This window comes from Mastacembelus armatus, chromosome 11 (assembly GCF_900324485.2).
Source record: "Mastacembelus armatus chromosome 11, fMasArm1.2, whole genome shotgun sequence".
NCBI classification, from domain to species: Eukaryota; Metazoa; Chordata; class Actinopteri; order Synbranchiformes; family Mastacembelidae; genus Mastacembelus; species Mastacembelus armatus.
Window position 1 is genome coordinate 8,147,022 of NC_046643.1, and position 62,393 is coordinate 8,209,414.

General features: G+C 38.7%; 1 protein-coding gene across 4 annotated transcripts; it reads right to left on the reverse strand.

Moving 5' to 3' along the window:
* Positions 1–24,895: 24,895 nt before the first annotated feature.
* Positions 24,896–57,362, reverse strand: angpt2b (angiopoietin 2b). 4 transcript variants are annotated; one of them, XM_026301134.1, is made up of 11 exons: positions 43,871–43,963; positions 43,552–43,694; positions 42,838–43,420; positions 38,466–38,621; positions 37,637–37,758; positions 35,288–35,520; positions 34,887–35,011; positions 32,003–32,104; positions 28,966–29,132; positions 26,179–26,309; positions 24,896–25,929 (listed from the first exon to the last, which is right to left on the reverse strand). In XM_026301134.1, the coding sequence occupies exons 3-11, from the start codon at positions 43,153–43,155 to the stop codon at positions 25,769–25,771; spliced, it is 1,515 nt and encodes a 504-aa protein (XP_026156919.1). In that variant the 5' UTR covers positions 43,156–43,420; positions 43,552–43,694; positions 43,871–43,963; the 3' UTR covers positions 24,896–25,768. The 4 variants fall into 4 exon arrangements, with proteins under 4 accessions (XP_026156919.1, XP_026156918.1, XP_026156916.1 ...); XM_026301133.1 differs by lacking the exon at positions 43,871–43,963 and adding an exon at positions 57,239–57,362 and having other exon boundaries at positions 42,838–43,694; XM_026301131.1 differs by having other exon boundaries at positions 42,838–43,694.
* Between the last annotated feature and the right edge of the window lie 5,031 nt (positions 57,363–62,393).

The following is a 62,393-nucleotide window of genomic DNA, read 5'->3' on the forward strand; positions in this document are numbered from 1 at the left end:
CTTTTTCCTCTATCTCTGCTGGCCAGAGGTGGTTTGAGGATTTTTGTACTGGCTGGTGAATGCCGCATATCACATGACCAGAGAATTACTTAACTGGATAAACATAAGATTTTGGTTTAATCTTTTGATATTTGACCCGTTGTTTTTTCTGATGTTTACCTTGGCCTTACATGTCTGGTCTTACATGTGTGTTTTCTTTCAGTGGCTTTCCATGTACACTTGACCTTGTGGATTAATTTAAAGATTCAATTTTAGCTTTTTAACTCAAACTTTCTGCCTTAATGCACCCTACTGCTTATGTCTGACGTTTTGGAAATTTGGTTATGTGCATTTTTGCTGCGAGCTTGATGAGATGATACCAGTCTTATGTCTGTATGGTAAATATTTAAGTACAGGTAGCTGCTGGTTATCTTAACTTAGCATAAAGGCTAGAAACAGGATCTGTCCAATGGCAACAGAATTCACCTGCCAATGTCTCCAAAATGTATTTTATATTTAGTTGTTTTATTCCGGAAACATCCTAGAATCATATTATAACAATAAGAAATTCCAGGCATTCAGTGAAGACTACAAGAGGATAGTGTATGGCCAAGAAATAGTCCACAAATAACCTGTGTAAAATCACTACAAAAATTTGTTTTTCGCTTAGTCTGTTATTGGATAGTAAATCAGATATTTTCTTTTAATTTGATTAATTATTTTAGCCCAAATCTTAAACAAAAATGCCAAAAATACTCTGGTTCCAACCTTTAAAATTATAGATTTACTGTAATCTCCTTGGACTTATATCAAATATGACATTTTTGTACCATTTTACAGACCAAAACAATTGATTTCTCAAGAAATTAATCAGCCAGATCCTAGGAAATTGTTATTTAAAGCCCAAAGTACCACAGCATGTAGTTTTCACAATTTTGTTTTAGCAAGAAAAGATACAAATGAAATGTAATATGTTAACAATTGGGCTTTATTGATTCTAGTTGGCAGAATTTGTTAGCTTTGGGGACACCTAGGCTAGTTGTTTTTCCATGTTTTCATCTTTATTCTAAGCAGACCTAAGTATGTAATGTACAGACATGAGAATGATACCGAACTTTTGCTTTAACTCACACTGCTATAAACCAAATATTTCCAAAACTGTTCCTACCTAAAAAATCTAAAAAAATGCATACAGACTTGTGACTTTAGAGGAGAAACATCAGGTAAATCCATCCCTCAGAGCATAATAACCTAATTCTTTGTCACAGAAAACAAAAAAATATACATTAATAAATAAAAGCTTGAAATATATTAACACGCTGAAGATAAAACACCCTCCTGATATGGCCTTAGAACGGGTCAAGGAAGGCCCACACATAGCAGGGAGGTTGATGAAGGGTCCACAGCTCTCTGACAACTTATTTTCTGTGGGTTTATCTGTCAACCATGTTGATTCCATTAGCTGGGACCTGACAGCGAGTGGCTGTGCTCCAAACTCTATCAGTCTCACAGAAGCTAGTGAGAGAAAAGAAAGATGGAGATATAGGGAGGAAGACATGGAGGGAGGTAAATTACGGCTTGCCCTTTTACTGTGTGACTCCTCTTCTTTAATACTCCTCTCCCTAGGGGATAACAGCTTTGAATGGCATGACACAACCTGACACTCTGTTAAAACATGCATAAACAGTCATAAGAATAATAGCAGCCCAATAATCTTGGGGCAGAATTTCATGAATACATTGACAATGACAGGGAGAATAATGTTGACGAGGATGATCACAGTGACCATTGGAGAGCAGCAGAATTATTGTGTCTCTGCTTGAAGTGGGTCAGAACCCTAATGCTTTCTTTGTGAATGTGACAAAGTGTAAAGTGACTGCCACTGCTGCCTTGTTATACCTCTTTCCCACATGCAGCCACATAAATCTCCTCCTCATTTACTGCTCACACGATTGAAATTCAATTCCCTGGAAACTGGTTCTAAAAAGACACTTCAGGTCCAGCAAGTTGTTGGTTTAGGCAATACACATCTCCATTTAGACTGAACGGAATTAGATCTGGGGAGAGGGGAATGGGGTCAGACTGCCATATTTCATTTTTAAACCAAAGCTCATATTTTTGTCTGAGCTTCCTCACTGCCCTGCTGTCTTCATGAAGGCATTTGGTCCTCAAATTTATTCCCAAGTCCAAAATTACCCATCTTCTATGTCATGTCCTTTTCCTGCTCTCAGTTCATCAGCCTTGATTTGTTATTACAACTTCCTCTCAAAATGTGCCAGAAATGGATCTGTCCAGTGTAATGATGATGGAAGTCACACTAAACAGGTTGGAGGTGTCTGTCACAGGCAAAGGGGCAGCTTTAACAGTGAATAAGGCTTAAAATGACTGAGAAAAGTGAAACATTACTCATTTTGAGGTTAATGGATTTGAACATGATTAAAAATCCTTTATTCTGTTGAGCTCTCACCCAAACAATCCAAGCCGGCAAAAACTGGCTCAAAGTCAGGGTTTGACAGAACAATTTGTATGATGCCTGAGTACTCATTAGCTTGAGAAAGCTAATTAAGGCTTTCTGAATGGTTCCTTGACCTGTGAAATCTGCAGGCCCAGCAGAGAAGACAGAACAAAGTAGAAATCTTGATTAAAACTCAATAAGAACTCACTACTGGAATTGATTGTTTAAGCTCATTCCAAGTCATGTGGGTTGGATGCTTTAAGACCTAACTGCAGTTTGTGCAGTAGCTGTTGTTAGTGGAGGGACAAAAACATGTTCCAGCAGTGAGCTCAGCCTAATCCATTACTGAACATCAGAACAATGGAGAAGAGTGTGTCATTGACAATAACCACGGGAATAATTTCTGTTTGATTTGAAAATCACCTTAGATTTATCAATTTAATGGTCTCACCCAGGAAATAAAAGTATTGGAGTTGCTTTTGGAACTAAGAACAAAATATGTTAAATTGTTTTTTAAGGATGAGCCTCTACGATACCTTAGAGAAGTCAGTGTTTACTTTTGTAACTGAAATGTTCATAGTTTGCATTGACTAAAATGATACTAAAAATATTATTTTTTTATGCCATTATCAGTTTATAATCATAAAACTATGTATTACATACACATATTTGGTATTGGTGAAAAATGCTACCACGTCTTTTATGTTTGATTAACATTTCTACCAACTGCTAGAGCCTGTTTTAGAATAATAATTAGTTGACAGACCTTTTGAGGTCTACTTACTAACTTCAATCTGTCAAATAATTCCTTTCATGCTTTATATGTATATATATATATATATATATATATATATATATATATAAATATAAATTTTCGCGTGCTGGCGGTCTTTTTTATCTTCAAGTTCGAGTCCTCTACCAGAGGCCACAGTATTTAGCTGTTCCTAGGATTGCACTCTTCTGGACAGAGATCTCAGATGTTGTTCCTGGGATCTGATGGAGCTACTCTCCCTGCTTGGGGGTCACAGCTCTGAGTTTACCACAGGGACCACTGTTGTCTTCCCCTTCCACATCTTCTAGCTCTTCTTTCCGCTTTTGGTATTTCTCGGGTTTCTCATGTCCCTCCCCTCGGATGTTGCTATCACTTGGGATTGCTATATCTATCACTATGGCCTTGTTCTCCTGTTTGTTCACCACCACTATGTCCGGTCGGTTAGCCATTATTAGTTTGTCGGTCTGTATCTGGAAGTCCCACAAGATGTTAGCTTGGTTGTTCTCAGCCACCTTCGGGGGCGGTTTCCCACTTTGATCTTGGGACTTCTAGCCCATACTGTCTCTCAGTCCAGCTTTGTCCAGCCACTGATAGGATTTTTTTGTAGAATAATTTGTGTGTGTGTTATATTACAAACAACTACCTGAAAACTGCTGTGCACCTGAAATCACAGCTCAGAATATGCTTTACCAATCAGCTGATAAATACCAAAAACAGTTTGAGGTGTGTGTGAGATCTGTGAAATACACCTGTTAGCTGCATTGTTACCCTCTGCCAAGGGCATCCATGATTGAATGTATATTTCAAAACTCACTGAAAGGGTCACTTGCTCTCTAAGCTGACACGTCATGAGAATTTCACTTTATAGAGTTCACTTTGAGGTAAATCCTTCCAGAGTTAGAGCCAGATGATGTTTTATTCAGAGACTCCCTGCTCTGACATTTTAGAAACAGTGGGATGTGTGGATATATGAAGTGGCATAAATGCAGTGATGGACCTTCCCAGGATGTCCATACTTTCAATTTCCGCATGACAGTTCAGCTTGAGACACAAGATCACAGGTGGCTGGAGTACCTAGGAAAGAGAAGTACTCACAAAAATCTTTTGACCTCAGCTAAATAGGGGTGGAAAGGCGATACAATAGAAGAGCAAAATGTAGAAGTATAAAACTTTTTTTTTGTTCAAAGGGTGAATCCCACAGGTGTTTTCTCCTGTCTGACCTCGACAAAAATGAAAGAAAATGGGCTAAACTCATCTCTGAGCCTGTAGGAAATTTCAAGTCGGAGACAGAGAGCAGAAGGGGAAAAGGAGGTTAGCGCCCTCTGTGGAATTAGAGGCAGTGTTCCCTTGACTGAGGGCTTCAGAAGACGCATATGTTCACACAGGGGATTGTCTGGAAAAAAACGGGTTCATGATCTGAGGTACTGTGATGCATAAAAGCTTTTGTCTACTGCTATGTAGTATGAATTCAGTTTACATAAGTCTGAGTTTCAGAAGTTTTGTTGTTGGCCAAGTAAAAGTTCAGTTACTGTTAAACTATGGTACCACCAGGTATATTTTATATTCACACCTGAATATATAATGCTTCTGTCCAAAAGAATCAATAATTATTAAACTGCAGAGTAAATTGCAGGAAAACTGTTTGTCTGCTAAAGTTGTGGACTGTGAAATCCACTGAATGAAGGCTGAAGAGAGACCCAGAAAATTTCATAGTGTGGCGAGTCAGGGGACTGTGTTGAATACATTACTCTTTTTCCACTCTCAACCGCCTTTATTCGATTTTCAAATCTTTTTCATCTTTTCATATCATATTTATACTGATTTTATTCTGTCTCTTTCTCATTCTCTCTCGCACACACAAACTCACACACACTAATATACACACTTTGTGACGACTTTGACATGATCTTTCATTCAGGCCGGCGGCTGGGCTTAATGTGGTCCTGGGCTCCTGAGTTCCTTTCAAATGACTTTTTCTATTATGCTTCTCTATTCCACCCACCGCAGGGCTATTCCCTCAAAGCCATGTTCTTGTGTGTGACTACTAAGCTGTCAACATCAGCATGTGTGTGTCAGAAAGAGAAACAGGATTGGATTTGCATGCTTGCATGCTACTGTTAAACAAATATTTTACTCTGCTTGGCACTAGTTATTCTATCTACTCATAGGGTCTGCAGCACCCAAAAAGAAAGATGAACCTCCTTGTGCAGAACTTTGGCACATCTAACTTTCGAATTAAATTACACTCATTGATCATCTTCCCTTTTTATGTTCTTTCTCTGGTTGTGTTTTGATCCCCATCCTGTTGCTTTTCTCATTAGCATCACTCCAGCAACTGATGTCCTAACGCTCCTCAACACCCTGGCATTGATCATAGGTCTACATTTACAATACAGACCCTCATAGGTGTTATCATTTGCACATTTGGACCCATATCTCAGACTCACAAGTACAGACATACATACTTTGATGCATACTATATTACTAGGAAAATGTTGTCCTCCGGGGATGAGGAATACTAAGGAACCCAGTACTCTTTAAAAACAACAGCTCACAAAAGTGCCATCTGCTTCCTTTATTAGCATGACATCCTGTTGTTTCAGGATCAATAATAGAACAAGCGTTGAATAATAAACACTAGGGAAACACTAATCTGTATTTGGATTGCTTTATGTTTCATTCCAATATAACTGATTTTTCAGCTCTAAGAGGCACCTTAGCAGTTTTTAAAAATACAGTATACATACAGTAAAACTGAGTATACCCTTGTGAAATATCACAAAAATGTTAACTTCTATTTGATCTTATGCACAATTAAAAACAAACTGTAGATCGACTACATTGAAATTACAGGCCCCAACTACGATGCAACAAAAGTGAATATACTGTTGATTTCAAATTAAGGCTAATTGCACGGGCAAGCTTTTACAATAACTTTCTCAGTTTTGGCCTGGGTTGTATCTAATGCTACATTGCTCCACACTGTAAGATATTGCCTGAACAAGTAAGAAACCAGATTGTGAGACTTCATAAAGAATCTAAGCGTAAAGGGCATCAGTAGACTACAGAATATAAGCAGAAACACAGTGGCAGCAGTGGTTAGGGCGTACAGGAACAGCCATTCTATCAATAACAGACACAGTGACCGTCCTCAAATAATGATGCTGAGCACAGTTCACTATTTTGACAACCTTGCATTGAAAAACAAATGGGAAAGTTCTTGTGACTTGGCACAAAGATTAGTATTGTGTTTCAGTGAGTGATCAGACAGTGCGAAGGACACTGCAAGAAGTCAGCCACTGTGGACGATGTCCAAGAAGAAAACCATTACTCACAAAACGGCACAACACTCCTCCATTTAACTTTGCCAAAGAACATGAAAAAAGTCAGATGGATATTGGCAGAAGATTCTTTTGTCAGATGAAGCCAAACAAAAATAGTTTGGATCAGATGGAGATTTGACGGTGATTTGTTTGATGTGAACCTGACCAGAACTACGACAGTGACTCTGTGGTGCTGACTGTGAAAAACATGAAGGTGTAAATGTGCTAATGTGGGGATGTGTGAGTACAGAAGATGTAGGGAAAATGAAGTTTTTAGATGGCAGTGTTAAAGTTGCCAAATACTCTATGAAAAGATGATTCCCAGTCTGTAGACATTTGGCAGGAGAGGAATTTTAGCAATGGTGCCCAAAACACTGCACAACAGGAGAAAAAAGTGAAAATATGAAAAAATGAAGTCAGACCTATAAAGTTTAAAAAACAAAGAGAACAATACTACTAAAGAAGTGTGTTCTGATTTTTTTTTTTTTTGTTTTGTAGTTGGATCTAAAATAAAAATCTTTCAATACAGTGTAGTCAGACATTTCTGTTTTGGGTCTAAAAGCAAATAAAATTTTATTACATGGGCAGTGTTTGTAGGTACTTAACATTATTTTAACACTGGCCAAGGGTGTGCTCACCTTTGTTGTATATTATATGTTCTCAAAGCAGCAGTAATCTTCATGAGACATCGGGGGCTGATGCTGGAAACCTCTCCAGCATGACAAATATTCTGGATGAGGGCAAATCATTTATACATGGGCAAGCTGCTTCGTAAATCTAACTCACAGTATTGAAGAGTGCTGAAACGTGTCATCACAGATAAATTTCAAGTCCATAAGCCTATATTTTGCAAGATTTTCAATGATCATTATCATCTTATAATCCCTTTCACAGTGTTTTATATTTTTATGCAATGACAGACAGTGTTACACAAACAGAATGAGAGAGTAGAGAGAGTGTGTGGTGATGTGTTTGTGTATGTATGTGCATGAGTGTGTGCGAGAGAGCATTACAGAAGGGTAAAAAGATATGCCAAGTGTGGAATAATGGTTTGGCATGCGTGAAAATGAACACAGTGATTGGGATTAATGACCTTATGGGAGCCTAAAGTGGGCATAATAAGCTGGAAAAGGCATATTCTAGATAAAGCTTTTAGAATGGTAATGGAACAAACTGCTGGAGTCAAGGCCCAGTGATGAGAGATATCAATGCTAGATTTCAACCTGATGGATTTAATTTCTGTGCACCTCAGGGTGATGAAGCTATCTGATACTTCATTGCAGCCAACAGTACTTACACTTATGTGCAGCTCAAGTGTTATGTTGTGAGGTATCAATCATAAATAAGTAGTATTTAATATAAACTACTAATGGAATTAGTACGTCGCGTGTATTTATGGCTGTGCATATAATGGATGTTCTCTCTTTGTTCTTTGTTGATTAGCTATAAGGAAAGGTATATTTTTGACTAATTTAATTCTGCTTTGCTGCCTTCTTTCACAACCCAGTCTCCTGAAAACCATATTCATATACTGTACAACTAGTTGTGCCTCAGCAAATATGTTATGTGTCTTTTAAATCAAGATAACAATAAAATATTTACTTTGAACATAACAATTGTTGAAAAATCAGTTTATTAAGCTTAAAATCAGGCTTAAAGCTAACAACCTTTGATAAGCAAGAAACTAACCTTAGTTTCCAAATTTCCTTTATGACTTGTTGAACAGCAAACCTTTGCATCAGCAAAATATTGAAAAGTATCATGTTGTTTTCCCCTTGTATTCTGATACAGTAACTAAAGAAAATAAAAATGTTTTTATGGTTGTTTACTAGATGAAGGCACTTTTTATTTATATTGTCCAGTGTCACAGAAGAGCAACAGAGAAGGTTATCCCTCTTCCAGGTCAGACAGAATAAAACACAGTAATATTCCAGCCAAGTGGACAAAATGATAGATTGTAAGCCTACATACAGCATTTACAAATACAGACGTATGAAGCCTACATATAGTCACCTTCTTAAAATAATGGCCTAAGTCATTTTTTGACAAAAATGATTTTTTTGCCTAAGTGAGATCTTCATGATGCTGGCCACCTCTGGTAAAATCGCCTACATCCTCAGTTGAACAGATCATGCAATTCTAACCACATAATATAATTGTCTATGTCAAGAGAGTGACTTAGGCAACTTTATAAGCTTTTCAAGATGGCAGCCGCTTCAAAAAGAAAGAAATTCCTCTTAGCTAGCGAAGTTATTGCCATAATACAGGACCCAGACTCCACTGGTAAGTGATGAGATCAAAAACCCAGCAAAGATAAGGTAGTTTGAGAAGTGAGTAGATGCATGTGTCCTTTTGTTTAATTGTTTAGCTGTGCTTTATTGTGCTGAGTTGAACAATCATTTCACATTATCACAGAGGAAAAGATGACCTGCCATTTGTTTGGTTTATCTAAGAGTCATTACAGTTTTGCTGTTTGAGTTTGCGTTTACTGAATTAAAGGGCCACTCACTGCTGAGCTTCTGTGTGCTCCACTAGTATTTTCAAATTTTTGTGGCTTACTTAAGTCATCTAAATCTCTTGTCACATAACTGAATGACAGCATTATTTGCATGTCAATAGTCATGTGTTGTCATAACCTTTTTGTGTGAAATGATTAATAAATATAATATACTGTATATCTGATTCAATTTTTTTCAGTTTTTTGAAAAACTTGAAAGTATGACTTAGGCCATTATTTTAAGAGGGTGACGATGTAAAGAACTGAGAGGATGTTGAGTGTGATGTGATGTTGACAACATCCTTTCCACCATCTAGAAAGAGGACAGACTATAAAACACACTGAGGTAAAACTCAAATACTCATTTTGCTAATCCTTAAATACACAATTTTTTTATGGCTTGAGTAACATTTTTTACAAACTAGAGTATGCAGGGAATTATTTAGGATTTGATAAAGAAGCGATTGAGCCACATGGTGGAAAAGAAGAGAGAAAAACATTGGAGGTTTTGAGATTTTCATGGTATTTGTAGTCAGCAGCCTTGTGCTTTAAGAAAGTGTATAAATATCTAGTCCAAACCTATTAAGATGTGGGATGCAAGAAACAAAGTATAAAATGTCTCATCTAACTAGGAAAAAATGCCAGGCAACATCGTCCAGATAGCAACTGATTACTTTCAAACCATTTTTGGCAATGGAAATTAGCAGTGAATAATGAATATTTGCCTCTGAAGTGCATAGTTTGAAAACTGAGATGGATCATGTAAGAACATAAAGCAAATGATTTATTATTTACCTTTTGTTGTTGGATTGAGGGTGGGCCTTCAAAGTGCTCTAAATGCAATGTAGTTTATATACTTGGTAGCATGTCGTACTCTGCTGTCAAACCTGTTCGGAAAGTTGGCTTCTACAGAAAATTGTTCTCAAGAGTTTCTCTTTGGCTTCTTTTTGTTGACTCTCTCTGACTGTGGTCCTCTCTTTGAGGCATCCTCTTCAGTTAGTGCTGCTGGCTCTTGGGACAGATGTCGCTGGTTGTCACTCAACAACATTGTCTCAGTGGGGGTTGAAAGGGCTAGAGGAAGACGCAGCATGGAGAGTTAAGTGAAGGGTGTAAAACTGGCCCGCAAGGGAGATCACATGTTCTGAATTGAGTTGTAGGGGGCCAAAGGAGAAAGGAAAGGGTGAGTAGGTGGAAGAGAAGTGAAACAAAGAGTGAAGAGGATGAAATGAAGCAAAGAGAGTAGGGTTTGGTGAACATGTGTTGTGCACAGCTGCTGTCTTGGTGCCTGCTAGCATTGCTTCAGGCTTTAGGCTTCAACTGTGGGCACTAGAGTCCGGGGGGGGGGGTCATTGGAGGCATGCTGGGATAGGAAGATTCTGTGAAGGTGATGGTGGTATGGAAGTGAGATGAGGAGATGGAAAACAAAAAGAATAAGAGACAGAATAAGACAGAAGAGACAGAATGTTCTGAACATGTAGAAAAAATGCCATGTATTAAAGAAAAGAAAGAACATAAAAGAAAGAACATTTATGTCCCTTTGTTTCACAGTCTGAAGTCATACATATCATCCATCATTCTCACCCGCTAATAGTCTATGATACTACTTCAGTATGTGTCCTTGGGGACTGGGCAAGCGAATTTATGGGCCCAGGTTAGTGAGCGCTAAAGGAGATGACTGAGGGAATGGGTAAAAGGCTGTTTAGGTAAAGCTTCAGTTGCACTCCCAAAGGTCCTCTTGATCACTTGCCCCTTGGAGACTATGACTCAGGTCAGTGCTCCCCTCCTCCTGTCACATGCTCATCATGGCACTGAGAGATAAGTGGGTGCTGCAGAAGAGCACACATTCTTGAAAATACACACAGACACTCATACACACAGTTCCTCTGTATAAATGTAATTTTCCTTGACATCTGGTTCTGTGTTTGTGTCACATTGGTAAATGGCTTGAATGTTTGTATATGTGTGCATGTGAGTAGCTATGCATTTAGGTGGCATATGTCTTAAAATGTTGGCAAAGATTCCCCCCCGACAGAAATTACCATCCTGACTGTGAGGATAAACCAATAGTCCTTTGAGATGAATGTCTGTCCTCTTGGTGATGAAAGGACTTCATGACCTATATATAAACCAACACTGAAATGGGGGTTTTATTCCTTTCACACAACCATGATACCCACTTTACAAATAAACATCAAACCCTAAGACGGCTCAGGAGTGAGAGTCTGTTTCTCTGCAAAACAAAAAGTTTCTCCTCAGAACATTTTTGTGTTTAAAAATATTTGTCAATTCTTAAAAATACAAATTGTGCTTTTCAATTCATGTTTTTTCTTCTTAATGTTAATTAACAATGGAAAACACCTGTATGCATTGAATCTTCATGTTAAGTCGTTTTGGTTATCATTAACTGCAGTTCTTTCAAAAGTGGCATTATTATTATTAGCATTATTAAATATTGCAGTTATTTTTGATAGATTAACAAATACTTGTGGACTGTCATTGGACTGCCAGTAGTCTTTTTGTTTTTTGTTTTTTTTTAGTCTATAAACATCATCCTATGTGTGCACTGATGAATGCAATTCATGATGGAAACACAGCAGGCCCAAAATTTGTGTTTAGAACAGTTTTGCTGCCATAAAATATTTTCTGCAAATCTTTACTATTGTTGTGCATTGTATAAATTTAGACTGATGGAACATCTACATCTCTGTTTATAGTGTTTCCTACTTCCCAGTCAAAATTCAGACTGCATATACAATATACTGCATATCATAATATGCAGTATATTGTACTGGTACTATTCTTATGTTGCTTAGATCAATAAATGTTCAAGAAGGCATTGCACTCACTTATAATACAATTTAGATCTGTGCAATACAGAACAATATTCTTTATAGATTTGCCCATAATACCATCTCATAAAATGTGAAGGAAATGCACACACAAATAATTGAAATATCTTATATTTACATATTCACCATAAACTCAAACCTGCAAAAATACAGTTCCTGTAAAAAACTAGTTTATAAAACATACTTTACTAACCTATATTTTTTTTATTTTTAGACACAGAATGAGGACCAGAATGCATTGATTTCTTTCCAAAATTGATGTACAGAATAGTGCATCCAAATTAAATTCATCAAATATCCTCATGCAACGTGTGTTGACAAGCCTGATTGGATTTACTGTTGATGCATATCTCATAGGCATTAGAAAATTCATGTCAAACAAACTATGTTTGTGTTTGCTTCTCAGCTCGTTGTCATGTCCCCTTTGAGAAAAGCCAGATTTCTTGAAGACCTCACCTCAGCAAGTGCTTGATTCCAGCACAAAGACTAGTACAACTGAGCAGTTTGCAAAAGGACTGGTACACTGTCTGTGTGCGTGTGTGTGTATTTGTTGACCCACTTTCACACAGCGAGAGAGAGGTAGAGCTGTAAAAGTTCTCTCCCCTTCCTTCTTTTGCTCTACCTCCTCTAACTCTGCCCTGGAATCCAAAGGATGCAGCAGTGTCTATGGCAACACTGCAGTAGTGAGTAAGGAAGAGGAGGCTTCTTCTTCGTCTCACTTGCTCCTTTTTCCCTTTTCTCTCTATCTTCATTTTTTTTCTTGTCTTTGCTAGCTCAAGGCTGTGTCACGGGTATGCATCTAGATGTTGTCTTTATAATTACAAAGATCTCTATCTTCTGATTTATTTAGCATGCCTGCATTGGGATTTTTCTCAGCAGTGAGCTTCTCATTTAGCCTAATTTGCATCAAATCATTTTTCCACACCATTTCAGTGTGGTGGATATTATAAAGGCTGAAAGTAAAATCATATAAATTTTATTTGTTTTCAGAGACAAACACATGCCATCACACTCCTCATTTACAGGACTCTGGGACACTTGTAACATGAGCCACTGGATCAGGATTCAGGGGACTGTTACGATGCTGTCCTGAACACCCTGTTGTTGTTAAGGGATACTGTTCTGTTGTTGACTCTCCTTTCAGCTTACGCCTGATTCCTAGATAACACCTCCTCTGGCCATGTTCTTCCCTTTGCTTCTTGTGTGTGTGTGTGTGTGTGTGTGTGTGAGATTGTGAGTGTGTGAGTGAGTGAGCAGGAACACGCTTACAATCTCTTTGGCACAGTCCCATCTCCCCTGCCCAATAGTTTGAAGCTGAGGACTCCTGGCAAAGACAGAAGGGCTTTTGGGACCTGCAGCAGCATGAATTTTTCATTCACTTCCCTCCACCAATTCTAGCCCCCTCTCCCTCTCAGTCTCTCTCTCACTGACAAGTATAGTATTGTCTCTTGCTCAGTCTGCGATAGCACACCTGGTATCCGTATAAGCAGGGGGACCAAGCACAAAATGCACACACTCACTCACACACACACGCACAGAGACATACGCATTCACTCTTGCACAATCATAGTTTGTTGCCTGAAGACAGGGTAAATAGTTTCTACACAACAATGTTTAGTGCTTTACTTTCCAATGTTATTTTTTTTCTTTTCTTTTCTTTTTCTACATCCTCTGTTTCTTCTTGGGGTCCCTGAGCTCGGGGTGTGGAGAAAAGGCAGAGGAATCCTTTCTGCAGGGGATTGTTGGCAATAAATAAATATGAGCTAGGCCAACTTACTCAGTCCTCTAAACCTTTGTAATCACTCAGATGGATTGAGGAATTTAAAAGGCTGAAGACAGGAAAAATCTAATGATTAAATTCTGTGTAAGTTCAGCTACACAGCTAAGATGGGTAGATGAAAGAGTAAACAAGAAGTAAAGATTCCAAAGGTTTTTACATTTGTCATCCACCTAACGCATCACTTCTGCATCCAAGCCTGCAAAACAGACAGAGTATTGGCTGCATAAGACAACCTGACATGTCCTTTTCATGGGCCAGAAAATAGAGCTGTCAAGTGACAGTGGCGCAGTCAAGCCATTGAACCTGGACAGATTTCTCAAGCAAAATTGCCTATCAGGAAGCAGTTGAACCCTGAGGCCTTGACATTTTAGCTCTCAGCTCCCGAGACATTTAAAATCTCAGTAGGTGACATGTTATCATGGTTGGCTGTCTGTGCTGTGATGTATATGATTTGGCAGGTCCTAGAGCTTCAGGTAATGTCAGACATGCAGAAATGTTGTGTAATGTTATTGTGTAACCTTTTTTGTTGTTGGGTGCTTCTGTGATGGAGCTCTGCATGATGGGTGCTCCTGTTTGCACTGATCTTGGGAGAAAATGAAAATGGATGGCTCCACATCCTTGTTGCACTCTTTGAACAGTTAGAAGATTCCCTTGATCAATTATTGATCAAAGTCATTACAAAGCTCAGTGAAAAGTCGCAAGTGTGTAGTGTGGATCTTGGTGCCTGTGTGTACAGGAGTGTGCTTCTGTTTGCAGCAGAGAAAGTGTGTTAGAAACTGATGTGTACACAGATGAGGAAAGAAAAAGATGAGGAAACAAGGTAGAAAGAAAGATGAGACCAAGTCCATATGTCTTTACAAACAAAATGAGATATAAGATGTTTTTAGCTATGTTAAGATATTTTCTGCTCCGGGGAAAGACTGTTTTGCATACCACCATATATCGTTACTACTGTATTGTTGAATACAAGACACTCTCCTTAAGTTTAAAATAAGGGCATGAACTGAATGGAGCACTGGTCCATTGTCACAGAATGGCCAACTCCATGGCTTTATAGATTTCTTTTGCTAGAGCTATTACATCCAAATGACTTTTATTTAAATGTATGACTGAATCGGAGCATGTTTCTGTATTGCAGTAAATCACAATGGATGCTGTCACACTGCCTTGTTCTATTATTTGTTCTATTATTAACTGACAGTGGAGCAGCTCCAGGAGTTGTAAATCATATATTGCACTCTTGTCTCTGTGCTGCCCAGCTTTAAGAAAAGACTTGGTCAAGATCAGCAAGAAAAAACAAATAAAACCATAGCATGGAGTAATATCACAATCAGTACAGGGCAGAATGGTAGGCAAATGGAAATGTCATAAGCTATATTTTTTAAATATGCAGGTAAGTGTGTTAAGCGATATTCATCTAAGTAGATCTTATGGCAAGAGTTATAACGAAAGCAGCAATATAAGTATGTAGTGGTCACTTTCATTAACTACAAAACTGCTTTTTCAGGTTCTTAAACATATTTACTTTGTCTGGTGACATGCAAACCACAGTTTATAGGTTCACAGGGTTTTCTAGAGCCAGCAAAAGGTTATATGATACGATGGAAATGAAATACATGTGTGGCTGCAGATCTACAATTGATGGCTTTTAGCTGGTGCTGGTTTGAAATGCATTGTGTTTATATCCTTGTCTTTTGTTGTATGTTTTTAGTATTTTTTTTAAAGCTACATGAAAATAATGCCATTCTGTCTATACTTGCCTTATTTCTATCCTTTTTCCATTGTCCTGTTTGCCATGCACTTCATGCTCAAAAGTGCATAGAACAGTAACCTCAACAAGGAAGAGTGAAGCAAGTTGGTAATAGTGACTAAATGTAGAAAGGGCCAGCAGAGAGCTTTAAGTTGCCTGTAGGATACAGGGTACATGCTGAAGAATTACTGTCCCTTTTAACATTTATTGGAGTTGTAGCGTTTTGTCTCTCACTTCGCGTCGTTTTACCAGAACAGTTTTATAGTGTGGCTGGTTAAGAATAGCTTTTGTGTACTAGTTTGGTGATACATTACCTTGACCAACCATAAGTAACAGATCTACAGTCAGATCTACTTGAATTCAGTTTGGAACTTGCAAGATTGATTGTTTTTATGCAGAACGGTGCATAGAAACATCTCACAACCCATGGTGAAGCAGTGCTGCACAGGCTTTAGGACCTGTCTCCACTTCTGCTTTGGATGTTATCACATCATTCAATGGCCCATTATCAGATGTTATGGCTTATTAGGTCTTCACTCACCTACTTATATTTTCAGTAAGTCTTTATCATCTCATACACCTTTGATGGTGTGGCTACAATAATTAAAAAAAGGTTTTGCTTTACAGACTTGCTTTACATCTGCCCTTACATTTACACACTTAAACTACTGTACATAGTTACATTTTGGAAAATATCATGGCTTGGATTAATCAGTCATAGAGACAAAAACATTTCACACTGAAATTTAAAAGCACTCTTTTGTGGGAAATCCAGCATGTTCTGATCCACACCAACCTCTAACCTTTTGCCTTCATATACTACATCACCAGTCATTAATGTGCTTTGTATCATGATTACTATGGCCACTAGAGGTCACTTACTCTATATTCTACAGGTGCATGTATATTTTAGATAACAGCCCTCTGGTCTCTATAATAAATGATCAGTGCCATCGAATGGGGTGACTACATTTGAATTGGCTGTTCAGAATCCGATACTAGAAATTTCTTAAAAGCAGAGCAGTCTGTCTGTTACCCACAATGACATCAGTAATAATCAGGCATTACTAACACCAAATGATTACTAACTTTTGCCTTTTCCATTTTGGTTGGTGGTTGTAAACTCTGACGTCTGTCACTTTTGACTATCGCCAGCAGACAGACACCCAACATGCCAAACAACACTGATTACAACTATCAGATGTTACGAGTGTCAGGGACTCCTAATGATATTTGGCATTGTATTGTACATGAACAGAATAAAAGAAAACAATTAACCTTGCAAAGACCAAAAACCTTGACATTACAATTGAAAGTACTAATATAGTTTATATTAAAGCTTTATTTTATCACTGTACATTATGGCTCATTCAGTATCATATTCATTCACTTTATCACTAATGTATCATCTTGACACCTAACTCCACAATGATTGTCAAGTACACCAGCTTCTGCTCGTGTTTTTTGCAGTTTTAATCTCTGAAGTTCCAAAAATTCTACCCAGTGCATTAGTATGGCACTAGGGTTGTTTGATTGAATTCACATCGGTCTGTTGATGTGTGCTTTGGACTCTGACTCAAGCTGAGTACTAATGGCCAATTCAAGCCAATTACAGCAGTAATTGCAGAGCTCTTGGCATTTGGCCTTAGGAGGAGAGAAACCTGTTCTGATCAGCCTCGCTAGGTACCGAACGGAGAGGGACAGAAATAGACCCATTTGGCAGATATCCATTTGTGTTTGAGGGACTGGCTTGGTTTCAAAGTCAAATCTGAGCAGTTCTTACTAAATAAAAGAAGGGACCACCTTGCATTGCATATCCAAGTGTAAGGAGTAAAACTGTACTTGCGTGTTAGGAGTGCCAATGACCAACATTTCTAGATGGCAGGAATGCTAAGGATCTTAGTCCTGACCTCTGCAACACTATTTGTTTTATAACCTGACATGCTGTAATTGGAATAAGAGCCCTGCAGTTCAGATTTCGTTAACATCACAAGACTACCCCAAAGTCGTTTGTTAGGTTATAGTAATATTTTGATGACTGGAACATAAGGTGAAAAAATAAAGTATTTCACTTCCCTCACATGCACAATAGGAAACACCTCTATTCGTACAGAGGATCCAGACTTTAACTGCTCTAAACATTATGGGATCACTTAATCAGCACAGAATAACACCAAGTCACTGAAACCTCATCAATATCAATCTGTCTATTTAGGAAGCACAAATGATTGGGAATCTGTTACACCTGATTTGGTGAAAATGAAAGTGACAACAGGTGCAATGCAGAGGCAAAAGCAAGTCAACCTCCAAAAAGGGAATGGTTTAGCATGTGTTAGATACAGACGATTGATCTCTCCTTATCTTTCCTGACTGAGATGTTATGGCTTATTAGGTCCCCACTCACCTACTTGTATTTTCAGTAAGTCATTATCATCTCATATACCTTTGATGATGTGGTTACAATAATAAAAACAGAGTTTTGCTTTGAATTGCTGTACATCTGCCTTTGTTGGAAACAGAAGATTGCTCTCTCTTTATCCTTCCTGAATGATTCTTTGTGTTTTGCTGATGTCCCTGTTAGTATTGCTTTCTACTTCTACATTTAATTCTCAGATAACAGAAATTGTATTGAAATGAAACATATTGATCATACTGAATTTCAGAATAAATAAAAAGATTTTGAGGTCTTTAGAGCAGTAGCAGACGTCCTTTTATCTTTTCAGTCAGTCCAGTCTCATGTAGTAGGACCTACAGTTTATATTTCTGTAGTTCTGCAGCACTTGTAAGTTTATCATCTGTCACATCGCAGCAGTCAAGGTGACCACCGAACCCCTCAGTGAAGTAAACTTTACCCCAAGCAAAAAGTACCCCATTTACCACACAGGCAAAACAGTACCTTTGAAGTAATTTTCAACAGGTGAATCTTGTTTCACTACCTCTCTGGTGTGAAAGATCAGGACAGTCGAAATCATGTTACATTGTGTACTGGTCATCCACTGACAGAAGCTTGCAATCTCCACGCTGCCGCACAAACAAAACCAGGAGTAACTTGCACAAGCTTAGAGCTCTTTTTTAGAGATCCTGAAAAGTGCAGCTCAATTAGTCCCTTAGGTCTACTTTCTGTCTGTTTAATCCTGCTTTTTAACAGGCTCTAACAGTTTGCTATACTATACTATATAACTATACTGTCTTTATTTAGCCTTGTCTTTAATCCTTCTTTTAATATCTTATCACTCTCCTCACATCTGGGCAATCGCAGACCGAGTGACCACACACAGTCCGTGCCATCAGAGCGTGAGAACTTAAAGAGCAAAAGCGCTATTTTTGTGCATATTTCCCATCTCTTTATGGCTCGCCACACAAGTTAGCTTTAATAATATAAAATCTCTACATGTATTGTAACAATTACCAACCAAATAAATCCAAATAAAGCAGGAGTGCTATAGCCTTTCTAAACCTTTCTCGCACAGTGCCATGTTTCCTACGGTGACACTTCTCATTGTCAAGGCTGTGATGGCTCAAGAAAGCAGCTGTTCTGTTTTCTGCCCACATACTACAGGACCTGACCAGACACATACTTCCCTAGAGACCAGCTGCCATTTCCACAAACTTGAGCACTGAAGTTTACACACACACACACACACACACATATTGAATAATTTGCATGTACACCTATGCATGGTTTTACTATATAGCTGTGGTATTATGATAGTGAATGTTTATTGATGGTTGATGATTATTATTTTTTTAATCATTATCTTAAAATTAGCATTTTTGATGAAATAGTCTTGTCTTGGTGAATATCTGATTACAGGTCTGCGACTCAGTGATGCTGTGTTAGTTTTTAGACAACAGTGTAGCTGTCACAGGCTTTAGCTAGTTGAATAGCACCTGTAGGGTAGTGCTGCTATTTGTCCATACAACAATCCTGATTCTTTGAAGCACTGTCTTAAGTACATGCTGGAAACTTTCCACAGGGATCTTGGCCCATGCTGACTTGATAGCATCATTCAGTTCCTGCAAATATTTCAGGGGGCACATTAATACATCTGATGCCACATTATGCTGCTGGAAGCATCTATTTGGAAAAGGGTAGACTGTGGTGACAAACTTGGTCAGCAACAGTCTATGAGTACACAGAGTTCAAATGATGCTCACTTGGCGCCGTATGATGGGATTTGTAGAACAAGACATTTTTCTTCTTTCCAGTTATATAGATTATGTGACGGTTCTAACATTGTTTTGTAGCTTTTAGCTGATGGGAGAGAAACTCAAATTGTAATCCCCATGCTTATGTGTTTTCTGAGACATCCTTCTGCGCATCACTGTTGCACAAAGTAAATTTACATTTGTGGCCTGTCAGATAGCATCATCACATCTTGTCACTCTCTATTGACCTCTTTTGTCGATGGTGCATTTTTGTCCCCAGAATTGCCACTGCTGTCAAGATGGGTTTTTTTTTTTTTTTTGTTTTGTTTTGTTTGAGCAGCTATTCCCAGTCAACTCAGTAACGTATAAATACCCCAGTGTGACTGCTGTTTGTAAGATGCTTGAACCGGTGCATCTGTAATCATACCATATTCTAGGCAACTTAAATCTCTTGTCTTGCACATTCTAACATTTAGCTGAACAACAAAAGAGCTTCTGCACTCTGTCTGCTTGCCTTATGTCTTATTTACACATTATTCAGTATGAGAAGGCACAGTGTTTGTGTAGAAAAGGAAGTATGAAATGAGAGTTTATTTTGTTTGAGAAAAAATAGAGAGGGAGAGAGTGGAAAACAGAGGGAGTGATAGTCTGCAAGCTGATATGATTCTAGAAATGCCAGAGAAATTACTGATAATTGAATTTCTTCTCAATAAGAGCTACTGTGTTTATTTTAAAGCAAAGAAAGACAGCCATAGTTATTCAGCTGTGTATCTCATTATAGGACATTCAGCTGTGATTTTGGTATTCATGAATATACTTACTGTAAATTTCCTGACAGCAAATGTTTGCTTAGATCAGCATAACAGTTATCAAATGCCTTTATTGAATGGGCATTTTCAGCCTTTCCAGAGTCGCCACTTGATTTCTAGCACTTTTCCTTTTGAAGGATTGTAATGCGGCTTTTCTGAGCTACTCAACTCCTCTGCCTAATGTCATCTGTAGCCTTCAGTTAACCATATGCTGGGAAGGGCACAAATGGCAGAAGATGTGTTAATGAATGCGTAGTTATATAATCCAGACCTGTGATGGAGGAAAAGACAGAGAGAGCTAACAGCAGCCAGATCCACGTCTTAGCACTCAACAAAGTACAAGAGAGAAACGTAAAAGGGCTTTTTTGTGACAGCGCTGCCCCCAAGTGGCCTGATGTGGCATTTTTCTCTTCCTTTCTTCACCTTTTCAAACATGACATGACAACTGCTACTTTAGCTTTTCTCTTTCTATAAAGAAAAACTCAGGAGAGTTAGGAGCTGATGTATCGCATGTGACAGGCTGATATATGGATGGTATTGCTTTTTCGATGACCACTGTTAAATGGACTGCATGCTGACACATTAAACCACACAGCAAGGACGACATTTACAAATCAGTCCCCAGCCCTCCCTCTTTCCCTCCTCCTGCCAAAACACCATACCTGGCCCTTACTCTGGCCAACTGTAATACCCCTTATGAATCAAAGACACTGGAGCAGAAGTTGAGAAAGACAAGGACTTATGAGCACTTGGCTCAGCCTCCTTTCTCTCACTCTCTCCTGCAGTCCGTACATTTTTCTCTCTCCCCTTCTGCATCTATCTGTCTAGCTTGGTCAGAAGATAAATCTTCCGGCCAGGTTTAAAGCGCCAGCAGAGCAGAAGGTGCGCAGGTTACACTCTGTTCACATCAGTTATTATACACAGCAGGTCCACCTATACGAGGATCAATCCATGCAACCCCCTCCTCTGCACTTCGACCCACAAACACATTTCTCTTTCAGTTTGGTTGAACCGAGTTTCTTCACTGGCATATGTATTTTTGGAAAACAGTGCTGCTGACACAGAATAGAAATAAAACACCAAAAAACTGCAGCTCACACTGAATATTCACATCATAATATCAAGTTTAAAATATTTTGATGTTTGGGCAATTTGATAGCTAATTTGTAATTCCTTATTCCTAGTTTCCAATATTGACTTAAATTCCGCCCTAAGGCAACAGTTTGATAGTTTGGGAAATTTGCTTGTTCAGAAAGTTAGATGAGAAAATCGATACCACTCTCATCTCTTTTGACTAAATTCAAAGCAACAGCTAGCAGCCAAGTAGATTAGCATAAAGTCTAACAACAGGGCAAAACAGCTAGCCCTGTCTAAAGGTGTCCAAAGGACAAAACAAGCCTTTCAGCAACTTTAAAGCTCACTACATGTTAAATCCAATTTGTTTAATCTGTTCAAAGACTGTAGTGTAAAATGGACAACCTTGAAGCTGACAGACAACCAGCAGGAACTTCAGGAAGTTACTGCTCTCAGCCAAGAAACAGTCTGGCACATTGCCCCTGGAAAATTGCAATTAGTTGTTTTTAGTGTCTGTTCAGACAGAACCCAAGGTGAATACAAACTCAATGGAAAGATGTAATTAGATACAAAATTGCCAAACCCCTGGGTGATGCGAACTGACATGGAGGCGAGTCAGTACAACCTGTAAATGTTCAACTTAGCAAAGAAGCTGAAGAATTGAAAGAAGCAAAAGTCCTGTCGAGCTCTGAATTGTGTTGACACACACACACACACACACACACACACACACACACACACACACACACACACACACACACACACACACACACACCCACACATTGCTAGGTCTCTTGCAGCTAACATCTGTAAAGTTGGTACAGTGGGTGTTTGAGGGAAATAAACACAGACTGATCATGATCCACATTCTACATACTCAGGTTTCAAATGCTAAGTGCTAAGCTACCTATTTTCCCCTGTTTTGTGCTAAGCTGATTGTCTGCTTTCTCTAGCTTCTCTACTTATACCCTGACCAAAATTATAAATGCAACACTTTTGTTTTTGCCCCCATTTTTCATGAGATGAACTCATAGATCTAAGACTTTTTTTGTGTACACAAAAGGCCTATTTGTCTCAAATATTGTTCAGAAATCTGTCAGTGAGCACTTCTCCTTCGCTGAGATAGCATGATTATTGCACAAGTGGGCATAAAGGCCACTCTAAAGTGCAGTTTTATTGTATTGGGAGGATCCCGGGGGGTCCGAAAACCAGTCAGTATCTGGTGTGACCACCATTTGCCTCATGCAGTGCAACACATCTCCTTTGCATAGAGTTGATCAGGTTGTTGATTGTGGTCTGTGGAATGTTGGTCCTCTTCAGTGGCTGTGTGAAGTTGCTGGACATTGGCAGGAACTGGAACACGCTGTCGTATAGGCTGATCCAGAGCATCCCAAACATGCTCAATGGGTGACATGTCCGGTGAGTATGCTGGCCATGCAAGAACTGGGATGTTTTCAGCTTCTAGGAATTGAGCACAACATATGAGGTTATGGTCGTGGATGAATGGCACAACAATGGGCCTCAGGATCTTGTCACAGTATCTTTGTGCATTCAAAATGCCATCAATAAAATGCACCTGTGTTTGTTGTCCATAATATACGCCTGCCCATACCATAACCCACCGCCACCAACAAAAATGTTGCGTTTATAATTTTGGTCAGTGTATATCAACCAGAAGTGTTGTAATACAAGAGTAGCATTGATCGTCTCCTTCAATGATCAGTAAGAAAGTAAAAGAAGCATGTTTCCAAAAATGTTAAATGCTTCAATCAGCTTTACACTGTATGTTCTCCATCTGCTTTTGAACTTGAACTTGTTGACATTAAGTGAAAATGTAAAAACTTTCTCATGAGAAGTAGCATTGTAGATGTGTTTTGCATTGTTTTATAAAAAATTTCTTTATTTGGTATCTTTGGTCTTTTACTGAAAGTAAAAAATTTGGTCTGTAATAACTTCAGCAGTGCTTGTCCAAACAACATGGATTTGTAGAAACAGATCTGTCAAAGGAGAGCTTAAATATTAGATTCATCTTATTCACACTTTATATGTGAAGCTAATAGAGATAAAAATCAAATCTCCAGCTAAGAGTCCATTTTACACAGTCTGTTTTTGTGGTAATCTTTATGTATAAAAGTGGCAAAATAACTTTTTTTTTTTTTAATTTGCTGGGAATTCTCGCTGTGAGAGCTAGGCTGTCACAAATTTTGATAAAACTGTAACTCAGTTCTAAAGTTACTGTCTTCTTGTCTCTCTACCTTTGTGCTTACAAATAACCCAGCTAATGAACAGGGACTGGGGCAAGTACAGTAGAGAAGCAATGTGGCCCGGGCTCTGGTTTGCTTCACTGGACCTGAACACAACCACTTCATCTGTTGAGCCAGCAGGCCAAATCAAATGGTCTTTATTAAAGTCGCTTTGATGGATTCACCCCTGGCCTTCCCCGCTGTGATCTATTGCTTGTCCAGCCCTTGGAGGTCGTAATAAACTTGTTTGGCCATGGGGTCACTGCATGCAAGCTGAGCATGTGCGTGCAAGCGTGTGTGTTTGTGTATAAGTGCTTTTACACTATGCAGCACAGGGCTATGATTACATCAGGTGCATTCTCTATCCATACATGCTGCCACTAGATCCATTTATGATGGTATCTGCAGTTGCCTCACACATTCTAGTGTGATGGCATCATATATTTATACACATATGGTCAGACACAGTATCGGCACTGTTATCCATGTGAGTGGTTTTACCATCTTGAGCAGCTCCTACATGTTTTCCTAATAGAGTAGTGAATCAAAGGCAGTTCGGCCTGAGTAGGTTCTGCACAAATTTAGTAAAGACATACATACACAGAAAAGCTGTTTATTTTCAAAGATTAATGAAATTCTTCCTTCCTTCTTACTCCTTTTTTTGTATTTAAGTATCTGATGCTGACTTGAATAAGCAAGACATGACTCTCAGTTTATTACTCTTAATATGTAATTTCTGTCAGTTGTATTACATTTTCAGTAGCCAGTATCAAATCCCATTTAGGAGATTCATTAGGCAAAGAAGATGAGATCTCTGTGTCCTTTCTGTCTCTCCTTCAGTGAATGTCCTTTAGCAAAAACAATTAGGAGACATTGAAGACATGGCCAGGTGATGTCCCTGTGTGTCATCTTCCAGTTAGCAATGACTGCTATCCCCAGAATACTCCGGCAGAGGCAGGTCACCATTAGTTTAGATGAAACCCATCCGATTTCTAATGAGCACCACAGGGACCGGTGTTATTGGATGATTCATCAGATCAATGGTGCAAGGCAGTCCTCCATTGACTTCCTGAGTCCAGCATGTGTGTCTTGTTGGAATTTATGTAGCTTACATGGAAACAAGCACCTGGCACCGTGGGTTATAGGCACCAGAGACTGTATATGATTTTATTGTTTTAACAAAGTAAAAATTGGATTTACAGCTTTGTTCCCAGATGTTATTACAAATGTTTTATTTTTCAAAGTAAATCATGCCAGTGAAAGGTTATGATGCACTTTTATGAGTGAAATCTTACAAATAAAGTTTTATGAGAGGTGCGACTGGATGGAATCAGCAATATTTCATTCTAAAAATCCCTTTGGAAGATACAACAAAGGTCAAAGCCTTTGTTTGTTGCTTTTCTTTATGATGTTGTTTTATTAACAGTTGTGTTATACTGTGTATGGATCAAACTACAGTACTAAAAAAGTACTAAAGCTTCACAGTCCAGTGGTGCTGCTTGAAAAAATGTTATAATTAGGGTATTGCATAGGAGAATCGAGGCTTAACATCAGACATGACATATATAAAAACACCAAGATCCAAGTTAATAAAGCATTTAGTTTGAAATCAAGACTTACCGAGTTTTTGACATTCTGCAAACTCTGTAAAAAGCTGTCATTTGTTTAGTCTTATTGCTTTAAAATGTATTTACAGTAAACAAACACACAATATAACTTTTTATACTTTAATATAAAAATAGGTATTGCAATAAAGTGTCTATAGTGGTTAATTTTTTTTTAGTTCAATTTAATTTTGTTTTAAGTAACTGGTCAACTGCTTAGTTTGATTTCATCATTTGTTTTTGTCATCTGTAGCAAAGCTCACACCTTTTTATCTCCGTCCTTATGTAAGTGAACTATTCTGGCAACCTATGTGACTAGATATTGTTAGTGAAATTCCTCAATCAAGCTTTCACTAAAACCACAAATCATTTGCTACACATATCCCCAGGCAGTTGCAAAAACACTGCTCCAAGATGTCCAGCAGCTGTAACCACCAAGCGTTATTCATCGCAGGTAACATTCATATCGTAATTCATGGAGACATCAAAAGTCTTTAGGGCGCACCATCATGGTCGTCATAATAGTCATCATATTTGGACCTTTCCAGTAGTACCACTTAATGCCATTGTAGCGAACCACATTGGACGAGGCAGGGTAATATATGCCATTCAGGTTGGATGGACCACAAGCATCAAACCACCAGCCTGGAGAAAAGGGAATGTGCCAGGGAGTTCAGGGAAAAAAATCAGAATGAATTAAATTCAAACTCATGAAATGTAACACCTGAATGTATATAAGTCTGCAGTAACTTTATATTGGCACAGAAGGAAAACGAACTACACACAAGCACATTTACAAGGGTGTGGATGCAAATGTTTAACTTAATGGGTTCTAAGGAGAGACAGATTGAGACAGGGATGGCTAAGTAGCAGCGGTGGATGGAAGCAGCGTACCTCCAGATGCAAGCTGTGCACACTTGCAGGTGCAGCGGTCGTTGTCTCTGTCCTTGGTGCTGAACTGGGTACCAGTGTGGGCGAGGCTGCTGGTACGTCCAGCTGTGCCACTAAAGCCCTCGGCATGAAGACTGGATTTGGAGAGAGGAGGAAAAAGTGTAGAATCTCAGCAAAAAGCTCAGCCAGAGGCACTTCTGTCCATTATTTAGAGCTGTGTATGGGCATCTTGGCTTGTTGGCAGTGAGTGGTTACTGCCTGAAAACTGTTTGCAATTCAGTATCTCTGAAGTCATCTGATGTTATGTTGGTAAACTGAACACAGCACAGTTATGTATACCAAACCCGCTGGTCTGTGATTCATTTATGCCACAGGATCTCGAAGGGATGGGAGAGATAAAATATCTTACTTGGTGAGTTCTGCTTTATTTTTTGGCCCTGATGCTGTTGTTTAGGAGAGTTTGTACTTTGTTTTCACTTTTTCACTGTCTGGTTTGTCAGTGCTTCTGGGCATTCCTGACATTAGAATTTCATTTTGGCAAACAGAGCAAATAGATATACGTAAGAGCCAGTGCTCTTCACTACTGCAGCTTCACCTTGTCATTTTGAGTCCTTATAGAAAATAATAAAGATAAGACAAAAAAATCAAAGATTATGAATCTGTAACATAAGCCGCCATAGAAGATCGTAGCCTTTTTTGTATGCATGTATTACTTATATTGTATTATAAGGAACCAACTATCCTAGGTTCAAATTCTTTCCAAACACCAATACAAAGACTAACCTAATGAACTTCTCATTATTTTTCCTCCATGCTGTGCTTCATAAAACAAACTGTCTCAAAAGTCCCTGCCCAAGTCAAATTGATTTGTTCAATTCTTTTCACACAGCAGGCCCAGCAATGGAGCGTGTGTGCATGTATGTGTGTGTCTGTTTCTGTGTCTGTCTGTCCACGTGCATGTCAGCACTGGTTTGAAGAGAGTTGACGAGAAGGTCAGCCCTGCTGTCTGACCCCTCCGCTGCCCTGTCATTCTGTCTAGTTAGCACCAGACTCTCGCCTGAGTTATGTAACCCCCCTCTCCGTAGCCAGGGCACACTGTCTGTGGTGACTAAATGAAGAATCCTCATCTTGAATTTGTAAGTTCATAGGGCAGAACAACACGCCACAAGGGGCAGCATGACGGGAGTGTGAAATGACAGTGATGGGGAATATTGATGGAGTAGAAAAGAACATGGAATAATACAGATTTTGTTACAGAACTTTTCATGATGGCTTGGTAATGTGAAGAAAATTATAAACTATCACATTAGACAGGCTGGCAACCAGAGGCTACATGATATCCCGTCTGAAAGCATGGCCTGTGGACTGTGCCAGCTCTTCTACTCTCCAAAACATTTGCATTAACCATGACTTCCCAGTGCATTAGTTCAAATGAACCTTCTTCAAGGTGACTGCCTTTTTATATTAGAATTGTATGAGTTAATGACAAATATAATGTTACATTGCCATGAATGGCTACCATTGGTTTTACTATAACAACAGCTTTTCTTGGCTACCTCAGAGGGGAAAGTGGTCTGTCATGCTGATGATTAATGTATGAATAATGTTAGTGAGTTTAAGGTGAAGACCTCCATGTTGCTCTAGGGGAGCACACAGGGTGCAGCAGAGGAGGAGGACTGCTTTGGCTGACAAGCTGCATAGCACCATAGTTTTGGCTTGAGATTTGTATCCACAGATGAAGCTGCTGTCTTTAGAACGCTAGTGAAACTGCTACATATTGAGTTAGTTAAAGTGAGCTCAGAGGTAGCAAGCTACAGAGGTGATTATGTTCACATTCGGGTGCTTTTCCTCAACGTAGCCTACAGCGAAAATATGGAACATTTCATTTTCATTTATTATGTGGAACAAATTCAGGCAAATGCAATTTTCTGCATTAGTACGGATGTTGGAAAGCCTACACCTACGTATGATTATGATTTGTCATCTTTCAAAGCATCAATCTCAATAAACTTACACAATACAAGGGAAAATTCCTGAGTTTATATGAAATCTAAAGTGAACCGTTTTGGTTTATATTTTATTTCTGTCTGTTTTGGAGGAAGCAGGACTTCAGCACACCCACATATAATCTTGTTAGTGATTGCATGGTTGCCGGGGAGCTTTGTTTGAGTTGTCAGTTCTTGGCAGGGGCAGGTATTGCCAAGCGTTTCTGTAATACTCCAGTGGATGTGGCTTCCTTTGGGGATTTTTCAGGGGCAGTGGTAGCTACGATGATGGAAAAAGAAAAATGGAAGTAGACTAAAGTGGCTCTGTGCCCTCCACTGAGCTCATCAATTTGAACGACATTTTTAAAAACAGTTCAAGTGGTTCTTTAACTTCAGTGTGATGATAAGAAAGCTCATAGAATGGGGAAAAAATAAAAGGAAATTCGGACTATTGATAACAGTTTCTATCTGTCACATTATTAAAAGGCTTACACCCAGAAGAACAGCAATGGTTTGAAAAGGTGTTGCTGCATAGCAATTATGCCTTTCATAATAGAAGGTTCTTAATAAAACACTCAACTGACATGAAACACTTTCATTACAGCTCTATTCATGTTAGAAGTGAAATTATTTAATTGGGCCTGAATGTCTAAGAAGTGTTTTGGTTTAGCGTTTTGCCATATCGTCATTATTATAATTACTAAACACTTTTGGTAATTGGATGATTCAAATACAGAATTTTGATCACAATGGGGTCTGCATTTTTAGTTCTACTTCAGAGGTTTATTTGATGCTGTGTGGTTACCTGTAGTTGTTGTCCTCTCCGTCAATGTAGAACCGATCATAATGTGAGAAGGCTTCATTCCCTTCTCTGTCTTGTAGCTGGACATGCAGACTGTATTCCTGGGAGCTGGTCAGCTTGTGGATGATCTCATTCCCCAGCCAATGTTCCCCAGACGGCTCTCCAAAGCCCTGGATTAAACACAAAGACAGAGAAACAATAGCAGAAGAAAAAATTCTAACAAGGGGGATGATTTTACCAGCGGCCTGCCAAGTGTTTTTGAAGTTAATATGAAAATGGATCTCGATTTACAAAGTCACATTTATCATTCTGATGGTTCAAGACAGTCCACTGAGTTTATGAAGTGAAATACTCCAGTCCCCCAGCTTGTAGCTAGTCAAATGGTACTTTAATTTACCCTAATATAGCCTACCAATTGCCCATCTGGACCTGCAACACTTGTAGTAAAATGAAAACTGCCTTTGTGAAGTTAGCCACAGTTTGTTTTTTTTTTAGAGCAGGAGATGAATATGGGTTTTCTTATATACTATGTGACAATGGAAAATTTGGGCTTATTCTACTTAAATCTATAGGCAGATGAAAATGATTAATGAAAATGATGAGAACCAGATTCTGTAATTTCTGAAATCACCTCATCTCAAACATATTGAACACCTATGGGCAGGGTTTGAGCCAGTGTGCCATTGCAGTGTGGTGCTTTTTAAAATAAAACATGTCCTTGCAGTCAAATGTCTCCAATAAAATCAAGAGCTAAATCAAAGCAGTCCTCTAATTTATAGCTTTTGTAAGTTGTATTTATTTTTGAGTTAGCCAAAATACAAAATGACTTTGCTGTTATGTAGTAAATATGCATCGCAGGCCAGTGTCTGTCTGTATGCTCTGCCAAAAATGGTTTTAAGGGTGTAAAAAGCCACTAGGTACTGTCATGATTTTTGAGGATTGTGTGTTTTTGCTGTTCAGAGACCAGCAGTGGGTCTGTCACTAAGTAAATGATCTAGCATTAGTTGCAGCACATCATTTTTGCACATCCAAACGTGGCTGAATGCCCTCCACTGAGCTTGCCGTTTTAATACTTTTCTTAAAATGGTTCAGGTTCTTCTTTAACTTCAGTGCTCAGGAATACAGAAGCTTAGCGATCCCGAAAATATTCCATTCCTATATGTTGACAATAGAGAGCACTAACCAAGAGCCAATGCTAGCAGATAGTAAACAATAGTAGGAATCCCTCAGTTATACTTAATCATATCACATTAAAATTTTAATCAACTCAGTCCAGACATTCACAGCTGAGCAGCAGTCTGATCTCTCAGGCTGTGAAATTCCTAATGTAATCTAACCAAACACTCAGCCTCCAAAAGCTGTCAACAGGATCACTTTAGGTTATTCCTATTATCTTTGACTTTAATTCTCAGAGTGGCTTAACAGCAGCTAGTAATTTTAGTAATTACTTCACAGTTGTTAGGTTTTATCACTGAATGTGAAGTAGTTGGTCTGATTTTAAAATGAACTTACATGTCACATTTTCTTTTCTTTAGCATAATCAAAAAGAAAATTATGTCTGAAATAATGAGTGTACTTTCATTTCTTTCCATTATATTAATACTATTTTTAGTAAAAGCCAGGACATATGCTTTTATTATTCTCTGCTGTCGGTTAGCTTATGGAGACCTAACACCCCTACAAAGACCATTGTTTCCCTTGCCATTCATTTGGTGATGTAATGTGAACATGATATCAAAAAGTAAACTGTAGTGTTAAATGAAAGCACAGTCCTGTATGTGATGAATGCTGTCACGCAAGGGAAATGATAACCTGCAATGTTTTTTTTTTCAGATGTACTGCTTAAGAGGAGAGACATACTGTAATATGGCTTGTGTTAATGCATCTTACTTAATAGGCTGAAACGTAAAGGAGAGAGGGTGCCCTTATGCAAAATAAACATGATGATGCATATGTTACCACTTATAAGCATTTAGCTATCAAGATGTATTACTTGTATGTATTACTAATGATTAATCAGAACTCTTAAAAAAAAAAAAAACAAAATACTTGTTTATATCTACATTTCTAGTCACTGTCTGGCTGACAGACTGTCTGTTGTTGATATTGATATTAAGTGAGAGCCCTAGAGAATTTATCATTTGACCAGCAGGCCTGGGTGCAACATTTGATCAACTGTTCCTGAGAATATAAACTGCAGACCATGGTAGTGAAGAATTTTAGTACATACATTATCTGCTATCTACAGTGCCCCTTGTGCTCGTACATCTCAGCTGGAGCCAACTTAATGTTTTTGTTTTTAAGCTTTTTTTGTGTGTTTGCCTCTTTTTCACTCTTTGTTTGCAGTCACAATCCTCTTTGCATTTTATTTTGCAATGAGAGCTACAGCAATTGATTTGTTGTTGCAGTCTGCTCAATCAGAAGCCCAAACAAGTTGTTTTATGTGTAATTTCACACAGTCCAAACGCATATGTTTTTCTCTATTGCACTATTGAAAAAAACCTTTCAGATAAGATTAAAAAACATTATCTAAATGTCAGTCCAAACAAAACAAGAGCCAAAGGTGTTAAAACATGCTTGTTCCGGCCAGAGAACTAAAGGAACTTCATAGTCTCTCGTGTATGATTGTATTATATCCAATTTGTGTTTTGGGCCCTGCGCTTGGAAATGTTACTTTCATCACTGCACTCATTTCCCTATGCAGGAAAGCTATTGTGATGTTAGGGATGGATACAAACGGTAGTGCTCTGTGGGTCACTGAAGTACATGGCGACTGTGTGTGTTTGTGCAAGAGCATGTGCATGTGGGTGTGTGGGAGTATGACTGGGAGAGGGAGCAAGAGCAGGTGCAATAACACTGGGGGGTGGTAGGGAACACGAAGGCAGCCAAATACAACAACCGCAGGTCACCTGGGATCACAGGCTAGTGGGTCTCCCACGCCTCTCTGTGTCAAACCACTTGTGGATAGTTATTGGAACTTCCCGTCTAATTTATCCATACCGATCCATACTACCTTGACCCTACTGTAAGTAGAACTCACCATTTTGTACTCCCGCCACCCACGATAGAAATCAACAGAACCATTTGTCCGATGCTGCAGCACTGTCCACCCGCCACCTCTAGTTTTCATATCACAGAACACCTGTGGAAATAAAGGAAAATTGAACATATTTATTCCATAGGCTAAGCATTAAACAAAATGTGGCTGTATCAGAAAGTATCACAATTTGGTCTCAAATGCTTGGGCAAATTATTTAGCTTGTTAACCTGAATACTGATGGCAGTGAATTATTAAATATTTCCAGATTTGGGAAACAATTTAGCTTTAAAACAGCAACAATCGATTTTCTTCTGCCCACTTAGGAGCTGTTGAATGGTAAACACAACAATAACGTATTATCACATGTATTTGCCACAATCATTTTTCACATTCAGCAGATACAGAGCATTGATTTGATGCCTTGTTTTAAGCCACATAATTGAATGTAAGCCCAATATCCACTCTCCTTTATGTCTCCAAATAACTAAGAGTTATTTGGCACTTCAGCAGAGTCACTGTGTTAACCAGCTTCTTGATGCTAGGCCGGTAGTGGGTATTATAGGGGAACTCTTGTGTCTTAGTGGGTTCATTTCTAGAAGTGACTCCTTTCATATCACACATCCATTATTAATCAATTGGTATATTAGTAATTATATTGGTAGATAATTTTTTTACATAGACGAAACTTATACTTCAAGCATTTTCCCCAATAATAAAAATTAAAACGAGTTAAAACATTCCTTAACATGAATTTGGGGAGGTGTGTTTGGTCTAGAAAAAAAAAAGTGGGGAGAAAAGTGGCAAGAAATGACATGGCGAAATTAAACATAGTATGTTTTCTCTGCTATTTGAAGGATACTTTGGAAGCCTCATGAACGTGGGGGTAACCCGACATTTCAGGGTGTCATACAATGATATGACCCAGGTGGGAAGGAAAAAACCAACATGTTCATCTCCTTAAGTCAGGAGGAGGTTTTTGGTTACAAGTGGTGTTTTCTTTTTTCCTTGACTGCACATTTTGGCATATGTATATATGTTAGACCTGTTAAGGGACTTGTTTTACATATTCAAGGTGTGTAACTGGACATGTTCCAGTTTCCCTTAGGTATCCTGATTAAATGAGTGTGTGAATTTCTCCCATGGGTGGAAAGATTAGATGTTTTTGTTACTGAGATCCTTTTTTAATTGAGTAAGTGTACTCTGTATACCTCAAAGCCACAGGGTTGGACTTTTTAAGTTTTCGTAAGCACTTTGAGGTTATTGCTATATTCTGTTGTCAACTGAAATTATACATATTGCCAATGCCATTTCTGATTCAATAACAATCTCCACAACCTGCACTGTAATTAGTGATGAAACTGCTTGACTGTCACCCAACTAAATAAGCCACGCTGACCTGTCTCAAGAGTGGGAAAGTATACAAGTTGGTATATGGACAGAATCCCAAAGGGTCTCTGTATTTCAACATCTCAACTGGCTTATTTCTATTAGAAATGAGAGTTTCAAGTACTTCCCCAGAATAGAAAAGCTAAATCAAGGTCAAAAGGCACTTAGGTCTTTTACCTCAAAAAAACAGTGCAGCCTGGCAATATGCTCTGATTATCCTCTGGCACATCAAGCCAATATTCTGGCCTTAAAAGCATCACGCTGAATACAAAAGAGGGTCTAGAAATAGAATTCTCAATTTTTTTCTGAATTATGGTAGTTACTCTGACTTAGACTAGGTACATGATGAAAACTTTAAATTTATATGGATATATGGATAAAATATTTTTACTATTTTATGGATAAAATAGTTGTTTTTGACTGTGTTTAGGAAAAAGCCCTAATGTGCTCAATTCTGTAAGCTCTGTGCATATGTAGTACTCAAAAGCTTGCATAACAAGGTTATGAAATATTTAAAATGATGCAAATTCAACTAAGAATTATTATATGTAAATAAACTGTGAATTATTTGGTTTATAAAGTCAACATTGTATACAATGACTTTAGCCAAATCTGCATTCCACACATGGCTTTTGTCTCTGGTCCAACTGCTCTCTGCTTTGAAAACAGGGCAATTTGTATCTGCCCTACATTTATGCAGCCACCCAGCTTGCCAGCCTCATTGGAATTACATGGCATAGATTTAAAGCAGAAGTGATTTGGGGAGCACTAACTTGCATCAGTGGAAACGTACATTGGCCTCAGTTGGAAGGAAACACATGGCACCAGTGTCTAACACCTGGCTGCCTTGCCCACAGGAAATGAAGAGGAAGAACATGGGGGAAACAGCAGTGGTAGGCCATGATGCCAACTGCAAACTAGATTCAAAGTAGTAAATAAGAAAAAACACTTTCACCACAGCCTTCTTTATGTGTTTTTTTTTTTTTTTTTTTTTTTTTTTTAACTGTTAAATTCTGAAGTGAATATCTCAGCTAAGAATGCTACTGTAGCTGTAATTCAAAGAAAGGATAGCCTGCTGGTGAATGCCATGGTTGAGTTAGCAAGCAGCTAGCTACTTCACATCAGTGAGAGGTACCTCCTAAGCTTTTCTGACTTTGCATTCAGCAGCACACACTCACTGACCATGAAGCCTGCAGGGCATAATCTTCCTGTTGCTTATTATTTTAGCTCTGCAGCCCAGCATGGCATTTCCACCAGCCTCTACTGCAACCCCCCACCCTGCAAATTACCACTACACCAGCCTAGTTTTTCCTTGCAGTGTTTAGTGCAGCCCAAAAATAATGATAAGCTGAATGTCTGAAGGCCATTCTTTACATTATGCCGGTTGGGCAAAGTCTGTAAAGTGAAATGATTCCAGTGCTAAATACTATAAGACAAAACAATAAAATGTCTTGAAATTTTTTACATCACAGACCAATGACCTTTAAAGCTTTACTACCTTGACAGTCTGTGTGGAGTTTGGGAGGCGTATGCTATATATACCGCTCTCTGCCACTCCAGAGCGCAGGATCTCTGCACAGTCCCTGAAGGTAAGCAGCTCCTCCTTTGGCCTATTGGAAATTTCTGCAAAAAAAATATGCAGGCATGTGTTTACAGATGGAAACCTTACGGGTTTTGCAAACAAATCCCAAACCCACATGTGAGTACTGTCTTACTGTTATGCTCTAGCTGAACACTTCCATTTCTGTGTTGCATGCATGTACATAGTGTGTTTTAGATTTGAATTACAGGCTGGTCTAGGTGATATTTTTATGTAACATTAAAAACACTCTTGCTTAAAGTGAATGATCTTGGCAGCATAATTTGCTTATTCAAAAATGATAAACCACTCAACCTTACCATTGCAGTGGTTGACCATAGCCAACAGCTGCTGAACTGTATCTGTGAGCATGGCCTGCTGTCTCTGAAGTAAGGTGCTGTTGAGTGCAGAGCTGCCGAGTTCACCCTGGAGCTGACTGACCATTCGACTCTGCCTCTCCAGAAGTTCTTGAAGCTGCTGCTTCTCGCTCTGCAAGCCCTGCAGCTCCTTTCCATACTGAGCTTCCAGCGCTAAGAGCCTCTGTTCTAGAAAGCTATCAAACACCAGAAGCAAAATATATTGAGTGGAGTGTTGGTTTATTAAAAAAATATTAATTCATTACTTTAAATTGTAGAACACTCAAAATCTCAAGATATAATATATAAAGTGGTGTATATTGGATTGTATCAGGGTAGAAGATATGAATGGATGCAAGTGCCAAATGCATCTGTTAAGCATTCGCCTTTCTCAATGCAGGTTGCACAAACTTGCACATTTACCTAAGGATGACTAATTGGACATGACCATGACAGTCTCATTGGGCTAACATCATAACATGACAAAAAAACACCTGTGCTGCAGCAGTGCGCACAGATGGGTCTGCATGTTAAGCCCCTCCATCATAGCCATGGGGCAATAATCTGACAGTGTGTGTCGTGCATGTGTGTCTGCCTGCCACACCCCCACCTCCAGATGAAGATCATAAATTTGTGCAGCCTGAGTTTTATGGCTTTGACTGACAACTCTGCAGCAGTTATTTATTGAAACAATCCAGCCACCCAGACTGAACAAGCTACTTTTCAGTCTTGTGCACTTGCAGCTGGTACACTAAACATACATTCTCAATCTCTCACTTTAGGCATTGGCTCAGTATGCAGCCTGGAATGCTGGATCAATCCAAATCATTTTTAACATTGCTTGCATTTCATATTTGCTTTGTCTGAGAACATTCAATAAAAGTGGCAAAGCCAACTAACAAATTGTTCTCCATAGCGTGTATTTTACTTTGAGAGTGTAGAGCACTGCAGTAAACCAGGACAGCTCTGTTTAAACAGTTAGGAGGGTTGACAGAACAAATATGGCATCTTGGATCACATTGCATCCTGGACAATTAAACTGTTATGCTTATGATCTTGTGATATTTATTATTTTGTAGTGTATATATTGCTATTAGTTTGCGCTCACTCTCTCTGCAGTGTGCTGCATGTCCTGCCAAATTTATTGTACATGTAATGCCTATGAAAACAAATATGTCTCTCTCTCTTTTTAGTTTGGCAGCATTTCAAAAAGCTGGCTTCATGCCCTTAAGGCCCAGCAGCAGTAGCCCCCTATAGCCACTGCAGTCCTTGGTCCCCTTTTATTCCACAGCTGCCTGGCTACAAGTCTACTATGACCTTTCTAATTTTATGTTTCCTGTCATGGTGTTTACCTTCGTGAGGATGTATTCATTTATTTACAGAATCATGTCACCAACTTGAAGGACGAGGGCCAAAGGGCAGAACAGGGCAAGCAGGGCCAGATGTATAACAGGTGTTGGAGCTGGGGCAACTGTGTTCTCCCAGTCACTCTTGGTTACAGATGAGTGGAATGATAAAAAACTAGGCACAAAGAGAGAAAACACCCGCTCCCTTTCACGTGTTGCGCGCACTGTCCTTAACCTATTCTGGCCCTGATTTGACCTTGTGTTCCTACAGAGAAGAATGGGAAACCCCTCCTAACATGCACTGCCAGTCACTGGCACACACACACACATACACACACATGCTTACACAATATGCATTATATTGTCATTTAGTGCCCTGCTCATATCTGTTGGGGTCATTCACCATACTCATTTCCAGTTGTTGTAACAGGAGGAGCAGTTTCATGCATGTGCATGTAGATACACATTTATGCGTTTGAAGCTCATTATATTCTGCCAAACAGTGTGAAGTAGCTTTTTCCTGAGAGAGCATTCTTTGGTGCACAGGAAGAGATGAAGAGATGCATTTTATGTTTCCTACAGCAGCCACACCTGCTTGTTTGGAATCAGTAGAGGAAAAGCAGCAGCTAACTGGACAAATAAAATAGCGCCACCTACAGTAATTGAAGCTCCACTAACAGAAAAACGAATTTAAAAAAAAAGACGAAAAGAAAAAAAAACACTTAGGTAGATGCAGTTCTAGACTAAAGTGTGATTTGTGGGAACAGCAACCACAGCAGTGATTACATAACGTGAGAGCAAAATGATCTTGTGACTAAACACTTTCGCTCTAGCAGACTATTGCTCAATCTAACATAATGGATCTAAAAGTGAAGTGTCTGTACCAAGTAGGGAAACCACCCTTGAATTCTTGCAGTGCCTAAACTGTATGCGCCTGAATAATCTTTTGAAGTATGTAAGCACTCACCTATTTTTGTCGCTGAGGCGTGAGATTTCCTGAGTTTGTAAGAGAATATGTTTCTCCAGCCGGTTAGTGAAGAGCGAGTACTCGAGCAGCTGGATCTCCAGGCGACTTGTCTGGTTTAACACCTACAGATGGATAAATAGTGAAGAATAACTCAGAATATCACAGTATGTGCAGGTAGAGGGATGGGTGGGAGCGATCAGAGATATTGATGAAGAGACTGATGAGGAAGAAAAAACTGCCAGTGGAATTCATCAAAAGGACCCTTGGGGATAAACAGTGTCACATAGCACATCATAAGGCTCATAATGATTATTCTTTGATCTTACAATGAAAACCTGAGCAGGAATGATCTCATACGCACCTGTGACATGTTTTGAAGTTGCAGATGAAACAAAAATGTGAACAAAGCAGCTCAGATATTTGTACAGGTTGCAGGTTCGTATCAACTTTGATAAGAGAAAAAGAAAGCACAAGGACCAAAAACAAGCCCTGTCTGTAATAACAGCTCTGTGGCATGATTGAAGACACATCTGTGGTGTGCTACTGAGCTTTATGTTTTAATTGGCTTGTTGTCAGACACCAAGCTCAGCTCATTATGTCAATCAGAGCCTGTAAAACCAAATACCAGCTGTTTTAAAGCAGTTGCCGCCACCTTTGGGCATGGCTTCTCAGTGGGTTACATCTGATTTACATTTAATTAGCTATTCACAAAGTGTTTCGGAAGTGAAATCATTTGTTTCTGCATGGGTGTGACCCTCACAGTTGTTCATTTGGATTGGCTGCAAACAAGTTATCCCAGGTTCACTCCAGTCCTTCCCAAAGGGCTTACCTGGGTCTCAACGTCTGTCAGTTTGCGTGTCTGCTCTGCTGATTGGCTGAGGAGGTTAGTTCCCATCTCGAGCATGGCAGCTGTCTGGGTGTGGACTGCGGTTCTTTTCATTTCCTCCATCCCAGAGCGCACATTTTCTTGGATGAAGTTCTCCAGCTGTAAAGAGAACAAGCAGACACAGAATAGTATCCACAATGTGGGATTTGGGAGGTAATGTGCCTATATGTTCACTGACCGCTTCATGCAGTGAGAAAGTAGCAACCTTTGTGTGATCTGTCTTTGTCACTTCAATCATCTTGAGTACTCTGAGGGGGTCATGAAATTCAGCATCCCCAGGGCAGTGCCAGTGTCTCACTACCAATCTATCTGTCAATCCATCTGCAGGTGTACCTCAGGCAAATACCGACTTCACATTAAAACATGATGCAGCATACAGTATAGACATTTCAATGGGATTTCAGAAAGAGCAGCAAAGATATATTCTAGGAGTTTGACATCATGATATTTATGTGCTGGACATCAGGGATAATTGTCCACACTGTAATTAATCTCAAGCTCTGAGAAAGAAGCATTGGCAAAATAACCATCATATGTTACAGTAGGAGGAACAATAGGATGACATCTATCTTGCTCCAGCAAATTGATTTTCTTATTAATGGGGCCGGTTTAAGCAAATGGCACTTGGAAGCGGAATTTAGCATTTCCTGCTGTCAATGATGGAACTTTGTTTGAAGTTTAATAGGCAATGGCATTGTCATTGCAATAAAGCAAAACAGAATATCAAACTGATGGACATTAATATTTATGATTTGTATGGGAAGAAAACCACATGACTGGAAAAAGAAACCTCTATGGAGGAAGTATTCAAAATTATCCAGCTAATGAGAGGCTATCCACAAAAATCGAAGAGAATTCAAATGAGACTATGATTTTGCTCTTTCGAATACAAATGCCCATCTTAGGAAGGAAAGGGATTGTGAGAATGCACTGTCACCAGAGAGGGTTTTTCTATTTTTTATACAGTACAAAAAGTACTGATCCATATAACCAAATAGAGATGAATCGGCAATTAAATTGTGTGCCTGCTAGTAATCTTTCTCTCTTTGTCTCATACTCAACCCCCTTTTTTTCAGGTTCTCTTTCTTTCTCCCCCTCGCTCTGTAAATCCATCTCTCTATTTTGCTGCTTTCAGTCAACTGAGACAGTAGGAAAAAAAACTGCATAATGAAGGTTATGAAGAGATTAACAAACAGATTAAATCAAACTCCAAAGGAAGAACCAAAGATCCTTGCATCATAATAAGCCTTGTGTATTGAAGTCAGCTGCCTGTCCAAAGTGTGCCTATTATAGCTGTCTGTAGAACAAATGACTCCAGAGCTCTTGATGCACTCCATCTCCCATTGCCAAATGCATTAATTGCAGCTCTGTCACAGGCTGTGCAATGAACATTTGAGATGTATGATCATTCTTATTGTGTCTAAGAGGGACAGAGGAGGGATCAGTGCTGAGATAATTATAGTTATCAATTGATATCTTAATTGTTGAGCCAATAGACACATTTGTTTGCAGTTATAATTAGAGAGAGCAAGAGAAACATATCTGCTGGCAAATTATCCCCAGAGTAGCCAATACACACTGTTCCTCAAATTTAGGCTCGGCTCTAGAGATGGCACTGTCAGTCTGTCGATCCACACTCAAAAAAGATGATTTAAAAAAAAAAGATAATCAATATTCAAGAGGAATTGTTTCTAATCTTCTGATTTTTCCTCTAATGCCACTAGTAGACCTGTTTTTTCACCTACCCAGTGAAACCTTTAAAAATCTAACTTACTGATTGGCCCTGTGTTTTGTAGTCATTTATGATCAGTGGATGTATCCTGCTGACTTTGGTGGCCCTCTCCTCTTTTATTGGATGGATTCCTTTTATATTTGACATAGACATTTAAGCCCCGCTCAGGATGAATTGAGTTTTCTTCATACTTATAATAAAACCAACGACATTCTCAACTAGCCTCAATTATACTTTGTTGCTAATCTGCAAATGTTGCCATGCTAATATGTTCAATTAAGATGATCAGCCAAGAAGAAATGTTTTGTTGTAATAAGAACAAAAGTCAAAGGCCATGTTTTGAGACTGTTCAAACTGAAGTACAGGGGTGAAAAGGAAAAGAAGTCCAATTGCATAATTTGAATGGAATATTTTTAGCATTGGCTTAATGAAATACTACTTAGCCAGGAAATCTGCTCACCAAGGGTAGCCTAGCCACCTTGATTTCTGTGCAATGTTTTTGCCTTAGCATAATCTACGCAGGCTCTTAAAAGCTTTAAGAAAAGCTCACATCCTATTTGCCAACCCCTCAGGGGCTTTAGAAGACAAAAAGACTAGATGTAGAGCACTGGGGGTTAGTACAAAAGAAAATAAACACTAGTTTCTTCTTGAAAACACCAAAGGAGGAATCTGGAACAATAATCCAGTCTTGATCCACTTGGAGATTCCTCTGTGGAACATGGCTGATTAGTGTGTGCACTTCTTAAATTGTGTGTGGGTGTGTGTTTTCTTTGAAAAGTTTTGGGTGGAAGGCTCACAGTCAGGGCCATAACATCCCAGAGGAGCTTTAAGTGAGACCATACAAAGTAGAAAGATACACTGACACACATATACCTCAAGTTCTTTCACATACATTATTATTAATTTTCCCCCAATGCTGTTCAGATTGGCCTTATAAGCTCCCGAAGATGCTGAAAAGGCTTTGCCATCTGGGGTCAGAGGTTAGTATACTCCTCATGCATATCCAAAAGAGGCTCTGGAGGGTCATGCTGCGTGTGATCATTTATGCATCACTATGGCCTGGTGGGGGAAAGGTTGGATCTTTGTGCTCATTTTTGAAATTATGCTGAGGAAGTTTGGCAGCTGAGCAAGATAAGTGTCAGCTGAACTTAAACTGTAGATAAGGGCAATTTAAACTACAGCTCCTTCATGACAGTAGGAGACTACATGCTGCAAGAACACGTGTAAGATAAGTGCAAGATATGATGCTTTTGTGTTGTACAATTTAGCCTTTGTAGGTTGTCTGCATGAATAATATACTGTGTTCATGATGAAAAGTATTTGCACTATCTGTCTCTCTCTGTCTCTCAAGCACACACACTGTGGCCTCATGGGATGTTTTTCATGGAAGCTAGGTCTCCACTTCATAGACTGAGCATCAGACAGAGTGCACACAGGGGAATTGAGTGTGTGTTTTCAAATGTGTGTATCCAACCGCGTGTCAGGAGAGCAAGACTGAGTTTGAGATCACATGGTCGATGAGACAAGGTGTGAGATGAGACACATTCATCATCCAAATAGAAGTGAGAAGGACGTGGATAGAGAGGAGCAGAAAAAGAACAGTGAAAAGGGAAGGAACAGAAAAGCAGACAAATTTGTGGTGGGTGAGAGTGGGAAATGAGAGGAGCAGGGGAAGAGCTTTGCCACTCGAAATACCCCATTTTTAAATATAACCAACATGTTGGCGAAACTAAACACTCAATACAGCGCTTATGCTTGGCCAGAGGATTATTGCTTGCCATAAATATAAAGAACCAGTTGTGGATTAGAATAGAGAAACAAATGGAGAGCTGTGGCATGTCAATCTGTCCTAGACTCTGGCCCAGTACTGATTATTCACCCTGATGACCTTATCAATGAAAACACTATTCTGAAGCCACATTTAATCGCATCATTTGATTTCAGTCCATTATAACTCAGACTAAAGGGAACTGCAAAGGCCAGTAGCTCGGTGAGAAGATATGCTGAAATGTGTCTTCTGCAAATAATAAATATTTTTCACAGGGGACACTTCATATTTTCATGTGAGCTTAGTTTGATGCATAGTTTTCACGGACTCTGGCTTATAGATGAGCTAAAACATGAATCAAGAGTGAAGTTTCTGTGCGTTAGTTGTCTGTAGGGGGGGACAATATTCATTTAGAAGGTTTAACAGTGTGAGAGATCTTTGGCACTGTCTGCTGGTTGCAAACATAGTTCATCTTGTCCTTCTCTTCTTGCATGCAACAGGGAGTTCTTGCATCCCAGTGGTCTTAAATGCAGACCTACACACATTCACCAGGCACTGTCATGGAGCCAGATATGCTTACAGCAAGCATCCAGGAAATCCCAGCTAAGAGCTGAACTTGTCAAATATGAAGGCTTGACAAACAGATGTTACCAAATTGTATGATTTTGTCACCTCATCATTTTGTTTGAAGGTCAGCAATTTAAAGATGACATGTGAAAAGATTAGAAGAAGACAGTGTGACAGTAAATCTGTAGTGCAAGAATGAAAGGGTGATTGAATGTGATTGTTTAAGTAAACAGTTGAGGAGATCTTACCTTCTGTAGCCACTGGGTGTTATTCTCCATAGCACTCTCCAGTCTCTCCAGCTTCCTCTCCTGCAAGGAAGGCCTCTCCTTTAGGACCTTACCCTGCTTGGATTGGCCAGTGTCACGCTCGGACTCAGGCGGGGAGTCCCTCTGTAGAGTGTTGCTGACCTGGAAGTCTTTTAAGGGATGGCAATGCTCCACCTCAGGGAGGATGAAGGTGTAGCTGCAGGGGCCGTGTTGCATGCGGTGCTGTTGGCGCTCTGAGCCGAGCACAGCAGCCAGCAGGTAGGCCAGGTAGGCGAGGGTCAGGGCCAGCAGGCGGTCCATGTCAGGGAAAGAGGGGGATGAAGAACAGGGCAAGGTGAAGGTAGCTCCACCTGGCAGAGTAGAAAGGTCAGGTGAGTCTTCCTTTTGTCTTTTGTGTGTCTGCCTTTTTCTGTGGCTTGTTAAATTGTTGCTCAAGACTTTGTCTTCCCAGTCCAGCTCCTGCTGTTCATGTCTCTGTTTTACCACTTTCTTTTCTTCTCTTTTGGCTTGTCCTGCTCTGTGCTGTTGCACTCAGAAGTCTTCTTCAGTCCCGTTTGCGCTGCTGCTGTTCCCCATGCAGGCAGACAGAGAACACACACACACACAGGAAAAGGAGATTGCCTCCTAATTTAACCCCAACACTCAGCCAGCACATGCAGCTCAGTCCAGGAAACCAACAACAGACTTCCCTCTCACCATTTATCTCTCCTCTGAAAAGTTGCTTTCCTCTGCCCTCTCTTCACGCCGCTGGAGTCCATGCGTTGGTCTGGAGGAAAGGGGAGAGGAGGGGTGAAGAGGAGGGTGGCCCGCTTCAGGATGTTGGCTGAAGTGGTAAACCTCTTAAAGCACAGAGAGAGAGAGAGAGAGAGAGAGAGGTGTAACTCACACGCAAACACACTTTCCTTAACACATAATAAGTCAATCACCCTCCTCTATTTCACTTTCTCTTTCCCAGTTATAGTACTGCTGTTTGCAGGGGTTAGAAGACAAAGCTTCTAAATTGTACAGTACTCACCACCAAGAGCCAAAACTTTCTATGACAACTTTTGCTCCCTCCCTCCTTCCTCCCTCTTCTTCTCTCTCTCCCGCTCTCCCTCTATTGCTTTATGGCCACAGCTGAGTACAGACTTGCCAGAGCATGTCGTACAGGTTTACAAAGTATAATAATTCAGGAAGTTAATAAAAAAAGACAACAAATGGTTTGTGATGAAATAAAAACTCAGTATTTTTTCCAAGAGCTTTCAAAAATATCTGACAGACTTCAGCTTAACTGATTAAAGGGATGCTGTGAATATGCAAAAGAGGCAGAAATAGGTAATGTGACAACCTTATGTTTAAAATGTTTTATTGCAGTGTCAACTCCATGTTCAAATACATGGTTTGGTTCACTACACTATCTGTACACAACAATGTTTAAACTTGACAACACAAATAATACTACACCACACAACATAACATAAAGTGTAACGAAAGGATATTGGTAGAAATCCAGAGGAGACCAAGAGATAAAATAAAGATTATAGAAAGAGGTATTATTTGGCTGTATTTTTCCTAATGCTCTGTAGTACTATGATATTTTATTGCTTCAATATGGCAATGTCAGATTTTCCCCCAGTAAATAATGAATTTTGTTTTGGTCTGAGAGTGTGTCGAATTTATGGCATTTGGGATTTATTTTGATTCTTTTCAGACTGCAGTGTAGCGGATTTTTTGATTTGTTGTTACCTTCTGTTGTTGGCCTACCCATCACAGCATGTTTCTCTGCGTTGCTGTAATTTTTGTTTTGAGCGACTCAGTTTGTATATACATAGTGTATTTAGATAAGATCAAACTCAAATTTAAATTCTCCTCACTGTTGGTACAAGGAAATCTAAACTGCCATACAGATATTGTTGTTTTTGCTGATTGTTTGACCAATTTTTTTTAAAGGGTCCTTACAAAGGTAATGGAAGTGGACAGTGTACATTTGGAAAATGTTTTAGACACGTGTTTGATAAAATAGTCCATTTAGAATACATAGCTACCTACATATTTAGCTTTAGTAAGGTGGCGGTTGCTGACCTGGATGTTATGTTACTGATGCAACTGGAACAGTATTACAAACAGTTTTTTAATTAATGTATTGAAATAGTGTTCTTCCACAAAGATATAGTACCCATTAGAAAAAGAACATTGTCACTCATAGCCAAATATTCATTCCCTTTGGAAAACAGAAATATATATAAAAATGCACAAAACAGTAATAAGTAAAGATATATTTTAATACTATAATGTCCTTCTCTATTTATTTATCATTTTTACTCTCTGCATTGGTAAATATCATTGTTCAAGATTTTTTTTTTTTTCTTTGGCTTCTGGATGTGTGGTCGGTCCATTCTGCTAGAGAAAATGAGCTTCAACAGCAGTGCCTTTGAATAAAATGCTTTGCGTCCTCTATTTCAGTTTCTCTAGATGCTAACGGTCTCTCTCTCTCACTCACATTGTCAGCCAGACCTCTCTTCATCACCTTCCGTTTCTTCTATCAGCACAATTTTGGTTTTGTTCATGTCCCTTCCATTTTCTGATGCATCATAAATGCCCTCCCAGCTTTATTCCCGCTGTGTTATAAAAGATCCAATCAGAACTGCACCACAGATCGTCTGCTTCATCATAGTCTGAATTCATTTTCAATACATCCTGCTCCCGTTCACTACTCTGCTTTGACAGTGTTCATTTACCAATGACGCAAACATAAATAAAAGTCTTAAGCTTGCATATATTTTTCATGCACTGTAGGGTCTTAATCCTTATCGCCCAAACATGATGAGCATTCCACACTGCCACTGTTGTGTGGATGTTTAATGGCCCAGCAGCTTTAAACCCAGTGTGTGGCCCTATCACTCAGGACACCAGTGGCGTGAATCTGTAGCAGTATGCAGCAACTGATACCTATCCCGGTCATGCATGCACCATAAATATATCACCAACCTTTGCAAACATGGCACAATTGTTTGATTTTTCATTAGAAAAGTATAATAATTGCATAGATGATGATTTCACAAGCAGAGCCATTGTGAGACATTGTGTCTCCTATGGAAAATGAAAAACAAGGAACGTTTTCCTCCATGGTATGGTTTTATTCTACACAATGTCTCTGTAGACATTGGTCGGCTATCAGATTGACTTGTGTTGATTTAAATTAAATTACTTCCAACTACTGTTCACAGCAGAAATCCCTGTGGTTTTAAATAATAATCAGATGTAATGTTATGGTCAGGGCTGTCCCAGAATTACAAAAATCTGGAAACTTCGATATGAGCAACACAAGATATATGGGAAGCATTTTCCCACTGAGATGTATTATTCACAAACACAGGCATGCAGCTGTTTATAGTGTGTCACATATTTACATGTGAGATTGGTATGAGGTGAAATGAAAGCTGGGGTTAGCAAGTATGTTGGGTAACAGGACACAACAGACTAATGATCTCGTCCAAAATTACTGGCACTATAATATCCAGAGGGAGAGCTCTGAACCTTGTTCCCCTTTTGGCCTATTTCTGGAGAATAAAAGAGGACGTCCACATTTTATTGCTCTTAGTTTTTCAAATTAAGACAAAGCAAGGAGGAAGATAGAATTAGATTTTTTTTTCTTGGCAGAGGAAGGGACAGCAGAAATAAATCAAGAGGAAATCTGAGCTAGTCATGTCGGAAAGTAATGTACTGAAGTGATTATTTGTGAAAATTACTTGAGTAAAACCGCCTCAGATCTGTTGTGTGTTCAGTGTGTCATCACACTGTTTATAGCGTGTGATCACACCAGAGTAAATATAATAATAATACTACTAATAATAATAATAATAGAGTACTCTCTTGTGCACTTGCATGTGAGCAAAGGTGAAAAGTGGTTGTGGCTGTGTGCTGGGTAGAGGTTGATTGCTTTCCAGAAGTCTTTCATAAAGCAAATATCTGATTGTAAAATAGGCCTATAAGCTATTCTAAAACACTCTATATCTATGCTTGCAGGTAAACCATGAAATAGATATGTAACACACTTCACATAGTTTAAACATGTAGTACAGTATGCACAGTACATAATGTTTAGAGTACACGGAGCTATAAAATCTACCTAAGTCTTAAACATTTGATAGTGGAATAAAATAAATGGAGATGACAGTGTATCATAAAAGCATCACTGCCATGTGACCATCAGAATCTAACATAAACATTAATAGTCACACTAAAATATCCCACAGTTGATGAATTATGTTATACTGTTAAAAAAAACATGTTGATGTATATTTCCACATCAGTCATTTGGACTATTTTTAGATTCGTCCCAGAAATCTGAAGGAAACATCTCATATATATGGTTAAGTGCTTTGTTTATTGAAATGTGCATTCCATATATAAACACATTTCTGCCATTTAAAACAAAGTATGATGTTAAAAGAAATTGCCTTTGGCCCATAACTCATAGTGTGCTGCTGTTAAACACTCTCCCAGGGGGTTGCTGGTTGTTTAATTTAGTGTCTCCTGTCAGGCCGAGGTATTTCCCATTGCTCCCTGATGGCTCTGAATCAATCTGCCTGCTAGATTTGAAGGTGACATTCAGCCTCCCCTCCCTCTGGTCTGGATACAGCGACTGGGTTTCTTCCTTGTCCTCACCTCCTGTCACCCAACCTTGTCCCCTGAGAGCAGTGCTATGAAAGTGACATGAACAACACTGTTAAAAAAGCTGAGTTGAATAGAGTCAAGAGAAGGGGAAGAAAAACATCTGCCAGTTATTTTTATTTTGTTTTTAGAAGCCAAACTTGCTGAAAGTTTTCACTTTCCTGAAGCCATCCATAGTGATTTTGTTATTCTAGTGGAGTGGTGGGGAGTATCCACCCTGTAGTCCAGCCTAACGCTGTGGGACCCATCACTCCACACAGCAATCTAAACCTTCCTCCTGGGCAGGGTGGAAAGGCTGGTGGGAGGGAGAGCAGAACCGCCGCAGATTCCCTTTAAAAGTTCTTCCTTTAATAAAAAAAACCTTCTGAAACACTTAATATCTTCTCACCTATGCAAGCCATCACTCACAAATGACCCTCTGTTTAAGGTCTGTTTGTTCAGACTGGCAAATGAGGGTAAGTTGAGAAGGAACCAACTGGCTGATGACAGTGGTTTAATAATGATTATAATAACAAGAATATGATGTTAGCATAGCTTTACTGCCTCCCCTCGTGCTGTGTCTGGGAGAACAAGGCATCCAGGCAACAGAGAGCCCAGGGGAGCAGTTCTAAAGAGAAAACAATATTAAGCTCTGCTAATTTGAACTGGCGATAAGATGAACTCGAATGAACCGCATCCGACAAACCAAAGAGTGAGACAAGTCGTGCTGCAGTCAGCGTTCATTAAAGACACACAGGGCAACTCCTGATGTGTGCAGTCATTTGTGGGTCAAATCACTTGAACTAAAGCTTGGAGATGGCATAATCACAAAATGACAGGTCCAGAGCAAACAAAGCTCCACATTCAGAGCTGGAGATTCAATGGAGAGTGGTTTACCCATGGGCCGATTTGACTGTGTACACAATGATATGCATTCATTTCGACGTAGACTAAATAAATAGAACGGTTGGTGTCCCTTTGTCCCGATACAGGATAGTTTCACCTCTCCTGACCTACCTATCAAAGCAACCTAGATCTTCCACAGAGGAAATTCCTGTACTGGCAAGAAAAATCTGCTATTGGACCATAAAACTCAAACCTATTGCAGTTAAAAATAAAAAAATAAAATAGTTGTGTGGATGTTGAGTGTAATTGGTTTAAGCTGATACAGAGAGAGAGAAAAAAAACAACTTTAGCATTGATAAATGAGCACTTGAAAAATAAGTTACTCAATCCAAAGCCAACCTTCAATCAAATTTTAGAAGTCGACAGGTAACGAGTTGTGAGAATGTAGCACTCGGTGTGTGTTCAGGCCTGCCAACCACTCTAGAAAGACAATTTAACAGGCCTCATAAAAACAGGAACATTAAGCAAAGCAGGTCCAGATCCACGTCTGTCTCTCATCGACCTTTCTCATCCGTTCCCCATTTGATCCACTTCTCTTCAATGAAAAACGCCCTGACTTCACTCTCTCCTGCAGCTCTCCCTTTATAAATTTCACCATCTAAATTGCTATTCCTGTCAGTCTGTGACACATATCGTCTGCTATGTAAGAGCTGCCTGTTATACAGTCCAGAGATCATTATTCATAGCAAGCTGTCTCTTGTAAAACACCACAAGAAACTGTTTGAACCTTGGACACACTTATTTAGAGAGATGCAATGTAATGTGTAATGTAACACTGTAATATGGTGTGTTACCATTGGTGCTTCCAGCCCAATGATGGCTTATGCAGAATTTGAACAGAACTGATTGTAATGCTTGATAACAGTGTGATGGGAATGAATGACCTAATGCACATATATTAACTGATCCTGTCACAATAGAAGATGAACTGTAAGGCATCAGGAAAATTATTTGCTTCATGCAATCACAGTTCATATGATTCCTTTAACATGCCTGTTTCCATTCGGTTTCCCCCTCTGGCTATAAAAACATTTTCAGTGGCTCCACAAGTGATTCAACTATAAAGGCCTGTAATCTGCTACATATGTGATTTCAAACTGTAAAAGGTGAGCAAGTGAATGTATGTGTATGATTAGGAGGCACCACTTGTTTTGGAGTGAGAGGTAATACAAAGCACTTTATGGATGAGTCACATATTGGCAGCAGCTGCTTTTATCCAGCTGTTCTTTCATTGCCTTTGTGTGTGTTGAGTATCAGGAAGTCTGCTGTGGTGCCCAATAGCCCAACCATTGCTACCTTCCAAGCTAATGAAAAATATAATCATATGGGTTTGCGTGCTTGAATCTGCTTACCAATGGTAATTGAAAGTGAATTTTCTTTTAGGATGACTGCAATATCAAGATATTCTATGCTGCAATATAGCAGCTGCCATGCAGGCATGTTTCACTACTTTGCAAAATAACAAGGCTATAAATGTCTGTGTGTGTTTGAGAGAGAAGCAAAGAAACATATCAGCAGCCCTACAGACTATTCATATGGCTTTGCAAATCTGTACTTACATTAGGTTTCAACATTAGGTGCAACATGACCTCTAACCTCTCACACACACTATAGTTGGTTTCCTTTTCCTGACACCAGCACCTGGGTGCAGTTTTCCACTTTTTGAGTATAGCCATGGGGTGTCCTTTGTGTGTGTGTGTGTGTGTGTGTGTGTGTGTGTGTGTTTGGGCATGCACACATTGTTTAGGCTACTGGTGGAGTGTCATGGTTACTGATTGCTCATTAGCCTTTCAGTGTACTTCATAAATAGCTGTGGGTGTGTTTTGTGTTAGCACAAGTTTGTCTGTTCCTCCTACTAAGATAAGAGTTTGACTGGGCTTCAGTTAGGTATTTGGGATAATAAACAGTATTACAAAAATGTTAGTAACTCAAATTGTATACTTTTCCCTTACTGCAGGAAAAAAAAAAAAGTAAATTTAGCTTTACAAAGTCTAGTCATGGCAACTTGGGCAGCAAACTTTAAAACGGTGTTTTGAGACTATAAAGCAAGATATGTATCCACTGAGGCAGATAGAAAATAAAAGATATTGCACATTTTATCATTTATATATCTAAATGTAATGAGACATGGTGGGAGTTATTGCAAATTCTTGCCTTGCCGAGGCAGAGCATTTACAGCTGTGCTTCATTTGACAGCATTTGGGTCACAGTGAAAGAGAAAATAATGATCCTTAATATGTAGTTTTCAACATGATCCCGAACCAAAACATCTGAGTAAGATTTTAACACAGCACTGGGACATTGTATGTCCATGCCCACAAATAAACGCCTACTGTAGAGCAGTCTGAATGCCAGTCTTGGAGATAAACGCAGATGAGACCCAAACACACATTCAGGACAATTTCAAGTGAATGTTGCTGAAATCTTGGGAATATTATGTCCTTGTGAAATATGGTTTTAATGCCTCATCCAATCCCATTAGGCTATCCATTACACTGGGGCTCATTTAGTCATGGTGCAATTTCAAAAAAAAAAAAAGGGGGGGGGGGGGGGGGGGGGTACGCTTGGATACTCATGAGTAGGATGGTCCTAGAGATAGAGCCAAGAGTTGAAAGAAATGGCAGAATGGTGAAGAAAATGGGGAAAAGCATGTAGATAAGTGGCTGTAAACGAAGGATTTAAAGTGAGAAGGAGTGAGCTAAGGAGATGCTGATATGACCTGGAGGAAAGTATAATGGAAGAGCAAAGCAGCAGTGGGGAGACGGAGCAGAGAGAGGAGTCATTTAGACAGATTGATGGTGATGAGGGAGGGCTTGAGATCCCTCCAATACTGATAACTACTCATGACTGCTCTGACTGAGGAAATGGGCTGTGAGTGGTTCTCTGTGTGTTTGTTTTTCTCATTCATTCATTACACGATCCTTTGCAATATGGGTAAAAATCTAGGTCACACAGACTTTGAGCTTGGAAATTAAATTTGTACCTGTAAATCAGCCTTCTTAAACCTGTAAAAAATTTGAATGAGAAATTCCAACTTCTCCATGTGCAGAAAAGATTTGTACTTGAAAAAGCATTGTATATGTACACATTTAATAATGTAGAAATGCACTTTCAAAAGTGTTTAGGGTATGTGTGAATTAAAGATACTGAAAAAAATACTGAAAAAAAAAAACATTTGTCTACAGATACAAAGCAGGAAAACTCTCAAGCTACAAGTACAAATTCCAACTTGTTTTTATACTTCATGTGGAGAGGGTGGAAATTACACTGCAGCTAAGATAGAAACATTTAATGACCAGCTATTAGGTCAGTCTTCAAGGCCACTCAGAGAATAGCAGTCCAGCAATAACAGTGTTTCTCACCAGATGGGAGTGTGAAGATGTTCAAAGCAAATGTTTTAAATGGAGCAGTGTAGAGGTTGAAAAAGAGATGGGATTGAAATAAATGAAATGAAATATACAAAACTTTATTAAGGCTTCAACATGCAAACGTATCAGTTGCACTCATTTGGATTTCAGCCCACACACAAAAAGGAATCAAAGGAAACCGAAGAGCAGATGCATTAATCAAAGAAGCAAGCAACACCAAGAAATTATGAAAATCTCATTTTGTAAATCACAGGCAAGCAAAATAATAAAAAATATAAGAATAGTAACATAACTTGGATGAGGCAAGAACAGGGAGACATCATTATGGAATCCAGAAGCATGAATGGACCCTTTTATTACCTGTTTCCTGGATATACAGAACTCAGACCCACATGTGTGATTGAGGAGCATAGTGGGTGATAATTGGGTGATAGGTTGGGTTCCACCAGTCAATCAAAAGAACATAGACAACAAACCCCGATATTAAACAGTCTGATACGTTAGGTGGCACTATGCACCTGAGTGGTTTGTAATCTGCCAATAAAATACAACTAGACGAAGAAGACAAAGGTAGAGAATGGCGCCGTAGGCTCTTCCGTGACCCAGGTCAGTTCAATTTTCTTTGCCAGTAATCTGGAAACCCATGGTAAACAATTACTGTACTGTGTTGTGTATATGTGCTCTTATTCTGAGAAAACACAAATGTGTATTTTAGCATTCTGGTAGGCTGTACTACATACTTGTTTTACTTGAGCATGTTTACTTTAAACTTAGGTGTAAAATTAAGTATTACAAGACTGCTCCTTACAATCTCCTTCAAGGTAAATGTGTATATCATCTTCATTCATCTTAAGAGTAATACATTTACTGTGAATTCTTGTCACCAGAGACCTACTTAAATATTATTTATCTCCATACCTTCTCATGTATTTATTTATTCATCTTACAGTATGTGCAATATGTTTTCCCCTGGAAATTACCCATACCTAAAAATGTGTTATGCACTTTCAAACCAACTGCAATACATTTCCTGCTGTGCAATACTTTTTTTCACTGTTTATTTACTATGTACTACTTAACTTTAAATTATACTACCTACCTTTTTAAACTTATTTTCAGGTTTTTCTCTTTTTTTTTTCTTATTTCAATACCTGGTCAACATTTGTGTAGCACCTGTAATTTCATTGTACTTGTACAATGACAATAAAATTCAGATTCTAATGTTTTTTTTTTTTTTTTTTTAAAGCGATGTAAAAAAAAAAAAAAAAAAAAAAGAAGTGGGTCCATCACATTCTTCTGGCAAATTTAAGTGCCGTTGTGTTTAACTCTTGGTGGATTAACTGGTGACATTTGCAGGCATGATGCTGTGGTAGGAAGGCCCTGGAGATTATACGTGACTGTGATGATGCCTGTTTAAAACATATATCTGTAAAAAGTGTTTGTCATGACTCCTCTGATGTAAACACTGCGGGGAAATTAGTTGGATTTGTTGGATTTGGATATTCAGCTGACATTTGGTGCTAAAAACCTCTGGGTGGCAGGTCAGTGTCCAGTGCAGGACAGAACAACAGGGTTACCAGCTATTCAGTGAAAACAGAGAATTTGTTCACACTGGGTTTGGACTTTGCTTTTCTGCTATATTATTCTGCTGTAGAGATGCTGGATGTTAGATGAAAACCTGACACTCACCATTGCTGCTTTAAATCTTACTTTAAGAAGTAAATACACTGATCAGCTTAACACAGTCTTGCCTAGCTGAACTTTCTGAGGATGCTATGGCTATGTTATGGAATGCTTAAAGTATACAACCCATTTTTTGTTTGGTTTATCATAGACCATTTCTGGCAGTGTTTCAATGAAGACAGAAGGTATGCGAGATTATCCAGCTCCCAATCTCCTCAAACCTGCAGCTTGCCACCTGGAGTCCAAATTCTGTCTTCTGCTGAAGGAAAATTCCCAAGAAGGCTCCTTCGAAGATGCTAATAGCACTGCTGATATTGCTGATCATGAACAGGTATGTATTTTTGATGTCTGTCCTTAAGTTAGTATTATAAGCAGTAAACAAATCAATGAAATGTGTCTCTTTGCTCAACTTTAAATTCAATATGACAAAATCAGTGAATACGTTATGTATTAAGATAAGTAAAAAAGTGGTGTGGCTCAAATAATTCTTTCTCAATTAAGTGTAGGTCCAGTGTGAAGTGGTGTAAAGGAAGGTGAGGGTCACTAGAGTTACTGCTTTATTATAATATGTCATTAAAATGTGTCTTATTATAGATAATGAAAAATATATCTTAGCATGTCATGAAAGACACTTATGTTATGTCATAGAAAAAAGTGTCTTACTGTTGCCATTAAAAATGCGTTAGTGTAGTATAGAATTAATAATGTGCCTTGTATTATATCATGACAATTCTGCCTTAGAAAATTATAATATTAAATTGTCATTCAAAAATGTAACTTAGGAAAGTATGTCAAGAAAAATGTACCATAGTAGAGAATGACATTAACATTAAAAGTGGGCCTTCATATAGTATGTCAGAAGAATGTGTGTAGGGTAGTGTAGTATGTTATGTTGAAACCTGTGTCATGAAAAAAATGCACCTTTTTTAAATAATGATAATTTAGTCTTAGTATGTAATGAAAAATGGGCTTTAGCACATCAGACATAGTATGTGTATGTTAAGACTCGGATATGATCAACACAGGAAGGCGTGTTCCGGATGTCTTTTCTTTTATATCAACGTGGCGTGCTGTGAAAGTCAGTGGTACTATTTTGTAATGAACAAAGCATCAGTGATTTAATTACACAATGCACAAGATCTTTTCTTTTCCCTCCTTCACGTAGTCAGATGAGGGATTTTCATAAGTACAGCTAACATTCAAGAACAAATTAAATGTCTCAATGAAGTCGGTCTCATCATACCTGCAGTTCTCCCCCTAGTGCTCAATTTCTATCTTCTGCTAAAGACAACAACAAAAACTCCCAAAATGGTCCCTTCAGGGAAGACCGGGAAGGTGGACTAATGATACTGCTGATCATGAACTTGCACTTCATTGTTTAATTAGCATTACGAGCAGTAAACAGGAGGGAAATTAGTGAAATTTATCTCCTTGTTCAACCTGAAATTCAATATAAAGAGATTAATGTAACGCTATTAAGATAAGGAACAGAAAAAAATAATGCGGCTCAGTCAATTAGAAATGTTAAGAGAGGTGAGAGGACAGAATCCCTGAAGTATACTGACTGAAACTGATAGTATAGGATGTACATCAGTATAATACATAATGATAAATACATCTGACTGTATCACAAAATATGGGCCCTAGTAGAGTACATCATGAAAAATGCACAGTAGTATAAATTATGAATAATGTGCCTTGTGGCATGAGAAATGCAACTTAGTATAACATGTCATCAGAAATGCACCTTAAGTAGAGCATGCCATGAAAATTGCATCTTAGTATATCAGATCATGAAATGGTCTGCCTGGTGTATTTCATAAGAAATATGGTAAATTCATCACAGTATAGCATCTCATTAAACATGTACCTTCTTTTATTATGTCATTAAAATTGCCCCTTGTGAAATTATATCTAGAAAATGACACTTTATAATATTTAACAATGTGCACCATTTTGCTTTGTGATTAAAAATGTGAACTGTACTGTGGACTGCAATATTTAATTAAAAAAAAGTGCCCAAGCTTACTATTTTCTGAAAATTGTGCCTTAGTATATGCTGTCATAAACGCATAAAATGCGACTTAATTAATCAGTTCATAAATACATACATCTTAGGGCATGCCATTAAAAACAATGGGACTTTGTAAAGTATGTCAAATTGCACACTGCACCTATATTATATCTTACTGATGGTTATTGCCATTACATATTAATATTGATGCATTCAGCTGAGACACTCATTGATTTGTTTTCTTCTTTCTGTGTGTGTACACATTTCATTTTATACCGAGTTCTCTCTCCACTGTCTGCAGCTCTCCCATTCAGTCACACTGTAATTCTGCTCTTATCCTTTTTCCTCATGTTTCTGCCTGGTCCTTGATCCTGCCTGCTCCAAGTCTGCATTTTCTGCAAAGCCTCTGTACAGTACATACTTTGATTGTATCATACAGCTTGGTAAGTAGTCCACTACCTGCCTATTGTTGATACCTTTAGACCTTATTGAATATTTTAAGGCATAGTTTTGACAACATGACTCAAGTATGGGCCCATTTCGACAGTGTAGTGGGAAAAACCCAAATACCTTATTTGTTCTTGACATGATTGTCAATGTGATGCATTGATTTAAAAAAAAAAAAAAATTCGTGATTTTGAGTAAATGCAATCATAACATGTCTGCTGATGTGATGTCAGTGAATGGCACTTTGGTCATAGATTTATTTATTTATTTGGAAAACTAATACTATTGATGTACAATACTATTTGAAATGCTACAACATTACTTCTTAGGATAATAAGACAAACAACATGAATTTGAATGTTACAGTCATTAGATTTTTTTTAATCCTGAAAATATCCAACCTTTGGCTTTGATTACAGCTTTGCAAACTCTGACCATTCTCACAGTATGTCCAGCATTGCTTATGATTGCTTCCAACCAGTGGTGATAGCAGACAATGTAATTTTCATGTTTATAGAAAGGTGCACCTCACACTATTGCTGTTGTTTACCTGACAGTCACAAATCATGTCCTAGCTTCTTTTCACACTATTTAAAATGTGCAAACTCTGTGCTTTAATATCCAACTTTTATCATCATCATCATCATGGTTTACTGATTCAGAACCCAATCAGAGGGCTGCATATCAGGCCACCCACGTTTATATGGAGGAAGTGCCCATTCAGATTTAGGTGTTAAAGTAAAATGTTGTCAGCAATATGGATCACTGGCCACAGAGGGTTTCAATCAACAATGCAGTATAAGCGGAAAAGGCTTGGCAAGTCTGTCTAAAATGTCAGTGACAAATGCACAGTGTGAAAGCTCTGAAGGCTGTATGTTATTGGGAGATGAGGATGGAATGACAAGGAATGAAAAAGTAGAAGAAAAAGAGATGGATGACAGGAGATACAGAGAATTTTGGGAGAAAACAAAAAAAAAGGACAATGAAAGAGTTCAGAGTCCAATCAGATACATGCCATAGTTTTAGGTTCAAGTTTAAAGGTAACAAGGCTAATTGCATGAGAATCCCTCACAGTGGAGTCTGGACAGTGAGAAAAGGAGATCGTGGGAATGGTGGTTTGCTGCAGCGAAACCTGTGAGGAGAAAGATGGAAAACACAGGAGATGCAGCAAACCACATCCTCCTCATCCTGGCTCATTAAGCTCTTTGCTGAGCACCTCCAGACAACAAAATCCTGTAGATACTCAAGTTAAACTCCCACTTTTGTTGTGTTTATTTCCCAACAGTATGGCAAAGCTGAGTGAAGTAGGAAAAATTATACAGTTATGTCTTACCTGAACTAATCCACTGCTCAATTTGTAGTGAGCATTTTGTAGCTTTCATTATCGTACACTCCAGGAAAAGTTAACATCAATACACAAATACCATTTGATAATAAGCCAGTCACATACATGTAGCATCTGGTGTTACTCAAGAGTCTGAAAGTGCTTGCGTGCGTGTGTGCGTGTGTGTGTGTGTATGTGTGTATGTGTCAGACACAATGACAGCATGAGAGCTGAGGCAATTTGTTGAAAGTCTCAAGGTGAAATTATGTGTGTTTCACCAAATGTATGACTAGGTGCTTTTAAGTTTAATATATATTTCATATTTGGTCATGATGGTTTCCAACTGTAGTGGATTTTGTAAAGTAGAGCTTTATATCATGTATTACAAAGTAATCATTTTTAATTTATAACTTGGACCAAACACACAAGAGTAGTTGCAGCAGTTCCTGATGACTAATCCAGAAACGTCTGTCCTTATTCAGGCCTAATGGAGACTGTAGGCTGTTGACAGTCTTGACTTTTCATGTCTAAAATCATGTAGCCAGGCAGTTTATCTGATCTCTTCCTATTATGTTCAGACTCATAAAAAAGAGTCCACTCGCAAAAAATGTTAGATGATTCAGATATAGCCAAATGCAACACACACTGACAAATATAATCTGAAGGAATATTGAAACTTTTGCGAATAGTCTAGCATCCATTCATTCATTCATGCATTTTTTTTTTGATTCACTGTAAATATAAAAATACTGATCAGCGCAACATTAAACTTTATCTAAATACAATCAAAAAAGAAGAGAAAACTACCCTTTCCTTATAAAAAAAAAGTGAATCATCTTTATTGTTAAGAGCAGTTGAGAGTAGATATTACAATGTCACAGCGAGTGAAAGATTAAATTACAGTTCTACTTAAGAGTTATAATTTGTGCACACCTTCCAGTCTTAATGCAATTATTATGCAGCAACTGACTCCAAGCATATTATTCTTTCTATATAAGTGATCCTCAGGGCATGTTATATGAGACAGATATTAAGTGCAGATGAAAAGCGGGCACAGTTTTATAACTTTCAAATGTATTTCCTAAGGATTGAAAATTAAAAAGTCTTTCCCTAACGGTTTTTTTTCCCTCTATTTATTTCCCTGACATAGTATGCAAATATAAGTTTTTACACATGGGAAATGTATTTTTGTGTCAGCTATTCCTGTCCTACAGTTCTGACTTACAGTATAGGCCTCTTTGGATTTCCTCTTTGCTGCATACATTTGCTATTTTGACTTTTAGTATTTAGAGCTGATAATGTAGCTGGTTGAGGCCTCGTGATGTTGAGGAGTCAGTACTAGGGTATTAGCTGCAAATATTGATATTCCAATAACACATGCTTTTTGTCCAATCACCATTTAAATCCGCACAGTTTTTTTTTTAAATTTCATCACACACATGCTGTTGCTAACATGTTAGCAAACAGATGCCTGCAGACCCAAAGCAAAATCATTTTATTTACCTCCAACTTCTGAGAAATACGTCAACCAGTAGCAGCTAAATGCTACTGAAAGCAGCTAGAAATGAGGTTGATAAGAGTGGTGAGACTGACCTGGAATAAGAAAGCTCTGAGCTAAAAAACCAGCATGAGTTAAAAGATACCAAAATGTAGGTTTGTGACACCTTTCAAATTACACACTTTTAACTCTGGGCTGTTTCTAGATGTATTCTAGAAGCAAACCGTTTCAAAATAAGTAACATTTTTTTCATCCTTCACTTCTCTTTTCTTCTGTTCTCATCTTCCTGTTTTTCCACACTGGTACTACTTTCTTTAAGACTTGTCAGCATGTAAAAGTATATTTGCATTTATTATACTTATAATGTCCCCTTGTAAAACCATGGCCACTTTCGTTCCTTCCTCAAAGCATAAATGCAAGAAATAAATTTAATTACAGCAAACCTGCAAGAAAATGAAATTGAAATTTTTATGTCACGGCGCCACTTCACCACAGCAACCACAATAATCACTGTCAGTGGTCACATTAATCATCATAAACACAGTCATTAATTGGACCATTTAAATAGCTTTGAAGAATATTACTAAAAATTTACTAAAAATAAAAGCTTGGACAGGGCCCCTTTCTCTCCTACTGAGCTGAGTCCTGTAGTAACCCTTTTTAGTCATTCTTCTGGATCATCCAAAGGGCACAGGCCGAGGCTGTATACAGCTGTTATTCAGTCGTCTTGGCTCATTTTGGGTGCAGGACTTGGCCAGCACTCCATTATCCAATGTGGATACATTTTGATTTATCTCGCATTCCATCAATGCAATGACTGTTTCTAAGCTGCACCGGTCGTTAGCCTAACATAACATTTTTCAGTCCGTTTGCAGGAGAGCGGTGAGATAGGTCCAGAACACCCTCAGCCTGTAAACTGGACTTGTTTTTGGCTGGGCTGAATGAATTAGGAAACAGCAAAGATGACAAACAGCACAGTGTTACTGCAGGGCAGACGAGAGTTCATGTTAACTTACTGTTACTGAGTTTCCTGTCTCCACAAGAATATATGATGATAATTGTTTGCTTTTGTCGAATGACTATATATTTATAAGGCACATAAAATATCTGACACTTTATTTCATACTTTACCTGGGCCATAATAATTTTATCTTGATGTATAAAAGTAAAGAAGATAAAAAAAATGCCATTCCAGTATCAAATATGTAATATCACAGTAGGTTGTTCAAAGTGAACATGCCTTTTGTGAGTGAAGAGATTGCTAATGTATATGAACCTACAGCTAATAGGTTACCTTAGCTTGGCAAATTACTGCAGACAGTAGGAAATAGCTTTGACTATCTTAAAAATAAATATACATTAGAGATGTTGGAATGCATATTTGTTACCTTCAGGACAGAGCCAAGCCACATTTAACTGTTTCCCAGTGCTTCCAGTCTTTAAGCTAATATTTTAGTCTGCTGGTTCTATTTTCAGGTTTAGCATACAGACATGAGAGCAATATTAATCTTCTTATATAGACTTGGCAATAAAGCAAATAGGAATAATACAAAAATTCAAAACTCTTAAAGTTCCACATAAGATTTTTAACACCTTAAAATGTGTAACACATGTCTACATAATCCCCTAAAATCATTAAAAAGACTTTAACATAATTTGCCTATTTCCAGTTTTCCAGTTTACATCTGCAACACATCTAATGTGAATGTGATTTACTGTTTGTTATTTATGATGTTTGAAGTGAGGAAATCTCATACCAAGAGCTCAAATTCGTTTTAAAGACCACCAAGCTTTATGCCAGATGACCTCCACAGGCCAATATATTACATCAATTATGTTGTCTGAAAACAGCGTTTCATTGCCTGAAAACTTAAATCAAATTCAGGGGAGGTTGGGAAAACGTGTGGAGGACACAACTCTAATATCTAGCTACTTTAATTATGTCAGAACATGAAATAGTCATATGCATCAGCCAATGCAAACCTATTAAAGCAATAGTGACAGTCTGCAGTGTGAGACAAACTTCGATTCCTTGTTTCCCTTATCTTTGGCGGTGGTGGTAATGGTGAAGTGCAGTTCTGGGCTTTAGTCTGACATGTGATGTGTGCCATGCTTTGTTGCTTAGAAACCCCTCGCATCGCTCAGGCTGGGGTCAGCGGTTGCTAAACCATGTGTTTTTTTAATCTCTGCAGCAGTCATCACTTTGTCAGCCTGTGACTCTGGGCCAGTTCTCATTGTACAGCTGGGTCTCGCCACTACATCGGGTTCAGCTCAGGTAGCAGGCTCGCTGTGAAGACTCTCTCTGACTTTGCAAATATGCTTCAAGATAAGTACTTTCAAAGTACTTTTGCAGTATAAAATGCACAAATACAAGACAGATTTTGTCTTGAATCTTCTAAATGAGGAAAAGAAAATCTGAAGACATGATCATCTCATTTACACACAGCTTTTGTTAACTTCATGATTTACAACCAAATCATACTGCAAAACATCTTCATCTACTGAACTCCCAAATAATTTTATGTCAAAGAAGCTTTAAGCTCCTGACTTGATACAGTGATTTTCACACATAAAGAATAACCACAAAACACCCTAATGAATATGTTTCATACCAGACAGACTAATATCCTCTGCCTGTATATCATCAGCCTGTCAGTGCAAACCTCTCCTCCCTGTTCCGACTGTAAACTATGCTTTTTCTGAAATACTACGGGCCTGGGGGCCGGCCTCAAACCCTGCTGGGTTGTTAATGACCTCCCCTGTTATCACTTCTCCGCTACTCCTCACACCTGCACTCAAGAATAATATTTACCCTGTCTGTCATCATCCTACGGTGGGTAAGACTTCAATGATGACTTCCAAGCAAAGAGAAGGAAACACGGCCTGTCTGTGTGAAACAGATCTTTCCCAGGAAAAATGAGCACAGAGAGCTGAGCACCAGTGGAGAACCAAAACCTCCCCAGTCACTCATAATATTTTAATTAGGCTCTACCTAAGCACATGAGCATGCATTTATGTACGTGTATATGTGTCTGTGTGTGTGTGTGTGTGTGTGTGTGTGTGTGTTTGCCGTGTCCTGTTTTGTGCATTGGCCAGACAGTAACTGTGTGGGTATTTGAAGTCAGGATGAGTAATGGTCAGTTCTTGGCTTAACATGGGTGTCACATATTGCCTCATACACATCTCAGTATGATAAATATGCTGTCCATTCAACACGTTATTTGCGTTTAGAAAAATTACAATTAAGTCATATGCCTCTGAGAGTTTAAACATGAGCAGGGAGAAAGAGGCAGGAGGAGAAAAATCCTGAAGGACTGAGAGAATGGGGAGAGGCCAATGTTTTCCTTGTCTGTTTTCAAAGTTTGAGGAGGATGGGGAATAGTTTGTAATGAGAAAGACAACAACTGGATGATGGTTTTTTTCAGTTTTCACCCATGAGAAGATCAGTACAGCAGGTTTTTGGATAAAGACACATTTCCATACATTTGATGTTTTGGTTTGTGGAAATGTGATGTGCTCACACTGTGTTTTATACACATTTCTGCATGAGATCTTGATGCTAAATCAAATAAAGCAATACTGATACGCTGTGGCAGATTTTCAGAGGGAACAACAGAGAAACACTGGTTAGCCAGGCTCAGTAGGTGTATAACAGATGAACGCCTG

Coding starts and splice junctions, on each gene's coding strand:
- angpt2b (XM_026301133.1), bottom strand. CDS start 43,155: ATGGACCGCCTGCTGGCCCTGACCCTCGCCTACCTGGCCTACCTGCTG. Junction 38,622..42,837: donor ACACCCAGTGGCTACAGAAG/GTAAGATCTCCT, acceptor TTCTCTTTACAG/CTGGAGAACTTCATCCAAGA. Junction 37,759..38,465: donor TGACAGACGTTGAGACCCAG/GTAAGCCCTTTG, acceptor ATCCATCTGTAG/GTGTTAAACCAGACAAGTCG.